At 37.4% G+C, this 60,000-nt stretch overlaps 4 protein-coding genes across 4 annotated transcripts in view; 2 read left to right on the top strand and 2 right to left on the bottom strand.

Annotated features, from left to right (window-relative positions):
• Positions 1-28,234: 28,234 nt before the first annotated feature.
• On the bottom strand, positions 28,235-33,569 carry LOC144447375 (uncharacterized). The gene is made up of 4 exons (XM_078137361.1): positions 33,465-33,569; positions 32,190-33,175; positions 31,540-31,735; positions 28,235-31,004 (listed from the first exon to the last, which is right to left on the bottom strand). The coding sequence occupies exons 2-4, from the start codon at positions 33,100-33,102 to the stop codon at positions 28,778-28,780; spliced, it is 3,336 nt and encodes a 1,111-aa protein (XP_077993487.1). The 5' UTR covers positions 33,103-33,175; positions 33,465-33,569; the 3' UTR covers positions 28,235-28,777.
• Positions 33,570-34,501: 932 nt separating this feature from the next.
• On the bottom strand, positions 34,502-36,555 carry LOC144447741 (NLR family CARD domain-containing protein 4-like). Its single transcript, XM_078137820.1, has 2 exons — positions 36,447-36,555; positions 34,502-36,047 (listed from the first exon to the last, which is right to left on the bottom strand). Exons 1-2 carry the CDS (start codon positions 36,500-36,502, stop codon positions 34,502-34,504), a joined length of 1,602 nt encoding a protein of 533 aa, XP_077993946.1. The 5' UTR covers positions 36,503-36,555.
• Positions 36,556-42,548: 5,993 nt separating this feature from the next.
• LOC144447790 (uncharacterized) lies at positions 42,549-52,397 on the top strand. Its single transcript, XM_078137876.1, has 13 exons — positions 42,549-42,776; positions 43,937-44,035; positions 46,865-46,963; positions 47,317-47,415; positions 48,092-48,190; positions 48,578-48,682; positions 49,173-49,271; positions 50,085-50,183; positions 50,720-50,818; positions 51,039-51,137; positions 51,316-51,414; positions 51,520-51,618; positions 52,339-52,397. Exons 1-13 carry the CDS (start codon positions 42,582-42,584, stop codon positions 52,384-52,386), a joined length of 1,338 nt encoding a protein of 445 aa, XP_077994002.1. The 5' UTR covers positions 42,549-42,581; the 3' UTR covers positions 52,387-52,397.
• A 2,678-nt stretch (positions 52,398-55,075) lies between these two features.
• Positions 55,076-60,000, top strand: part of LOC144447078 (bactericidal permeability-increasing protein-like) — a 12,464-nt gene continuing 7,539 nt past the window's right edge. The window contains exons 1-7 of the mRNA XM_078136982.1: positions 55,076-55,344; positions 56,257-56,368; positions 57,760-57,891; positions 58,616-58,689; positions 58,875-58,965; positions 59,163-59,226; positions 59,693-59,756. Coding sequence (XP_077993108.1) covers positions 55,212-55,344; positions 56,257-56,368; positions 57,760-57,891; positions 58,616-58,689; positions 58,875-58,965; positions 59,163-59,226; positions 59,693-59,756 — 670 coding nt within the window. The 5' untranslated portion in view covers positions 55,076-55,211. The remainder of the gene's footprint in view (positions 55,345-56,256; positions 56,369-57,759; positions 57,892-58,615; positions 58,690-58,874; positions 58,966-59,162; positions 59,227-59,692; positions 59,757-60,000) is intronic.

Raw genomic sequence — 60,000 nt, 5'->3', positions numbered from 1 at the left:
CGACATTTGCTTGGCACACTTCATCCCCAAAATTGCACCAGGTTCCAGGAAGATATATAATAATCATACAGTAAAAAATCATGAAACCTGATAAAATGTCGTCTGGCTCGACAAAAGTCTCACTATATAAGACTACCACATTTCATCATCTGGCTCAACAAAAATCTCAAGAACTGACAGTGCTACATTTTATAATGTTGCTCGAGAAATATCTCTGTTGGCATTCTGTTTTGGGGTTCGTGGTTATAACTGTATAAGAGTAATCGTACTTGTACAAATAAAGGTACAGCTCTTTTGTTTTTGCAATATGGTGTTAAAAAATCAGACGAACATTGATCACGTAATCCACGGTTACATTTTGTATGTGCAATTTTAAATTGCTGTTTCGGGTAAATGTACGAATTGATATTAAAGCCTCTGATTTGTGAGTGTCTTATTTGCAGTCATGCTTGTGGACGACGGTTTTCTGCTGTGCTGAGTCTACATACCTCACATTACCCTGCAAACACTAGTGCACGCACAAACATCGCACTATCACCCACATGTTATCAGTTTCTGTTGTATTATCACTCTGCAGAGTTAGAGATTGTGGCATCGAAGGCACAGGTTGCATCGATGAGCAGCGGCAACAGGTTCAAAGCTAGTAGGGGAATAGACGGAAAATTTACCTCATTTTACAGAACTAATACTGACGATAACCCATGGTGGAAATTAGATCTAGGCGCAATCTACGAGGTCTCGCACGTCTTAGTATGGAAAAGTGATATCGATGGTAAGTAACAGTATTTGTGACGTGTAATTTTGTTGATGAAACTCAATTAATACTTGTTCAAATAATACTAATTGTGATAGAAGGCGACAATGATGGTATTTATTGTATCGTTTGTTGTTGTTGTTGTTGTTGTTGTGGTGGTGGTGGTGGTGGTGGTGGTGGTGTAGGTGGTTGGTAGTAGTTGTGATCGTGGTGGTGGTGGTGGTGGTGATGATGATGATGATGATGATGATGATGATGATGACGATGATGGTGGTGGTGGTGGGTGGTAGTAGATGTGATCGTGGTGGTGGTGGTGATAATGATATAATGATGATGATGATGACGATGATGATGGTACGGTGGTGGTGGTGGTTGCGGTGATGATGATGATGATGATGATGATGATGGTAGTGGTGGTGGTGGTGGTGGTGGTGGTGGTGATGATGATGATGATGATGATGATGATGATGATGATGACGATGACGATGATGGTGGTGGTGGTGGTGGTGGTGGTGGTGGTGTTGGTGGTGGTGATGATGATGATGACGATGATGATGATGATGATGATGATGATGATGATGATTGCGACGACTACGAGGACGACGATAGTGATGGTGGAGACGGTGATCTTGACATTGACACACTGATTTATCCTAATTTCTTACTGACAACTCAATTAACTAATTTGTAGCTTTCAAACATTATAATGAACCCTATATTTATTTGCAGTTAACCTTCTTTCCGGGACAGTTGTCAGACTGGGAACACATACAGACATTGCACAAAACACTCAGTGTGGCCCAGTTATAGATGAAACTCAAGTGGCATTGTTTTCTGTTCCAATTATACTCTCGTGCGATCAGCCAATCAAATCTAGCTACGTCAGCATGCAGCGTGAAAATATAACAGGCTTAATCAGTAGTATGGAAGTTGAAGTTATTGGAATAGGTGCGTATGCAAATTTATCACAGGTTTAATAAGCTTATATTATTAAATGCAATAGTATATAAACAACTCATATCAAATGTGACTTGTGTGACGTCATTTTGAAGCACTCGCCCAAGCACCCCTTATATAACATTCAGTTTCCTATCAGGCAAAACTATGATAACATGACCTCAGAAAATAGGGCAGATAGGTCAGGATTTTATTTTGTAATTTTACATTAAATTAGTATTATTATTATTTTTGTAATTACCTCGACTCAAAGACAAGATACTCATTGCTCACAATACTTCCGTAACATACAGTTGATGACAAGGTGTAAAAGAAGTAAGTAAAAATAATTATTTGATTCAGAAGTTGACAAACTCGTGCAGACTATGCTGTTATAGACTGAAATGACATCATTTCTCTCTGGAATGTGGTTGTTTTAAAAAGTAACCAAAGATACTTTGGCAAGAAAATCTACAGGGATATAGAAGTAAATATTGTCATAATTATACCTTTTTGCATGTAAAAAATGTTTAGGGTCGGCGGTAGGGTTGGTCCGGCTGTTTGAAAAACACTCAAAGTAAAGATCATTCTCTTTATATCGCAATCTGTGTCTTTGCTTCGCTGTCTCGCAGCAAGGCACAAACAGAGATCACGACATGAACGGACTATAACTTGAATGACGGCATCTTTTCACTTTTTTCTATTTTCGATATATAGCTGCAAAATGTGTTGGATTATTTATCACAAGAAAAAAACTAGGAAATTAATAATTGAGATATTTAACTTTACAAGACCAGTCTGTTTAATGTACAAATACACCAATAGGTTTGTGTGAGACAGATCCTGGTATCCCCGGGAATGGCTACCGTATCAGCGAAGCCCCTTCTCTACCAGTTTACGTTGGAACAACGTTAACAGTGCTGGAATATGCTTGTAACAATGGGACAATTATGTATGGATCGCCTACAGTGGAGTGCGTAGTTGCTTCAACGTGGAGTCACCTACCACTTTGTACAGGTAAACAGAAGCATGTTATATTAGTGAAAGGTCGATGGAATCAAAGTGTTGCATATAGTAAAGTTTTCTGGTTCACATGCTTTAATTTTAGGCTTAAAGTGCGGCCAGGTTTGTTTCAGCTCTCACTCATATATTGATTACAAATTAATTAGGAACATTGTTATAAACCCTCGTTTGCCCCTTGTGTATTCAACAGGCACAATTATTTGTAATATTTCTATTTAGATATTGCACTTTATGCATTATATTTGTCTTGTTAGTAGTTGATTTCTTTTTTTCTTTTTCTTTTGTTTCGTGGGTGTTTGTGTACGTTATATATATATATATATATATATATATATATTATTGTATATGTTTTCCTTGGGCCACAAACCCGACTAGTTTGAACAAGCTATTTTTGTGGTCCAGCCCGAAGTTTAAAGTTATTTTTATATATTTTTTTTCATTACTGATGTGTTCACTTATGTTATTCATTTTTCTCAGTTGATATGTAAATTTTGTTGTTGTTTTTCGACCTCTAACAAATACATTAAATACAAAAATGTCAACTTACATCTGATTGTGGGTGCTAGAATAGCACCTTGGCAAATTTATTTAACTTTGGCACCCTGTAAAGAAGCCTTATCGCACTTGACATCTGATTGGTCATGTTGAGCATTTCCTATAACCTTAGGTTTTTTTGGAAAACTACTGACTGTGTTGGTGACATCACATGTAACACAATCAATTGTCGTTAAATACAAAGAGTGCTAGTCTAAGAACAGTGGGGTTGTGGTAAATGTTACAATTTGCGTTTTTCCAATAAGCCTATGCAGGAATGCCCAAAATGGCGGAACACAAGTGCAGGACTTCTTTTGGGGGCGAGATCAATAGTTCAGTGTAGGAAAAAAAACAATTCGTTTACTAGTTTTCATCCTACAAAATCGATTTTTCTTTTAATGGATGTTTTGTACCCCTTTATACAAATATTTCTTTAAAAAAATTGAGAAAAGGAAGGGTTTTTGCTATAGTAAATGCATTTTTGTTGAGCCAGCCAATAAAATGTGGCATTGTTGGTAAGGTTTTTGTCGCTCCAAACTACGCTATTCAGGTTTAGAGATTTTAATGTTTTTTTCTATGATAATAATGTTATATCAGTGACACGTATTGCACAAACTTCTTATAGATTTGAGAAACGTCGCCTTACATAAACACACCAATCAGAGTACAGTGATGGCTTATACAGGTAGCAAGGCTGTGGATGGCAGGTTGTCAACCTATTTCGCTACATCGGGCAAATATGAGGATTCATGGTTGAGAGTGGATCTAGGTGGTCTTTATGAAGTGCATTATATACACGTGACGAATCGCCCTGGCGATACTTGCTCAGCTTGTGGTAAGTACCCAATACATGGGTTATAATGTTTAGTATCATTCAAATTCAAGTGTAGCAACACATACACCTGTGACACATTGTACTGCTCTTACCAACTGTTAATAAGTTCAAAGACAACACCTCTCTCTTTAGCCATCGGTATGCTTGTTTTTCTTCCTTCCTTCCTTCCTTCCTTCCTTCCTTTCTGCCTGCCTGTCTAACCTTGTTTGCCTATGCCTGTTTGTCTGTCTGTCTGTCTATCCGTCCGTCCGTCTGTCTGTCTGTCTCTGTGTCTGCTAGTATCTCGCGAGACCGTTTGTTGTGTGTCTCTTCCTAGATAGTTTTTGGCTCTCATCTGTACTGTGCCTCTTGAATGAAAAATGTTTTTTATCATCATCATCATCATCATCATCATCATCATCATCATCATCATCTAAAGATGAAATCACTAGAGTTATATTTTCTTTTATCTTGTAAGCGTTAAGATGGCGAGGAATGGTTGTTAGAGCAGGAATCGATATCAACCATTGGAATAATAAACAGTGTGGAGACACGATTGATTATTTCACTCAATATCTGAAAGAGGCATTGATGGAATGCCTACCCATAGTACGTGCCCGTTATGTCAGTACACAAACAGAGTCGCGGAGAGTGGTTTTGAACCTAGCCGAAGTTCAAGTGTTTGGAGTGGGTACGTTAATAACATCTATACCTGTATATGCTTACAGTACAAAGCGAATCTAGGTGTATAGATATGCATTCAAAAAATGTCGATAATTACATATATACGACGGTGGAAACCTAACTTTCGGCTAAGATAGCTGCAAACGAAAACTATTGTTGCGATGTGTTGATATATGCTGTTGAAAAACCGTTGGTTTATTATTCCTGATAATAGCGTGCCATAATATTCCTGATGATTTCAGTGATCTTGCAGTATACATATCTGGGGACTTCCAGTTTCTTTACACAATGTGCAAGGTGTACTAACACCCAATTTTGTAGTCTGCCACATCAAACAACTTACAACAGTTTTAGTCAGTGGCTATCTCAGTGAGCCGAAAGCTGAGCTTCCGCAGTTGTATGACTAATTCTTGTTTGTGAATGAGCCTGGTGAACCCTATTTCTCCAGCCTCTTTCAAAGACAGTGATTATGTATTGAGAACAAAGCTGAAAGTGATTGTACGTAGCTATGCAAATCAAATAAAGTAACGCAAACTCATGACAACTCGGCAAAAGCAATACCCTCAAACTTATAGTGTATCTGTATTTGGCAAACCAAGATATCCAATCCAAAATTTATTGACATACATTACATGTACATTTACTTGTTGTGTTAGCTTTATGTGAAGACCCAGGTATACCAGTCCATGGAAGTCTTGTATCAACTGAGGTCAGCTTCCCAGTGTATGAAGGACTGACGATAGATTTTGGGTGTGATATCGGTTTCGAAATAAGTGGAAGTGAAACTTTAGAATGCACTCCAATTGCTACTTGGAATGATTCCCTTCCTGGTTGCCTAGGTAATTATAAAATGGTATGATCCTTAGAAGTGATGGTAATTTACCCACTTAAACACGCAGCGGGATACACACAAGATTTGTGGGTAATCTATGCAAATTTTTCTTTCCCCACGAACTATGTGACTTCCTGAAGTTATTTTGGGACAATGTTTTTTTGGAATGCCTATAAGATTTTTTTTCTTGTTAAATTACATCGTATGCTGTCTGTCCGTCGATCTGTCTGTCCGTCCGTTCACACATATTTCTGTCTGTCCGTCTTGCTGTTTGCGTGTATGATAGTATGCATAGATGACGCGCGCGCGCGCGCGCGTGTGTGTGTGTGTGTGTGTGTGCAAATACATATTGACATTATTACATACTTTATAGCATAGCTTGGATTTAAATAACCTGTATTTAACGTGAATTGATTATTTTCCTTTATCCCCTCACTGCAATTTTAAGACTATGTTCTTCATTTTCATTTCAGATGTCGACGAGTGTTACTATGACAATGGTGGCTGCCAACAGGTTTGCATCAACACCAATGGATCTTTTGTTTGTGATTGCAATCAAGGGTATACACTAAACAGTGATGGAATCACTTGCACAGGTAAGTTGTGTTCATTAGTTATTGGGTTGTTTTTAATTTATCCTTTCAATTATCGCAAGTATAAAGGTATATTGACAAAGAAACACTTGCCACTCAAAAGTGGTGATTTCTAAATATGCTACGACATTCACTAACACATTGAGTTTGTCCTGAAAGAAATACTCTGATACATGTAAAGATTGAGGGCGTTTATGCATGCCATTTATATTATGAAGCCAAGTTGCTCCACACCATGTAAACCTAAAATATTCAACATTTGCATCATCTGCACGTTCTGTATTTCAAATACATTAAACAAAGAGCTATTCAGAAACACTAAATTACAACAAAACACATCGATGATGAAATAAATACACTTTAAAAGCATTTACTTAATATACATATATATATATATATATATATATATATATATGTGTGTGTGTGTGTGTGTGTGTGTGTGTGTAACTAAGCTTATCAAAGTCTCAGCTTTATCTTAACTATTGTGCCAACGAATCATTCCATAAACACAGGTTTCCCATTTAGCAATCTACTCCAGGTTACTTATTTTCCACTGTGTAAATGTCGTACAAAGGATGACACACGGGAAATTTCATATTTTCATTTTAATCCCAAACATACATACATTTTCTATCCTGCACAGACATCGACGAGTGTAACCTTGGTAACGATGGATGTCAGCACACATGTATTAATACCAATGGATCATTTCTATGTACGTGTAATACAGGCTATACCTTGACTAGTGACGGAATCACGTGCTCAGGTAAACAAACTCACCAATCGTATATGTTAACCTACATTCAACATAGAAAGTTCAAGAAGTTTCCCTCTCAGGTCATTCCTCCGTAACAGTACTAGTTGTGACAAACACTCACGTCCCAATACTTAGAGAGTTATACTAGTAAAAAACTTTGTTGATATGGTAACCACTCTGTTACTCTCTTACAATTTGTTTCTTATTTATTTTGCAAGTTGTGAAGAGTACTAGAATTCACGATATGGTTAAAAGCCATTCAAAGCCCATTTTTCTCTCGCTGTATACATTGGAAATATTTCATATATTTGTTTGAGGACGTATAGAACTGACGTGTACAATAAGGGAACGAGCATAATTTATGATCGAGGCGGGCTGATGACAACGTATTTTGGCTAAAAAAAACCCCAAAATTAGCAGCCATGTGCTCTCTTGAAATTTCGTTTCCATGAATGAACTAAAAAAATTGTACGTACATTTGTTACCTGCGGAAATCCGATAACTACTCCTCCCTAACTAACCCTAACAATCGACTTCAGAGTCCATAACATAGCAGTTCTATATAATTGGGTATGGGCTAGCCAATGACAAATCTTATATTGAGCTCTAGCCTATACTTAAAGATTTAGATACTTGGCTAGTAGTGTTAATTGAACGCTTATTGGTCCATATCATCATATTCTGTTGTATTTAGAATTAGCTTTATGTGAAGATCCAGGTATACCAGTCCATGGAAGTCTTGTATCAACTGAAGTCAGCTTCCCAGTGTATGAAGGACTGGAGATAGATTTTGGATGTGATACCGGTTTTGAAATGAATGGAAGCAAAACTTTAGAATGCACTCCAATTTCTGCTTGGAATGACTCCCTCCCCAGTTGCCAAGGTAATAATAACAAACTATTCCATCTTCGAAAGGGATGACAACTTCTTCCTTTAAAACCAGGCTGTACATAAATCAATTACCAAGTGTCTTGCAATGTGTGTGTGTGTGTGTGTGTGTCTGTGTGTGTGCGTGCGTACGTGCGTGTGTGTGTGTGTGTGTGTGTGTGTGTGTGTGTGTGTGTGTGTGTCTATGATAAATTCATAATGAAAATAAATAATTCAAATATTGTATAGCTTATAATGAGTTTGCTTTTAGATTCTGTCAGTTTTACTTTGCACAAAGGAAGTTTATGTCAGTGTTGTCTGTTTGGTGTATCTGTAGGCAAGTGGTGTTAATATCTGCGCCTGTCTGTTAGGATAATATGTAAAATAAAAATGCTGCATTACTTCAAATGACACCTTGTACATATCATGGAAATAGCAAGAACTGATTAGCTGTTTGTGGAAATCTATGAATATTAATGAGCCATTTGCATAAATAATGATCTTAATTAATTCGGAATATTTATATTCTTCATTTTTCTATCCTGCACAGACATCAACGAGTGTAACCATGGTAACGGTGGGTGTCAGCACACATGTATTAACACCAATGGATCATTTCTATGTTCGTGTAATACAGGCTATACCTTGACTAGTGACGGAATCACGTGCTCAGGTAAACAAACTCACTAAATCGTTCACATGTATGCATCTTAACCTACATTCAGCACAAAAGGTTCAAGAAGTTTCCTCACAGGTCATTCCACCGTAACAGTTGTTATTAACAGCCATGTGCCAATGCGTAGACATTGGTTTCTATGGTAACCACTGTGCCACTGTCGTACAATTTTGTTCTTGTTTACTCTGTAAGTTAAGGGCATTCACGTTACCCAGGTCAAGGGGGATTAACACCTAAGCTCATGTTTGCCTTGTTAACAAAAAGTTTAGGACAATGTCATTTAATTTTATTTTTTTTTGAATCTTTTCTTTGAAATAATTTTAGCTAATGGTATTAATAACACGTCGATGGTTTGTCGTCTGTACATAAGTCGTGTTGAAAAATGTTAATATCTTACACAACTTTTTTGCAATTTATTGCTTGCGTTAATCTAATGGGTATTTGATGCCTGGCCTATTTCTTTGGAAATAGATATGTTCGGATGTTCCTTTAACTTCTATAATCTTAAATTGACAATAACTGTGGTCCTATACACTTGCTTACAAATTCCACAATTACTGAAAAGACAGCTACACAGCATAACGATTACCTGTGTACGACCGTCAAAGTTAGTAAACGTTTAATAAAATTGTATAGTTATTCCATTGTATGTGACAGTTGATGTCCAGCTGTAGAGTGTCACACAGAGCTAAATAATGACTTCTACAGTTACAGTGCATTGACCCTTTAATTATACATACACAATTATTTTCAGTAATTCGTGTAATGTTAAATCATACTTCCCACAAGTCTTGACAAGTATGGATATCAACTATTCATCAACTGCTGAATTTTTTTAATTCACCTGTAAGCGTTGGACTATTCTAACCATATATTCTACCTGGAACACTTGAACACAGGTGCAAGTGTAACTAAGGTTTTCAGCCCTGTCGTCACATGACAACTTGACAACCTCCAGATACCAAAACAGGTTCGCCAAACCGTTTAGTTTGTTTTTCAATTCACTCAAAACCGTTGCTCTACATGAGCTGAAATACTTGAGCAACGGCGCAAGTGTATCTTTTTCAAACAGGCACGATGAAAACCTTATTCTAAAGAAAATCACTTGTAACAACAATGTTTAGTTACGGTATTTGAATAAGTTGAGCTCTAGCAACAGAATGATTAGCCAGTGGCTGTGTACACGAATGGATTACTTGTTTGTTTGTCGTTGTGGTTGCGGTGAAAGGTCTGCTTTGGTATCTACTCAAGTTGGCAAGTCAGTATAAACAAACAATATATCACATTCCTCCACTTGATTCCATGAGTATGCTCTTCAAGCTTGCCAATATATTAGTGACGGCGCTCTAATTATAATCATCAGGGATGTTGGAGGCGAGTCGGGGATATCCACGTCAATATGCCAGTAGATGAGGTTAAATCTGACCGATTAGAATACCAGTCCTTTAAATTATTTAACCAACACAACAGTAATGATGTAAATAAACATAGAAAATAACTAGAGAGAGAGAGAGAGAGAGAGAGAGAGAGAGAGAGAGAGAGAGAGAGAGAGAGAGAGAGAGAGAGAGAGAGAGAGAGAGAGAGAGAGAGAGAGAGAGAGAGGGGGGGAGGGGGGAGGGGGGAGGGAGGGAGAAGATGCAACATGAGTTAACATCATGTTAAAAACATACTAAAGTGGTAAAGCTTAGGTAAAATTCAGAAAAAAATGCACTGCTTAGGGATAAAAAAAAACTATTCTTAAAACGTACAGCTCTTGTTCTATTAAAATGACCTAAATAGTTCATTTAGTCGTTCTCCAATAGTTCATTTAGTCGCTGAACAAGTGATGTTTATTGTTCATTCAGTAAAAGACAACACTTTTATGCTGCCTGCGTGACGTTTACTTGATAAAAGACTACAAAAGAATGTATGTGGTATCGTAAATTCAAACACATTCCAGTAACATGGAGATGGACTACACGGGTAACGACTGTAGTACATAAACTTGTATTGATTACATAGTGACAGAGAAGGACAACAGACCAACAGTTTGAATAAACCAACTCTATTACTCCGATTTCATGTTAGTGTGCACTGGCTCTGTTTGATAAAACCACGTAGAACGCAATAAGAAACAACATACAATCCAACAAACGCAATAAGACCGCATGCAATCCATTGCGGCATTGTATAAGTGCGTAGGATTAAAGCATTCGCATTGCAACCTCTATCCTAGCAGGTCCGCAATTTTACAACCGGATTAGGTGAGGCACAGTCATGGTTCAAATCTTGCCCAAGAACTTTAGCCACTCAGAAACAAACGGCAGCAATGGGGTTCGAACATGCAACCTGTATATTCCCAGTCGGTCACTTTAACATCATGATTTTATCTGTATGAAAAGAGCAATGTCCACATTGCAGACATCAAAAACACTGGAACCCGCGTGTCTGTGTCCAGTTTCAGTTTGTTTTAATTAGACAAAGTGTAGCAAGAAACCGCGATCTTGTTATCTGAAAGTGTAGAATGTGCAGTTTCTTATCGGTATCTGCGAGGATGTATCAAGTGAACACCACCATGAATTGGTCGGTACCTCTTTGTAGTCTAAAGATAGCGATGTATCACATCAGGTATAATGCTGTGACTTCACTCACGAATTTTCGTTTTACTAAACAATTTTCCTATGTCAATGAGGTTGACATTCTTGTTATTGTTAAAGCTGTGTTGTTGAGTGGTATGGGCGGATACCCTATGTGTTCACGGGCATCTTGCTAATTGTGTACAGAGCATGTCAAGATGAACACTTATAGTTATTGACTTACTATTTGAAGTGTCATTACTTACACTTAACCAACGATAACAAGTTGATTAGCGTGAAATCATGGGTATAATGCACTTGTGAAACCTATATAACCGGATCAAATCTTTGTGTATAAATTCTTATTAGATCTTTAACTAGGCTACGATGCAAATAAACACCCTTATTGGAAAACATTGTTAGTGGTTTGATCATCTTACGTGTATTCCTAAATCTATTGATGTGAAAGTATCGGTCGGCATACATGTTAAATTTGTCTGATTACACGTTTTTCCCCGAAGTCAACAAGTTATAAATTCACAATTACATGTACCCACACACACACACATACATACATACATACATACATACATACATACATACATACATACATACATACATACATACATACATACGCACGCACACACACACGCACGCACGCACGCACACACACCAATTATGTGACATGATAGACATTTTTTGAGATGTTATCAAGGTTCACCATGGCGACAGAACAAATAGATTATGAACTCCCACAATTGTGGCAGTTTACTACATGACACGCCATGACACTCATGCACTTGTGAGAAAAGGCTATATATTGAGATACATTTTACGTATTTCTTTTTTGTAGAAGTTTCAACGACATCAGACACACCGACACAACCAGCTCCTACTTTAACAAGTGCAAACACGCAATCTCCTAAGATGACGACTAATGAGACCAAGTTAACAGTTATGCAATCGACACAGAGTTCAACAACGTCAGCCGTTCCAATAACATCACAGAGCTCAACAACGTCATCTGTTCCAATAACGTCACAGAGTTCAACAACGTCGACGTCACCTGTTCCAACAACGTCACAGAGTTCAACAACGTCATCTGTTCAAATAACATCACACAGTTCAACAACGTCGACGTCACCTATTCCAACAACGTCACAGAGTTCAACAACGTCATCTGTTCCAATAACATCACAGAGTTCAACAACGTCATCTGTTCCACTAACGTCACATAGTTCAACAACGTCGACGTCACCTGTTCCAACAACGTTACAGAGTTCAACAACGTCATCTGTTCCAATAACGTCACAGAGATCAACAACGTCGACGTCATCTGTTCCAATAACGTCACAGAGATCAACAACGTCATCTGTTCCAATAACGTCACAGAGATCAACAACGTCATCTGTTCCAATAACGTCACAGAGATCAACAACGTCATCTGTTCCAATTACATCACAGAGATCAACAACGTCATCTGTTCCAATAACGTCACATAGTTCAACAACGTCATCTGTTCCAATAACGTCACAGAGTTCAACAACGTCATCTGTTCCAATAACGTCACAGAGATCAACAACGTCAGCTGTTCCAATAACGTCACATAGTTCAACAACGTCAGCTGTTCCAATTACATCACAGAGATCAACAACGTCATCTGTTCCAATAACGTCACAGAGATCAACAACGTCATCTGTTCCAATAACGTCACATAGTTCAACAACGTCATCTGTTCCAATAACGTCACAGAGATCAACAACGTCATCTGTTCCAACAACGTCACAGAGTTTAACAACGTCAGCTGTTCCAATTACATCACAGATTTCAACAACTCCATCTGTTTCAACTAAGTCACAGAATTCAATAACGTCATCTGTTCAAATGACGTCACAGAGTTCAACACTTTCATCTGCTTCAATGTCTCAGAGTTCTACAATGTCATCTGTTCCGATATACTTACAGAGTTCAACAATGTATCGTCCAACAACGGTGACGTCATCTGTTATTATGACGGCAAACACACCATCGTCAACGGTTTCCAAGGTAACAACAGACCAGGTTACCCAAGTTACGACATCAAATGCAGCCAGTACGTCGGTTTCAACAACAACAAATACACAATGGTCAAATCTTCCTACATCGAATTCACCAACATCACCAAGTACAGAAATGTCACATTTAGAAGCACTTTCGACATCAAAACCTGTTTCATCATCAATTTTGCTGACTTCCAAGATGACAACGACACCGACTCCAAAGACATTATTTGTACCAACATCTTCAACAACTTCGAGATCACGCTTACTCGAGTCAACAATTGGGGGCGACATAACAACGTCAATACGGGAAACAACTGGCAGTATTCGATCCACACAATCACAGGGAACGGAACAAGGTACAACTGGTATTTCCAACGGGGTACCAGCTATGAAAAACCAACAGGAAGACGCGAACTCTTCTTCACAACCACTATATCTTTTAGCTCTTCTAGCCTTGATTCCGTTTATCCTCCTCATCGTGTTATTTGTTTTGAGGAAAACAAAGAAATCAAAGTTGAAGGAGTTATCCGAGAAACTTTTCAAAAGAAACAAGACACGTAAAGTGAGTCATGAAGATAAAAAGCCGAAACACGCATGGGAATAATGATAAGAAGATGGATGAATGAAATTCATTTACTGATTTACACACCTCAAACAAATATCAGGAATATAAACAGCCAGGATGATTAATTAAGACACACACACACACACACACACACACACACACACAGATATATATATATATATATATATATATATATATATATATATATATATATATATATATATATATATATATATATATATATATATATATATATATATATATATATATGTTGACTATTTATTGGTCATACCTTTCATTTTAATATCAGGCAGATTTTCTTCGAAAAATGGCAGAAAAAAATTACGTCCTAAAACCAAAACCCATATTGTAAACACGATTTGATTACAAAATTTCATGAATCACAATGCGAGATTTCAAACGCATTACGTCGTATTTAGTATACGAAATACGACAGCGGAAGCCGAGTTTTCCACAAACTATGATAGACACAAACTAAACGTTTCGTTGCGACAAATTCATATAAGCTAATGGATTGGCATTCGTTTTAATCATACTCACAGTAGGGTGGTGTTTCCGATGACTTCCATGATCTTGCAGTGTACATTTTGGTGACTTCCAGTGTTTATTTTGAGTACTGGCTGATCATATCCGCACAATAAAGACGCTGTACCACCCACTTGTGTAATAGTACGTATACCATATCTAACAAGGGTGGTTTTAGTCCATGTCAATATTTTACGAAGCCGAGAGCTCTGTTACCGCAGTAGTATATTATGTAATGTGGGGATATTTTCTGATAAAACAGTAAATTTGCATGTGAATACCATAAGAAACTGCAAATTCTACACTTTAAGATAGCTAGATGGAAAGAATACAGTTATTTGTGACATTTTGTCTAAATGAACTGAACTAAGTTAAATGTGGCACAATGCAGATATCAAATGAAGACATCATAACATTGGCGCCCACATGACTGTGTCTAGTTGCAGTACGTTTAAATAGTTTACTTAATTGATACAAAACGTAGCAAGAAATTCCAATATTGCTATCTAGAAATTTAGCATGTTCACTACATATTGGTTTCTGCGTTGTTAACGTTGTATCAAACAGCGCCAGTGAACACTAACATGAAATGGGCGGTACATATGTTTTCGATCTTAACTTCCATGTTTCTTTTATGTTGTTTAATCGGATCTGTGATGTGAATTTATTTGCAACATGAATTGAATTTCGATTTCCACGGCCATTAAATTTTAATTTAAAGCAAAAGAGACTAAATTGCTGTACTGTACGTTTTGTATAGCCTTGTATCACAATCGTCGAAATTATATATCATTCTTTGTAATGTACTGTTTGCATATTTAACCATTTATACGCAATTTATACTCGGTGTGAAATGTATTGTCATTTCTGATAGAAAATTATTTTTATATTATTTTATTGAATTATATATCATTTATTTACATGTCATATTTTTATATTCCTTTAAATACATTTACACATTATACCATATACAAGAAAAGTTATAGTCCTCGAACAGAAAATATCGATTACCCTGCTAGTAAATAGCATTTATACTACTATCATGTTATATCAGTAAATACAATTCTTTTCATTACAGATTTCGCAACCAAGACAGACATGTATATCGAATTTCAAATAGAAACAAATGAATGGCGTGGTTAAAATTTTAGAAAACACGCTGTGAACATTCAATAAACCTAGACGCATAAACTGTGTAATTGCATTTTTAAGTAGAAGGGGCACAGACTGAACTGATATGTTGCGGGCGTACTTCACGTGCTACATATTCAAAAGACACTAGTATTTCACTTACTGAAGCATACTAAGTCTTAACCACAGGTACCATTTCTAATTGTCTGAACTCTAACCGGGTATTAAGATAACTTATAAACTATCTGAAGATGCAATTTATTACACGTATAATAAAACGTTTTTTCTATGTAATCAACTGTCTTAACAATGTCAAGAGACAAGTGTAATGTTATAGAAAATACGCATCGACTTTAATATTATTTACAGTACAATAGTTTGATCGACGTTTTAAGTATTTGCACTTGAGTAAAGGTTTTATTAGCTTGGCTTATACAGCTTCAATGACACTTGATTTTAATTAGTGCATGTTTATTTTGTAATTATTATTAAGACAGTGAGAAAATGATTCGTTGCCTTATGGTCTTCATACAATCATTACAAAATTACCCACAAAGCAAACATCAAAAGTTTCAACTTAATTTTGATGGTTGTACCATACATTTTTATTGTATACAAATTCATTAATTCAAGCATAGACATTTCAAATTGTTGTTTACAAATTAATGATACCGAGCAAAACATGATAAAACCATGACAACAACTTGCTTGTCTCGTTTAGTATGTGATGAAATCTGTTTAGAGATAGACCATCGATCTTGAATCGTCGACATGAAAGAAAACGAGAGTTCGAGAATAAATATTAAACTACACAACAATATGAAGTATCCATAATAACACCTATACTTGTTTTCCATACATACAGCATAATTTTTATGTTTCAATCTGAGATTTCCTGTAAAATGCAGCTATTTACGACTTCTTTTGTGTACATTCTCACCATTTTGTTAATCACAGATCACGTTTACGTGCTTTACAGCACATGTAAGTAACCCATGTAAGGTCAGCTGTATCTCGATTATGAAGACCACAAACATACCATAAATAAATTTAAAAATCTGAATAGCCTGGTACCGTCAGGATGTGGCGCTTAATGCCAAAGGTCAAAATCTATCGGTGTTGCTTTTGCAGCAACTATTAATTGTCACCTTATCTAAGCTATTAACCTACTCTTGAAATAGCAGATTTACCTCTAACCTAAATATGTAACTCATTAGATATTACAATTCTTATTGGAATTAGTAGTAATATAAGTGGAGTCATGATGGGTGAATGGCTAGCGTGACCGGCTTGGAATCTACAGGTTGCAGGTTCGAGTCCCGTCGCTGCCTGCTGTTTGTTTCTGAGTGGCTAAAGTCCTTGGGCAAGATTTGAACCACGACTGTGCCTCAGTCAACCCAGCTGTATAACTGGGGACCTGGTAGGATGTAGGTTGCAATGTGAAGGCTTTAATCCTATGCGCTTAAATGGCTGCAATGGATTGTATGCTCCCCGGGGAGTTGAGGAAGACTAAAGGGCCGTTGTGCCATTCTGATCCGAGCCAGGGGTAATAATTGTAAAGCGCTTTGAGCACGGAGTGGGAAAGCGCTATATAAGAAACCAACATTATTATTATTATTAATAATTGTACAGTAATCAATAAAAATAATATGTTTTTCAAAGGCCAGTATAAATGAATGCTTCAGAATAATTGTAAATCTGAATGACAAAACAGATTGTATATTGGATATTCAAAATCTTTAATATTTGACAATAAAAGTGACATTAATTAACGTAAAAGATAAAGATTAACCTAGAGCAGTTGTTCAAACATTCTGAATAATTAACTAGTCTATAATCTATGAAACAAACGCGTAAAAATATGAAATAAATATTTCTATTGTTTTGGAGTGTGTTATTGAATATCATATTAATAGTCACGTTCAAAGCTGACTATTACTACTTAGCAGTTTGGGCTTATTTCTAGCCTCTTGGAAGCTGCTTTGACCAATTCATTTCTTTGGATTTTTCCAGACCTTGTGAAAGGGAAAGATTCAAAGATGAGTACATATTTGGGCATATAGAAATCGTGAACGCGGCTTCTCAGGTATTCTAGTACCTTTGTCTGTAATTCATCTGGACTTCCACTTTGTACAGATTCATCCTGACACAGACAGAGGCATAACTCGTTGCCAAATTTCTTGTCTGGAACTGGAACAACCTGTACGTACTTCAAACCTGGATAGGCCACAAGTTGGTGTTCAATCTCAGCTGGATAGATATTGGTAGCACCTTTCAGAATCATGTCACCCTTTCGTCCAAGAATCTCTAGACATCCGGTTTCATCCATTCTGCCCATATCTCCTGTGTGGTACCATCCTGTTGGAGTTTTTACTTCTTTGGTTTTCCCCTCGTCACCCCTATGCGCTTAAATGGCTGCAATGGATTGTATGCTCCCCGGGGAGTTGAGGAAGACTAAAGGGCCGTTGTGCCATTCTGATCCGATAGGGACTTCTAACACATACTTCCCCGGGGGTATTGATCTCTACAATCTTGCCATCTTTGACAATTTTTACTTCAACATTGTCTACCGGTTGACCAACATGAGATGATTGGGATTCTTCAGCTTTATCAAAGGAGCAGGAGCTGACACATATGGACTCAGTGGACGCATATGCAAGGCGAAGTATTGCCGGAAGTCTTGCTGAAACCTTTCTCAACATTTCTAATGGAAGAACATCTCCCCCAGCATTGTAAGTCGTCAATGATGACAGATCATAGCTGTCAATATTATGAATTTGTATAATGCCAAATAACTGAGCTGGCCACAAAATCATCGTCGTGGCCATTTCTTGCTGAATAGTGTCAAGAATCGTTGACACCTCCTTATTCTTAGGTACTATTAGCGTCATTTTATAGAGAGCTAAGAGTGCTTCACGAATAGGAGTTGCAGAACTTGTAAATGGATCAGTAATGACCATCTTTACGTCTTCTTTTTTGTCACCCGTTATGAGAAACACTGAATCTGCATTGGCCTTTGCTCCTTCAATGAGAGCTCGGTGAGATATGGCAACGGCCTCTGGATAGCCTGTACTACCCGATGTAAAGGCAATGTAGCAAATATCATCTGGGTCTATGTCGTCAGGAGACATAGATCTAGAAGTCCCTACACCTTCAGTCATCAGAGATTTTAAATCAGTTGTCAATGATTCCTCTTTTGTAGAAGAAAACATGAGTACATGGTGAAGAAAAGGAAACTTATCTAAATGGAAGTTTATTCTATTGTCATGTTTCACGTCAGGGCATATCTCCAGCAGTGTACTATACTGATCCGGACCTACAATCAGAGCACTGCATTCGACTTTGTTCATTATGTAGCAAAACTGTTCTCTAGTGACTTTCAATGGAATGAAGGCAGGTATAAAACCAACTCGAATCGCAGCCATATTACTGATGAGGTATTCATAACTCTCATCAAACCATAAACCAATGCGATCACCTTGTTGTAGAGACAGCGTTTTCAACCCAGCAGACATTGCCGATACATCGCTCATCAACTTACTGTAAGATATCCTCGTGTTATCCTCGCAAAATACGATAGCTTCATGGTCAGGATACACGTTCAGGTGTTCATCAAATACTTGACCAAAGGTACGACCACAAAAAGTAGCTTTACCCGATTTGTGAAAATAGCTCTTGGTCAATCGTCTCGTTACGTATGCCATTGTCTCAGTGTGAAGACCTGGATAAAAAACATGAGTGTATTTACAGATAAAATCATGTAGGCGTGATGTGTCACTCATCCAACATAGCATTTGTTACACACCCTCTGACATCTAATGCAATAGAAAAAATTGCATAGGTGCCGTGCGCAGTGGGGATATAGAATTAATCAAGTGCAAATGTTGATTATCAGTTTAAAAAAACAATTGCAGCCATTAAATAATCAAGTCCATGACATTGTGTAATATTTTTATTAGAAACCTGTTGTTACTGCACTGTGAAGGAATGGCAATGCATCGCTGATCAATGTGATTGGGCTAAGGATCCTGCTGTGTTTGTTGGGTCTCTGTTATTGTTAGTCTAGAGTCGAAATACGTATGTCTTTGTGTAAGAAACGTAATGTCCCATGAGTGAAACATCAATCAAACATCATTTTAGCTGTAATGTCCCATGAGTGAAACACCATTTTAGCTGTAATGTCCCATGAGTGAAACACCAATAAGCCAACATCGTTTTAGCTGTAATGTCCCGTGAATGAAACATCAAGCCAACATCATTTTAGCTGCAATGTCCCGTGAGTGAACATCAAGCCAACATCATTTCAGCTGAACTTTGTTTGATGTGGAAACTTTTATTAGGTCAGGGTTTATTTCACCTCACGTAGATGTCTGACATTATATACATACATTGTATACGTTAGCCTTTTTCAGTTATTCTATAAAGTGACCTTGAAGCGTTCGAAAGTCCTAAAACTGCACTCATGCAATCTTGTCTACTTGTTCACATAAAAATGCTTGAATATACGAATTTTATCATATTCTTGATGTTCAGAAGGTCATTCTTTATTTTAAATAGTTGAACTACGTGGTTATATAATTGACTTGGGGATGTAGGCTCATAGCCATAAAACACTAGTGATACTGTAGACTTTTAGCTATACAAAGAAAGGATCAAACACAATCTTTAGTCGTACATAATAATCAGATTAAATATTGAAAGATATTGATATCTGGATTGGTTATATTAACCTAGTTGTTGAGTCAAATTGCAAAGTTGATTGACAAGCTGTACAGGGTTATTTGATGTCACAAATCTCATACCACTAGAAGCAGCTGTCTATGAGAGACTGATAAGAAATGAACTATGACACATGGAGTAAGGTAGCACTACTCATTCTCAAGTGGTATTAATAGCATGCAGTTATAGATGTGACGAAGTGTGTAAATAAAAGCTTATGGTGTGTGTTGGACTACGGTATAACATTTAATTATGGGGTTGGAAGTGGAGATGGAGAGATGTTGGCCACCATGTTTTAGTCAAATGTCATGATGAAAATTTCTTCTCAAACTACTGTTGGTTGATTATGACAACGTACATGCGCGGTTATAGACGTGACGAAGTGCGTAAATGAAAGCTTGTGGTGTGTATGAGATTATGATATAACACTCGTTTGGTAGTTTGGTTGGAAGTGGGGATGGCAAGGTGTTGGCCTTCATTTTTTTAGTGAAACATCGTGATGAAATTACTTGTCGGTTGATTGATTGTGACAACGTGCTCCATTCGTCCATGCCTCTGTGTGTGTGTGTGTGTGTGTGTGTGTGTGTGTGTGTGCGCGCGCGTGTATGTGTATTTATGTTTGTGTGTGCATCCACAATACGTTGTTTCTGTGACATTCAATATCAAATACATATAAACCATTTTGTTTCGTGACATGTGCAAATTTGTCCAGTGTTGTGTGCTGGAGATGACAAAACTTGCGGCACTGCCGTGAAATATATAAGCTCGTCTATGCAAGATGTATTTGGACAGTGCCTCATGCATTCCATACATGGAATTCATCTATGCATGTTGCATTTGGACAATGTTTGAATTATTGCATGAAATGATTCTTTGCCATGCATGGTCTTCATACAATCATTTCAAAATACAAAATGGAAAGCAAACATCAACAGTTTCTACTTAATTAACTTACTGTTGTATCATACATTATTATTGTATACAAATGTAGAAATTCATAAATAATTAGCACAGACGTTTAAAATCATTGATTATAAATCAAAGATAACACACAGACAAGACATTGTAAAAAGTATAACATCAACTTACTGGTCACGTTTATTACAATTAAATCACTTAAAAGAGTCTCGTAAATTGATCTCGTTATCATCGACATGAAAGTAAACGTGATTTCGGGGATAACCATTCAACAACAGAACAATATAAAGTATCCATAATTATTATTATTATTATTATTATTATTTTAATTCTTAAAGAACGCACTACACATACGTCTCAGTGCATTGTACACAACAAAGTAAAACACAAAAACAAAAAACACACATAATTAATGTTCATGAAACAAAGGGAATTAAAATGCAGTCAATACTGATAAAAAGGAGATAACACCGGGTTACATGCAATAATTGAATATTTGTATATGTACGTGTAACAGGAGATTATTTTTACATTGTTATCATACAAGTGTTACATGTATGTATCTGAAATATGGAATACCTTACTTTTACTTTAATATACAGCAAAAAGACATTTATTATACAACTGAAATTATAATTGCGTTCAGTTTCAATGATCGAGCATGTTTGATAAAATCCATATTCAAGCAAATAACAACCACAACATCTTAGATGAGTGATATCATTTCATTTAGTGTAAGTAGTAAATTGAACTGGACATTTAAAGTGAATGCAATTATTACTTCCGCTGTAATAAAATGCACCTTACTCGAGCTCTTCACCAGAAATTGTATCGTTGTATGAGACATACATGCACACACATACACAGGACCCAAAGGCTAGTTTTGTATATATACTATAACCAAATATTGCTTCGAAGTTACAAGTAAAATTTCTTTGAATTAATAATTTCACGGTTGTTTCGACAAATTCTGTGTAATTGGTCCCAAGTGGGAAGATTGCAAGAAATATACCTATACCAAATATATGTATAATACGAAATATGTCAAATGGGCAGCTCAGTATAAGACTTGAAAAAAAACCTACCGCTCTCCACAAACACGAGATACATAATATAAAATTAACTTTGTTGGTGCTCTTGGGTTTGACCTATCACCTTTAAATTTAAATTCGTGTATATTTTTCAAGCCTTCACACCACTTCAGGTTCTCTTCATTATTTTAGTTTAATAACTCAATTGTAGGTCGACCTTTGTTAAAATTACAAGGATGTAAACTGTATTTAAATCACAGTTTGCAAATTTGGCATTACTATTCAGATGATAACTCTTGACTGTAACAGTCGTGTGACATGTTGCCATTGTTACGGACATCAAACTATTTGTTATTGCTGAGCCATTCATAAACTTAAGTTAGCTTGCGAAAGGTTGCTCTGTTAAAGCAATGACGAATGCATCAACAGTGCTGTGCAATTATTGAGGGTTGTATACTCGCTGAAAGGTTCGTCTTTATGGACGCTGATAATACTCATCACTGAGGCAGGAGCGACAAATGTAAAGAGCGCCCACAACGGCGAATATTTCAATACTCACAACACCTGATAAGAGGATGTTTGATGCCACTGAAGTTGTTGTATCTATAACTCACAAACATGATACGAACTACGTGAAGACAACCCCACATACCATTGACAACCATTGTCCGAAGAATTGACCACAACCACCTCGTCAATGAAGGGGTTGTGCTCTTCAGGAAATGAATACTTTAAAGGGCCTTGGGGTTGCATGATTTGATTTTTTAAGACTGTGAAAAATAGTTCCTTCTCATACAGGTTTGGTAAGCCAACTTGCACTGAAGACATTAGTTTCTGAAACAGCTTTAAGGCATTGATAACGGTGTAGACTGATAAAGGATTGTTGAAGGCTATCCTAGCTTTATGGCCGCCCCTAACAGTCGTTTCTTGATCGAAGACCTGGCAAAGTTTGTTTAGTGGGTCATCTTTTACTTGTGTCATGTCAAAACGAACATCTACGGCTGTTTTGATACCGTCATCATGACGTACAACGCTTTCCAGACTGGTCTGGGTTTCTTGCGTGTCAATGACCACTCGCGAAAAGTGAAACAGCACTCTAGACTTACTGTTGACGTTCGCGATATCACAATAATCGATGTCTGAGATTTTCAATAAATTTATAATCTTCAGAAATGGTTCAATGTCGTTCTCTTTGAATCCGATATTCATGACATGTATTTGTTTAATTCGACTCACGATCGCAGAAGATAAAGTATCTAAAATGTAAACGTACGGTGTATCTAAGTAGTGGACATTATTGACAGCGACAAGGCTTTTGATTATGGCCAAAATAATAGTGGGGAAGTCAGTATGCAACCAACCTGATATTGACACATCTGTTATGCTCTCTTTGTAGTTGGTTTTCTCAACTACACACGCCAAACCTACAAGGTTGTCCTCACTAGAAGTTAACAAACTGTTTTCCCCAAACCAAATATCCTGTATTTCTCTTTCGCGATAGGAATCGGATAATTTCCTCGCTAAGTCGATCGAGCATCCTGATACAGAAAGACATTCCAGCGGTAGACATATAGAATGATTACGAAATGCGTTATCCAAATTCTTGTCGTATGGTGGAAACGTTACAACGGAATTGTGAAATTCGTCAAACATTGGCATCAATTTTGTCTCGCTGTTATTTCTAGACAGAGCTGACATGAAAACTAACATTTGATGTCGGGCAGGAACACGAGTTATCTCTTTGTACTGGCTACCTCGTTCTGTTTCTGATAACCCACTGATGTATTCACCAGCGAGTTCATCTTGAATAGCCTTGTGAGGAAACTCAAAGAGTGTTATAACTTCTGACCCTTCAACCTCGCCTAGGCCTAATTCTTTACTTAAAATCCCCATTTGGAAGAACATGTCATTTTCCTCAAACGTGCTTGACAACATAGCATTTATATCACTAACACTGTACTGCGTTTTCCCTGTCATCAATCCTTGGAATGCTAATTCCCTGATTTTGCTAATCATATCATCGAATGCGCTGTCTGCAAATTTATCTCTAATGCTCGTCTCGTAGAATCTTCTACAAACACATTTCCTCATTTTGATCAAGACTTGGCAAAAATCTAAAAACTCGCTCTTTAACAGAACCTCTCTAGCTAATTTGTCTTCCCATAGAAAACAAAGATACATACAAATTAGCGGGTTTCTGGTTAGATCTCTCACCCTACCCTTATCTCTGTGAATGAACGACAACAAATCAGTAGCATCAAACACTGACGGTTTGCTTTCAAAATACGCGTTGATGAATTCGTCTGCTGCTTTTGGCGGGAAACCAACGTTACTGATTTCCCTGTCAAATATTCTATCCGACTGATCCTTATCAAATAGTGATATCCACTGACAAACTCTGGAGGTTGTAAGTACTGTGGAGTTCTTAAAAATATGACCTCTAATAAGGCTGACAATTTCATCTTTGATGTCAGGGTAAAGCTCATCAAGAGCATCAATGATCCACAAGATATCAGCAGTGTGATTTCTTAGGAATTGCCACAATTGGTCTAAATTTACAGCTTTCGAGATTAATGCTTGTTGTCTTAAAGCCATCTTCAAACTGCCTTTGAATTTCCTGACATCAATGATAAAGACTGCCTTAAAACGCTTTGTGTAATCTTTACCCGTTCTCCAATCATGGGCTATTTTTCTACACAGCGTTGTCTTGCCGATACCGGCCTCTCCTTCCACTAATATACGCGTTGGCACGTGAGTATCATCATCAAATAGTAAGGGAGAAAATATCTTCTCAAGGACTATATCAGGTGGACTTCTTATCGCAGACAACCTAAAAGAAAAAGAAAGAATTGACATTGATCAAAACAGGTTATCAGCCAGCCAGCCAGCCAGCCAGCCATCTATCCAGACAGACAGACAGACAGACAGACAGACAGACAGACAGACAGACAGACAGACAGACAGACAGACAGACAGACAGACAGACAGAGAAGAGAAGAGAGAGAGAAAGTGGAACAGAGAGGAGTGGATATATATAATAAATGATAAAGAGCAGAGACACTTTACATATACTGAGTTGATATATATATATATATATGGTTGTCTGAAGATCGCTCGATTTGTGAAACTCTGAGTAACGACTTATTAGATCCTTTTGAATTAAGTCTAGATGCAAGTATGTATAACATATTCTTTATAACATTGCTAACATTGTGCACATGTACAATATTCAAATTATCCGATACCTTTGATGTTCTAGCTAATAATAAGTAATAAGTAATAAGTAATATAAGTAATAATAATAACTAATGGTGGAATCATAAAGTTTATCACGTGACGCCAGACACCATCTCGTGAATCGCTTTGAACCTAAATATCACTCACATGTTCGCGTCTAGTCCCCTTAACCTATTTCGGCTTTGTCTGTCCATCAATTGAAGTGAGCAAAACGTTCTACCGAGATCCACCGTTACTCTTTTCATCCATGGCATAGGTTGTAACCTTTGCAGCTTATTGTAGTGAAAGTTCAATTCTGCCTTCAATTGAGTAAAGAAATCTTGAACGAAAATAAAATGGAGAATTATTGAAACGTTAAAAATAGGTTTGTAAAATTCAACATAGTGTTTCACTGTAAAGATATGTGTACCGGTCATACGGCTATGCCACATTCTAAAACAAATTAGACAATTAACGAACCAGTCAACGAACTGACGAACATATATAACCGTTTGACACCAAGCAGAAATATAAATCGGTCCCGTCAGCCGTCAATCAATCTATCACTGATTGATTCAAACTCTCAACTGTCAGACAGACATACAGACAGAGATAGGCAGAGTGAGACGGACAGCAGATTTCAACAATTATGGTCACAGTAAATTTTTTTGTTACCTGCTTTTGCTCCAGTCTGTGTTTGTGGAGGTTGTGGCCGTTCGATTTCTTCATCTTCTCGTTTAATACCTGGTTGGACAGTGGCTGGATTCTTTATGCAGTCCTGTCCGCCTCCATCACAAGTGTCATCATGTGCATGTGAGCTAGTTGTAGGGGCATCTGTACAGCTTGACTGCATTGCCGAGTGATGAAGTCTTCCCAAGCCGAATGGATTTCCATGGCCATCAGGGAACGGACTGAATCCTTTGTCGGCCATCTCATTGGCGCGCTTCTACACCGACCATGTACCCCGAGGACCAATAAATCTGAATAATTCTATAGATAATTCATTATTTAAAAAAATATAGTGTCAACAATCATTTATTGATTGCCTGGAGACTTTAATATCAAACTAAAAGATTTATCTATAAGCACCTCAGCTTATATCAAGATTCTTACGGTGAGACGATTACTATTATCCAACTCTTTTTACATTACGTTTCAAAGTTACCAGTCATTGGATCTGTTTGATACAACCATGCAGAAACCAATTCAGTAAGAAACTGCATATGCTACACTTTAAGATAGCAAAGCAAGATTCAAGATTAAATGAGTACAGTTTCTCCCCACATTTTGTCTATTAAAATGAAATGAACTGAAGTGTCACCATGCAGACATCAGGCTTCAATTGCAAAATATTGGCGACCAGGTGTCTGCGGCTAGCTGCACTGAGTACACTTTAAACCGTTTATTTCATACTGGAGAAATTGCGATCTTACTATATTAGTGTAGCATGTCACGTGTTGTTTCATATTGTTTTCTGTGTGGTTGTACCAAACAGAGCTGGTGAACGGTAACTTGAAACGGGATCAGTTTCTAATCAAGTGTGATCGTCAAAGAAAGACGAGGGGTTATTTTGTGTAGAAACCAACCATGATGGCGCGCTTTATTGCTGAGCATACAGGCCGAGGTCTTCGTGAGACCGTGAGGTTGTCACTACGGAAATAGCCTACTAAATAATTAGTGATTTATACGAAATCTGCACATTTGATATACTGCATTTGGTTCTATTACAACTACACTACCAAACACACTCAGTTCATCATAGGGTCACAGTATCTCTACCCTGACTACTGATACAAAAATCGATAAAGGACTCTTAATTCTGTAATAATTCAATGTTACTTTGAGCTCAGACCACTAGAAGAAGAAGAATACAACGTTTTATTCGGGCTTGAATTCTTAGACAAGAACAAGACGACCAGGCTACATCAATATATGTAAATAATTGTTACCTTTCGTCTTTAGCTAGCTCTAAGGAATGGTTATCCGGTTTGACAATTAATGGCGCATCAAGGGGGAAAAGTCTATTATTAACTCTGATTAACTTACCACAAAAAATCCGTAATCTGAGCGATGTGTTCAGCTTGAAAAGGTTTCTCGCGTTAGATATGCCATATGCTACGTGCAGGCAGACACGTCGATCTCTACTACACACTTCAATTTACTATTGACAGTTTAAAGTGTAAACTGGGCATATTACTCATTGACCTTTGAAATCCCTTGGTACAGGTCATAGGTCATAGGTTACTGTTATTAAATACAGTACTTGTTAGAGGTATGGTTCGTTTGTCTAATTAGTTTACATTTCTGTTCAAGAGAAGTCACCGTCAGCAACTCAGTACAGACTTGGCTGCAGAGAATTCTAGACACGTCGCTGTCACCATGATCAAGATTCCGAAAAAAAAACAAGGCGACAAAAATTTCATTCATTATATTGTCAAATGTCAATAGCCAACACACTTCAGTTGACACTTTTTATGACAAAGTGTTTGGCATTTATGACAATACAGTTGTTACTACAGATCAACACAAAACATAAAAGGCACATTTGACAGTATGAATGGACATTGCTGTACTTGTAGGTTATATTCCACTCTATATGAAATGTTTATTTTAATTGTGGCAGTTCAAAAAGAATTTAGAACAGAACAAGATTAAATGATTTGTTTAGCCTTTATACATTAATGTGTTTAGTATTCGTCAGTGTGTTTTACGTTGGATCGACAGCTAGTTAAAGATTAAGTTGTATCAATTTCTCACTGTCTATTAGAAAATTGATGAGTTAAGGATAACCCCAAAAGGTAGGCAGATAATACATGTAGACGAGACTCTATGACAAACACTAGATATAGAAACAAATGACATAGAAACATACACTCCACATATATCACAAAGGGACAATTTTCAATATAGAAGAGATATATGCATGATTTATCTTCTTTCTCTTTGTATAACTGTAGTGCTTACAAAACAAACACGTGATATCATTTATGCATCTTAACAAATAATATAATAAGTGGCTAGCAGCCATACAACACTCCTATTTTAAAACTTCTTTATTAAATTTGTTTAGCTTCCATAAAAATGTACATATTTTGATTTTTTTGAAAATTAAACTTATACATGCAAATTTAAAAATGCCTTTCACAAGACGTTGAATAAAATTTAAACGTAACTTTAAAAAAAAAAACTATGGTGAAGTGTAGGTTTCTTCAGTAAAACATGAATAAGTACGACACGTTACTGTGGGAGAAAAGAATCGTCAAGTAAGAACCTATAATAAGTATAGTTTAGTATATGCTGTGCTATATTATAAAACATTCAATATATATCACCAGCTATATGTATATACAATTATGTAATGTCAACGAGATCAGGATATTACATCGGATATACTCGCCCACAAAATAGTCATCAACAGAACTTGAACTGATCTTTAATAACGTATACAGTGTATAATATAATGTAATGTACATCACTTGGCATAAAAACGACAACACTTGAAATGTATTACACAATCTTGAATAGTGGTTTACGCATGGTGTTCCAACGTTGGCACGGACAATATCATTTTGTCCAGTTGTCTCTCAAATTATAACAGACGATCTTAAACCTTGACGTCGGATCCCAACTAACCACTTGCATGTTGATGTTACCTCTGTTTGTACAACAGTAACATCGCTGATGAAATCAGAATATTCGTCTGATTGTTGACATTGAAGCTGAGTGCCAATTACTTGGTGTTCCAGCATGATAAGAATTACAGCCTTTTCTAAAACATTGGTGACACCCACTTGTACTGATGACATCACGCTTTGAAAGAACTTCAGGATATCAACCATGTTGGCAATAGAAGCTGTATTTGAAATTGAAATCCTACCATGTTTGCCCTGTAGCTTGGCAAAATCGAACTTACTACAAAGCAAATTCAGTGGTTTATCCTGGACTTCATATATCTCTAAATTGATCTCTGTTTTGGATGTGTTTGTGCTTTGCAATTGCATACCTTGCGACGCACAGTTGTCGACCTTTTCAGCATCACTGCAATCCACACCTTTCAAGAAATGAAATTCACCAACACATTGCTCCGATCCAAAATTGTAAATTCGGCAGTCAACAATATCAGACACTTTCATTGCTGCAACGACTTTATGAAATGGGGCGATTTCTTTTTCGTGGAGACCTGTATTCAAGGCCACAACTTTCTCGACTGGATTCTTCGACACGAAATCTGGTTCGACTATCTCTAACATTGAACTGTAGGGCACGTCTATGAACGTTAGCAATTTTACAGTTGCTAAACGTCTGATGATATGGAGGGCCCAGGCTGGGAATTTATCCTTACTCCAACCAGAGATTACAACATCTTCGACAACATCAGCATATTTTGTAGTTTCTATGAGACAAATAAGGCCCTTGATGTTATCTTCATAGGATGTTAGTAAGGTATCCTGTAGAAACCACAGAGCTTTACCTCGTTTCATGTACACATCTGCCAAAATGGTAGCAAGGCTTTGTGAGCAACCTGACACAGACAGACACTCTAGAGGGAGACAGACATTAGGCTCGTTGAAAGGGTCATATGCAATGAGTTGATAATAAGGAAAATTATCAACAACCCTCTTGAAATTATCAAACAATGGGGTCAACTTCTCCATACCAATTTCCCTCGAAAGGGCAGACATGAAGACAAGCATTTGATGGCGGGCGGGAACACTGACGATGTCATCATATTTGGTCTCCCTCTCGGATTCTGACAAACTGTTGAAATATTCTCCAGCAAGTTCGTCCTGAATTGCTTTGTGGGGAAACTCGAAGAGGGTTACCTCAATTTCGTCAACTTCTCCCAATTCCTTGCTTAGTATTCCCATTTGGAAAAGAGTGTCGTCATCGTTGAAAGTGGTTGTAAACAGACTGTTGATGTCTTCCAAGCTGAATTGTGTTTTCCCGCGCATAAGCCCATCAAATGCTAAGTGTCTGACTTTCTGGACTCTGTCTTCAAACATCACTGATTGAAGTTTCTCTCCCTTGTGCGTATCAAAGAATCTTCTTGAAACACACTTTCTCATTCTTATCAAGACCTGACAGAAATCTAAGTACTCACTTCTTTTCAATACATCACGTGATAACTTATCCTCCCACAGAAAGCAAAGATACATGCATATGAGTGGATTTCTCGTCAAATCTCGTAACCTGCCTTTATCTCTCTTAACAAAGGTCAAGAGGTCAGATGCATCAAACATGGATGGTTTGGATTCAAAATACATTTTCATGAAGTCATCAGATGCCTCTGGTACAAACCCAGCGTTGGTAATTTCTCTATCAAAAATTTCGCCCAGATTTTCGTTCTTAAAAAATATCTCCCACTGACAAATTCGTGAGGATGCTAGCACAGTGGAATCAGGAAACAGTTGGCCAGTTACGAGTTTGACGATGTCGTCCTTCACATTCGGATAAAGCTCGTCCAGCCCATCAATGATCCATAGAAATTCGTTTTGGTGCTTAGCAATATACTCCCATAAGTGTTCTAAGCTAACCGCTTTGGAAACCAACCCCTGCTCTCTAAGTGACAATTTTAGACTACCTTTAAACTTTCTCACATCAATTACAAAAACACCACTGAAACGGTTAATATAGCTTTCATCATTTCTCCAGTCATGGGCCAGTTTCTTACAGAGAGTGGTCTTCCCTATTCCCGGTTCACCTTCCATCAAGATCCGCCTGGGAACATTGCCACCGTCAATGTCAAACGGTGAAAATATTTGCTCTCGGCTAATGTTGATTCGACTTGGGCGCAGTGTGCTTGAATTGTCACTGTCAACAAAAGAATACTCTGTATGAGAGTTCAGAAAATCATAACTTTGATCATGTCAGTTATGGTTACAAACTCCATACTTAAAATGAATATAATCTTGACACTTTGACTTACTAAAAGATTTCATGGAAGAGAGAGAGAGGGAGAGAGAAAGAGAGAGAGAGAGAGAGAGAGAGAGAGAGAGAGAGTGTGTGTGTGTGTGTGTGTGTGTGTGTGTGTGTGTGTGTGTCCGGCTTTACAACGAATACGTGGTAGAAGCCCCGTCCCCGATCCAATGCCAAGGTCATGTTGTAACTTGTTTGCAATGTTCGTCAATCTACTAGTAGTTTTAAATTGAAAAGGAATGTAGAGCTATATCTAAGGCAAACCAAGAGAACTCAGATAAAGAGCAGGAAACCAAACGTTCAACAAAGACATCAGTGATATTCAGTTCGTTGTCACTTGCTACCTTAGAATTACCAAACAATAATGTAACAAGAAAGACTACGCAGGTTGTTGAATAGAACCAAATGGTGATAGTTAAATCACACTCACCTCTTCGGTTCTCCTAGTCCGATAAGTTTCATTCCTATGTTTCTGGATTCGTATCTTGTTTTACGGTCAATCAATTCAAGAGAAGAAAACGTTTTACCGAGGTCAACTGTTACTCTCTTCATCCATGGCATAGGCTGTAGTCGTCGTAGTTTGTTATAGTGGAATTTTAACTCTTCCTTCAGAATTCCCACCAAACCTAGATGATAAAATAACAATAATGATTATTAATTAATATACGCAATGTATCTTTTATTTACAGTATGGCTCGTCGTGGCACAGTTGCTGTTTCTTGTCATATGATGTGTGTATATTTAGACATCGTTTACTCGTGACCCTAAGGGTTGTGACTATTCGTCTAGCAACTCGTAGTGGCAAGGGCCCCTTAGGTCACTCATATTTCTCCTTGGCTGAATAATAAAGAATACTAGTATTGGGGAATAATATAAAGTATTTGTTTTGTAATATTATATCAGTACACATTTAAAGTATGTCCATCGTAGAAATACTGATATTACCCACAATATTAAAATCTAATATATCTGATATTGATGTACTTTACTTCAATATTAATATTAGATAGATTAGCTCTGAATTAAAGTTTCTTTAAACTAAGAACACATTTCCCCTAAATGTATACATGTTAATCGAACCTTGTTTTGGTTGATATGTCACGTCGCTCGTCGGCTTAGATTGCCGGTGGCTGCTCACTGCCCCTTTCTCTGGCTTTGTTATGTTGGCATCTCCTTTTATGTCTTCAACAGTTGACGAACAACTGGCTTTCATCCGTAGTGGTGAGTCTTCATTCATCCCCCCTTCACATCGTCCCCCATCTGCAGTCTTTTTGACCTGGTCCAGTAGTTGTGCATCTTGTCTATCACCCCAACCTCTAACACCACCGAGACTTAATGATACATTCTGTGAGCCATCACTTAATATGGAATCCAGTCTTTGCCATTCTCTAAGTTTTTGAATGTAATCTTTTTCAAGTTCAGGGTCTAACCACATTTTGTACAATTGATCTGTCTCTGTTTGGACTTCTTGGCCTCCTAGTCTTACCAACACCTCACAAATAGCCATCGTATCTTCTTCAAACTTAGCACTACTAACTCTCATCTCAGCCGAGTGTTTTGCATACCCATTGCGGTACAGTATCAACCGCCCGATATCCGCCTCTCTGCTTAAATCCTTTCTGTCAGGTAGCCACTCCCCTCTGTCTGTTAGAGAAGCAACATCGCATACATGTCTAAGAAGAACAAACAGCAGAGATGCATCGAACTTGGTGGAAGACAGTGAAGTTGATTGGTGTGACGAATGGTACAGTAAATCCCATTGGTCTTGACTGATTACATCTTTATTCTTCAGTTCTTGCAACGTATTCTTTCTCTCCGCTAATGCTGATATAAAGAACTCATTCGTGGGGAAGAAGTTGATCAGGATATTCCTGAATGCCAGACGGCTGCCATCAACTAACAGTGCACATAGCTTTGCATAGTTAGAACGTTCGCGTGTTACCTGTAGACTTGACTCGGCGCTCAAGAAAACTCGCTCAGGTGATGAAGTCATGTTATTCCTTATGGTGGTTATTTGACCTCGTCGACTACTGATTCAGATGATTCACACAACCAACGATGCCATGCTGTGAAAACACAAGTTGCAGTACAGTTATTCAGTTGATTACATATCACCCCTTTCTCGATGCCTTGTTCATAATAATATACATTTTTGTTAAAACAGACTCACAATCCAAATCTAAATATATTGTAATAATATCACCCGTACATACATACTGCTAGCATTATTCAGTACATGTGGCACGATGACTTCCGCCTTTATACAAATTGTTATGTTTTTTGAAAATGCATTCCTAGTATGGTTGTATATACTGTATGCCATACAATCCGGGTTTTTATCAAGTGACTACTTACAAGTCACGGTGTTCCATTCCACTTTCGTAATAAGTAAAATGACACACCGTTAATTTCAGCATACCTGGCTACATACAGGGACTTTAATTCCGAAGTATTCTGAATCGATAAATAAAGTGAGTTCCGGGGGCAAAGGTCACCGTGACCCGGGTAATGACGTATACGTAGACTATACAAATAAAAGATGTTTGTTCAAAGCAGTTGTTGCTGTGGGTTCTGGTTCATATGGTGCTGACTTCGGAGAAAAAATTACTCATAGACTGATAACGTGATATTACTTTGTCCTGATTTCTTTTACTTTCGATACGTCATAGATAGGTCAATGGCCACCAACCAACTGACTTATTAACAAACGTACACACATACCATTGAGCATGTTGAGTATTGTTATAAAACCAAATAAAACATGGCGTGTTTCCGGTAAACCTACCGCCCCTAGTAGTTTTCTCCATTCAATATACATGTAATAAAATGGTGAGAATGGACTTTTACTCTTTTTTTTACCAAAGTATCCCATTGCAGAAAGACAGCTGGAAGTTGAAATTATACAGTACAGTCTGCATATTGTGTTCGTCCACTTTCCGTGTACTTTATTTCATTTACATCACGTTTATATGGACGCTGTAGGTGGGTACATGTAGCACAGATTTCTGTGCCAGAGTAACGACATTGACAAGACATAATATGTAAAGATATATACGTGTAAATCGGAACGCGGTCGTCAGGACCTATACATCCTTCACACCTCATCAGACTCACTGTACCAGCAGATGTATGTGATCAACAGCTAGGTAGTTCAGTATCTGGACTTTGTTCGAATTCTTATTTAGGTTTACTGCTTTCCACTGAACATGTATGTGTTGTAAGTAGACACTTGACACTGTGTTCCAAAGAAATTACAATCATACATGTATTTACCGTGACCCAAACACGACGGAGTCAATAAAATGATCCGATAAAACAATAATAGTTAATAAAATATAATTTATTCACTTATATTAATATGATATGGCAACCTTTGGCATACAATTGTACTGCTAGACACTGAACGTCTGCACAATCTTTTCGCCCAAAGATGGTTTTATCTTCGTTATAATTTCACCAAACCATACTGGGAACCCGTCAATATCATCAATTACAAGTTTTTGCATGAAATCTTTATATTTCGTCTCTGACACAATATACAAAAGTCCTTTGGAGTAGGCACTAGAGAGTGATACCGAGTCATACGGTCGAAGGTGTACTCGAGTTACTTTTCTCTTCTGGAGTTCATCAGCTAATGAGTTGGCCAGCTGTTCAGGTTGCCCGGATGTTGATAGGCATTGAAATGCAAGTACACCTACGGGGTCTGTGAAAATGGGATCAGTAACTGCAAACCAATCACCTTGAATGTTTGAGACATGTTGTGTGAGGTCTGCATAGAAGTGTGCCAGTTCCTCCTCCCTCCCTTCGTGTTTTAGAAGCATTGTGCCATACAAAAGTACAGGGTGTAAGGGAGGCGTCTCGATTAATTTTGTGTAATGTTCTTGTCTTTTCGTTGATGGAAGTTGACTGAAATATTCTCCAGCTAGTTCATCTTGCATCAATTTGTGTGGGAATGCATAACTAATATGTTCTACTTCTATGTTCGTCACCGACATTTCTTTCGCAAGCATCCCAATATTAAATATAACATCATCATCTTGAATATCTGCTGCAGGAAACATTTCACTTATTTCATCAATACCGAATTGTTGTTTGCTTTGCTCTAATCCTATAAATGCTAGCTCTCTGATTATGTTAATTCTCTCGTCAAATATTTTTTGAGAAATTTCCTTCTTATGTGATTCGACATATCGCTTACAGAGCCACCTTCGCATTGCAATTAACAATTTGTACGAATCTATGTATTCACGCTCAAAGCCAAGTTTGGTGAATGCATCATCTTCCCACAGAAAACAAAGAATGATACACATGAGAGGATTTCGGCTTAAATCTTTCAGTTGGCTATCCTTACTTAAGACTTCAATAAAGGGCATGTAATCAAAAACTGCAGACTTTGACTTAAAGTATGATTCTATGAACGACTTTGCAAGTTCAAAGTGGAACCCAACGTTGATAATTTCCCTATCAAATAACACTTCGTCGAATTCTACAACTGTTTCCCATTGACATATTCTTGCAGTAGTCAATACTGTTGAACTTCGAAAAGTGTCCCCTTTTATAAGTTCTACAATTTCCTCTTTAGAACCAGGGTTGAGTTCGTCTAATCCGTCAATAATCCAAAGGAAGTCTTCTGAATGAGACTCAATATAGTGCCACAGCTGATCGAGGTCAATGGCCTTGGATACAAGTCCTTGATTTGCAAGAGACAACTTGAGACTGCCCTTGAACCTTTTCATATCCAGCAATATAACAGCTGCAAACATCTCTCTGATGTATTTTTTTCCAGTTCTCCAATCGTACGCTAATTTTCTACACACTGTAGTTTTCCCAATGCCTGCCTCTCCTTCCATTAAAATACGCTTCGGTATTTCATCCTCGTTCGAGGGGATAAACAGTTTATCTAGCTCTATGTAACCCCTTTCGGTGTTCTTAGCGACTCTACAGCAAAGAAATAATAAGAAAGCATTATTTAATACAATTCCGGTAATTTCCATTGCTATAGGGCATACCTAATGAAATACAGATCCAGGTAAATGATTGTTCAAATATCTTATCACGTTTCACTTTTTTGATGGACTTTCTTGTCACAAGATGTCTTCGTCTCACTTAGAGCAATAGATAATCATAGTTGTGGCACTCTCATTACATTGTAATTAGTTTGCTGTTTGCTAGCCGACAACATTGTTACAACTTGACTGCAGTTAGCAAGGCTACATGCTAGTCGAACCAGTGTTATTTTACATTTGATATGGATGCTAGAAATGATTATATGGCAAGCAAGGGCACCGCTTTAGTTGGCTGTTACGAGTTGTACCTCATGCAAATACTCGTACTTACATTTCACCAAGGATTTTGTTATCATCCATACCAACTCGTCTCATCTCGTGTCTCATTTCACGGTCAATCAGCTGAAGAGATGAGTAGGTTTTCCCTAGATCCACAGTTACTCTTTTCATCCAAGGAATTGGCTGTAGATGTTGTAGCTTGTTGTAGTGAAACCTTAATTCCTTCTCAAGCTCTTCCATGATTACGTCTACGGAGGCAAATATTCGACATAAATTAGCAAAGAATTCGCTTCTTTAAAATGTGTTAGTGTGTTTGTCCATGAGAAATATGATTGACTATAATGCTACCAAGAGTTGACACGTTAATAATTGAAAGATTGGAATTAAGTATGTCTGTCCGTCTGTCTGTCTGTCTGTCTGTCTGTCTGTCTGTCTGTCTGTCTGTCTGTATGTCTGTCTGTCTGTCTATCTGTGTCTGTCTGTCTGTCTGTCTGTCTGTCTGTACATACATGTGTCTGCAGGTACATGTACTTTAAGTATGTACTTTAAGTATTTATGTATGTATGTATGTATGTATGTATGTATGTATGTATGTATGTATGTATGTATGTCCCTGTCTGTCTGTCTGTCTGTATGTATGTATGTATGTATGTATGTATGTATGTATGTATGTATGTATGTATGTATGTATGTATGTTGTCTCTTGTCTGTCTGTCTGTCTGTCTGTCTGTCTGTCGGTCGATATCCTTGCTGCAGTGTATCTAATAAGCTAAACGTAGACTCTTAATATTTTAAACAACATACAATTTCATATAAAACTCATATTTAACAAAATGGTGATTTACCTTGACAAACAGATGTCGACCTCGATACTGATGAAGATTTCACAGGCCACCTTTTTACTGTGTCAGCAAGGTCATATCGTCCAGCATAACGTAGAAGTTCAATGACAAATGTTCTATCATTTAGACTGAAAAGACCATACTCTGTCAGAGAGGTCAACATGTCCTGTGGATCTTTCCATTCTTCTCTCTTTTTGTCTGGGATTTTCTTCTTGCATAGATTTCTCATTTTCTGAAAGTCGCCTGTTGTTGTAATAATAATAATAAATACATCAGTATTAATCCACGGGGGTAAAGGGGGTACTCAGATTTTCAGATGTGGATATGCGGCCCAAGTTGAAAACATCTACCCAATGTATAATCTCTCATTATTAGAGATTTCCAGTCATAATCACCCAGTCAGTAGTTTATTCTGATCCTGTGGAGATGAAGATGTTTCCCGTGTCATCCACCCAATGATTTGGGAATTCTCTGATGACGAAAAGTCGACCCATGTTTAGTGATTTTGTGTGTGAAAAGGTGATCCATTTGGGCAGCACATACCCGTATATCTTTCTATGGAAGTACCCCTACCTCCCACCCCCACCGGGGGAGGGGGTGCATAACCGCAAGATAATTGTACAGTATAACGACCTCATCAATGGAACAAGTTGATGACAATGACACTCCCGACTCTCTAAAATAATCAAGTAAGCAAACCTGTGCAGAAATGTCCTTCGTGTATAACTCTTTCTGTGATTTTACCTATAAATCTGATTATCATATTTTGTATATGTTAATTGATAAGTATGAATGTACTCACGGTCGGGGATTTCTTGGGCCAGCTCGTCCATACGTATTGTAAATTCGTCTATAGACTCCCATGCTGTGGCGCCTGACGACCCAGTTGAGCTAGGGTCCGATAACGATCGTTCCATGACTTTCCGAAAAAAAAGAGAGCAGACAAATGCCTTCAGTAGTGGTGATCTATGTGGTCACAGTATCTACACATAATATGCATTGACGCCGATGTGATGAATTTGCCACAGGTACACGCCATTTGAAGCTGTTGCAAGAGCGTTAAACATAAAGTACATACTTCGTTATCAACATTAAGGTTTGGACGCTGATATTTTCGTAGGCCTAAATTACTGCGCTTTCATGTATTAAATAATGTGGATCTATATTTTACGGTTGGACATTGCCATAACATACATGTATTTGAATAAAGCTTACCTTTTCCAATTTCCCTTGAAGCTTCGAAGATAAGATGATCCGGGTAGATTGTCAAATAAAAAATAATAAGCTACCCCCACCCCCCACCCCCCAGTAGAAATGCTCACAGGCTATACATTATGTAATTCGTGGCTATCGGAAAACTGCCTGTTTATCATTGATACAATTGGCTGACGGTAAAACATTGCACGAGATTTTTGAACTTGAAGTCGTTCGATGTTACCTTTCTCTCTATAGGTCCTTATGTGGTATGAACTTTGGTAAGGCTCACTTACACAGTTTATATTGCATCAAATATTTACCAGTCATATGCTAAATACCCGAGGTCTATATCGCGGATAATCATGATAATACATGATGCGATGATGTACATGATGCAATGCTTACCTTTATAAACCTTCCGAAACCGTTACGTAGACTGTCTGGCCCTGGTTAGCAAGAAAGGCTCTTTTAGTCTTCGTTGTAAAAAATAATTCGACTAAATCTAGGTGAAAATACGCATGTTTGACTGCCAAATTTCCAAACGGTACAAGGATTTTTGACTTCCGGTAATTGAAGTATCGAATCCGGGTTACGACTGCTTTCAACGGTCAACCAACCAACAAACCAGATGAATTCTGATATAGTGCGCCCTCAATACAATTTTGTACACACACCTAGCAAGACTGCTATCTTGTATATACAGTTTCTTGGTTGTTTATGGCTGGGTAACATACTAGGATGCAGTTGTTATACATAACTAGTGGCAATGTCAACAACAGTCAAGTAAAAAAAACATTGTCAAAAAATGGAGCGCGTTTCACCATTTCTAGAGAGTCTTTTGTGTAGTTGTGTACGAGTACACGAGACAACACTGTCTTCTTGATCAGGAGGAAAGTGTAATTTATATTGTTCTACGAGAGGGAAGAGCAGCATTGAATTCTGCTGATCTGTAAGGATTGTTTACTTGACACAGGGAGACAGAAAAGAATAGAAATAATGTTCTTGATCGTCAAAGTTCAAATTGAAAAGCCACCGTACTACATCATAAACGTGGAGTGTTTTGATACGTACACAAACAGGCCTTGGCAGTCGCACTTACGGCCGTGACTTTGCATGCCGGGAGTTTGATTACTCGACGATCATGAGAGAGTACTAACATTGAAATCTTGACTAAATCCAGGTCTGAGAAGAGTACCTCCATAAAAACCTCATCCGTTAGTTCTTGTAATTGACTCATATTTAGACTTTCTTTCCACAAATTGCCAATTTAGTAAAATACATCGAGCTATTAAACAAAGAAACAGTGGCATATATAGAAATGCTATAGGCTAAAACACAGCCAACTCTGTCGTGCTTGGCGTAGATATTTATTTAACACTTCAAACATGTTATTGTTGGCAACGAGTATCAGGATAATGTATATATTTAGATGAGCTTTGGTTATACAAATACATAATTGGTTTAGATATTGTTAGTCGCTTGTGCGTTTTTGCTTGTATTAATGTTATCGCACAATTAACGCTCTGATCTGCACTGCACTGAACAGGCAACAGGATGACGTCATAATTGATGTGACGTCACCCACAGTTTTATAAAAAATCGTATGACTACAGATACATCGCAATAATTATAGTTATTGAAATAACAAAAAAAAACGACTGTGGACAATCTATAGTTAGACTCGTTGTTGACTGAATGCTAGGTCTAGAATTATGATGTGAAAGTTTAAGTGATGTGTAAGTAATCTTAAGTGATTGCTTAGAAGACTGGTTAATGGACTGAAAAATCAAATATCCACCACTGGGGACGTTATCGATATATATACATGTACAGCGTATTGTAAATGACAAATCAAAGTTATGATCGGCATCTAAATTTACAATTTGTCTGTACTTAGATTTCCTTCAAGTCATCAAACTCAATGTTAACCAATAGAAGTATAGAATGCTACAGTTGTAGCCAGTCACCGTCTGTTATTCCCTTCCTCATGCTACCCTAGGCCTCATACTCAACAATCATCCCCCGAACAGTGTTTCATTCTCACCCCCCCCCCCACCACCACCACCACCACCACCACCAGTCTCACTTTGCAATGATTTTACATTCCTAGTTGATCCCGACAATTGCCATTTTAGCATAAATCACAATACATAAACTCGCAGTTCGAATTTGTTATACATGCAACGTAAGTTATTTTGCTAAGGGGCGGGGATCAATAGTCAAATGTAGGAAAAAAAACTAAATTCTTCAAATTTCGGGGCGAGAGATTTTTAACTATTTTAGTTCTCATCCGACGTAACGAAATATAAAAGTTTCTACAGATAATGTCAAATCGAGAAATGGAAGAATTTACGTTATAGTAGATGCTTGTCACTAAAACATCTTGAGAACGACGGTTTTATATTTATAGTACTACATACTACTACATACTGATGTAAAATTGATTAAAATATCAATTTTTCGAATTAAGTTAGAAGGGGGTGTGTGAGGCCTAACCAAACGAATTTAGTTCTTTATACTGCATTGAATTATTGATTTCAACCCTAAATGAACCTAAATTGTGAGGCCTGAGGCAAAAAAAAAATTGTTTCTGGTGATCAGGACAGTTTTGTCTAAAGTGCAAAGTGGTGGACGACGCGAATTTCATTTTAATTCTCAACAAAGCTGTCACTCAGTCTACTGTTTCTGATAGTTACGGTTCTCTTTATTTAATACTCCTTAGAGCAAGTGTATGTGTATGCGGGGCAGATATCATTTGCTTGTTCATGAATGGCTCTGCGGTTTTCTTCACTGAAGTAGGGAAAAATATTTTTTGTGTTTCTCCCCCGGATTTGCAGACTGCATGGGCTGGACAAACACGAAAAAAAAGACCGACGCGAGGGTATTTAAGTGATGCGCACGCTGACCAAAAACAATACCTTTTTTTGTTTGGCCTAATACAGATGACACACTATATTTCTGGAACGATCGATGACACTATTTGTTATCAGTCTACTGTCAGCTTTCGCTTTACTACACAATGCCAAAAATACATATTAATGCCGTCCTTGTTACAAGCCCTAAAGGGTTTTTATGTCATGTCAGGAAAAGAATAGTCCATGTCGTGGTGATGAATGCAGAAATGTCCACAGTTTATAGGTTATTGGTGATAGTTATGATACATTCAATACACATGGATAAAAAACCCTTTTGATTGTGCACGCCCTTCTCAAATCGTGGACATCAATTAAAAAATGTGGGTGACGTCAGTCAAATTGAGGACGGCATCATTGCAATTGTGTACAACGTCAATCAAACTGTGGACGTCAATCAAATTGTGGGCAACTATCAACCAAAGTGTGGACAAAGTCAATCCAACTGTGGACGTCAATCAACAGCAATGGTAACTATAGTTTAAATCCGAGGATCACCACTATTACACCGTGATAACTGTGAATCAGAGATAAATTACGATTCATTGTTAATATAGCGTATATGTGCCCCTAAATGTGTGCACACTATAATCCAATCTCCATTACATTCACATAAAGACTTCTTTTCCATGAATTATTGGTCAAATATAGTATCACCTCAATTCCCATGTTTCGATGAAGGAAAATAACGAGAATTTTGATAAACTTGGGAGTCTCGGTCTTTAGGCACGATTGCATACGCACATGCGTACAACATTCAAGTTTGAGACTAGACTACAGTTAACTGCATAATGGCTGAATACCGAAAATCAAGCTTGGCTATAGGTACGCAAAGGAATTCGTTAAACATGTGCTTACAGGCATTCTTCGTTATTTTCTGTTGATAAGTTTTGCACGGTTGACTGATTAGACTTTTTACTATAATGATAACCCTGTCTTTGTCTATTCTCTTCAACATATATTTATTCCTGCCATGTAATACTTAGTTTTTTCTTGGTCATCAAATCACTACTAGAGGCTAGTATAATTCAGGTGCGTCAATTCGTGTCTTCGGCTATTGTGTTCGCCAACAAGGTCCTAACCTGGGTCATCGTTAAGAGCACCTATGACGTCACTCCTTGGTTACAGAGGGCCACTACGTCATAAGAAATCATTCGTTAGTCAAATATTCATCTTGGTTGAATTTCTGTTTGAGAGAACAGTAGCACTACGTTCAGTTCAAAGACTGTATCAACGATGGCAGCACCGTACAGTCAACTCGAAGAAAAACTTTATAGGCGAGATTTTGACGATTTATTCAATCGGGTTAAGCATTTACCGGAATTTGAAAGAAAACTCGCTGTGATTTTGGCTAATCCTCCGAAAGATATCAAAGTACAAGTTTGTCATCTTATTCGTGATGGTGTGAACGTTAACCATCCGCTTTGTGAGGTAAGCGTGATAATTTAACTTTACGAACAGAAAATCAACGTAATTTTGATTGTTTTTTTCAAATCTTCAGTCAAATTTACATTCACCTCATTTAAAATATTGTAGCCTGGTCGTTGAACTGTTCCACACGAACTGTTGCGGTCACATTGAGATCGTATTGAGAATTGTCACTATTTCAGTAAAAGATTGCACATAGACTGTCCGTCATTTGGCTAACGGCAAGACCGTACTTTTAGAAACTTTTGACTATTACTTCACCAGTCGTGGTATCAAATCTAAAACTGGAGCCAGTTTTGGCTTTGCCCTGAAAGAAAAGGTTGTCAACGGCGATTCCAACATTTGAGCGGTCTTCAAAGGTCACAGCCGATAAATTCGTAGGAAATGATGGAAATGAATCGAAGAAGCTCGTCGATGCGAAAAACCCCCCTTGTGATGTATGTATGTATGTATGTATGTATGTATGTATGTATATATGTATGTATGTATATATGTATGTATGTATGTATGTATGTATGTATGTATGTATGTAGGGATATGTACGTATGTATGTATGTATGCATGCATGCATGCATACATGTATGCATGTATGTACATGTGTATGTATGTATATGTATGTATGTATGTATGTAAAGTAGTCAAACACAATATGTTATAGTTGGATGCATGACAAGATACTCTTCATTCCAATGTAATTCTTGTACTGCATTTGTAACACTGCCAAATACATGGACACCTAATATACATGTCCATCGGAAACGATCACAAGAACAGAAATTTCATGCATATATGTCATAATTGTGACAATCATTACTACATTTGATCTTAGGGCACCGCACGTTTAGAAATGGGTTGACGGGGCGAGAAGGTATGTTAAAAGGTTAAAAATTCACCATGAAATAGGTAAAAGTCAGTGTATTCACTCAAGGGCAAGGTACAGCCTACGTCAAAATAGAAACGGTGTCAAAACCTTTCCGTAGAGCATGACTAATTTTGTTTCACTATCCGTCATTTGTGTGTCGTATAATTGTGTGACTGTGTACGTGTACAGTCACGGTTGAAGTCTGACATTGGTCTGAATACGTCGTATATTTGTTTCTGTTTTCTTGTGTATTGTTAGTTTAATTTTCTTTCCTGTTCTCTTTCTCTCATATTGTTATTAGTCTGGTGAAACAGCATTGATGACAGCATCAGCTAATGGTGACTTGGAAATCGTAGACGAATTGTTAAACGCTGGTGCTAATGTACATCAGGAGGACGAGGTACCGTGTGAATTTGAGAATTAGTGTATCCTTCCCTCTTTCTGTTTATCTATTCGTCATCGCCCATTCCCCCCCCCCCTTGTTAGCATTATTGTTCCTTTCTTTCTCTTCTCCAAACTTCGTCTCCAAATCTACCCCTTTCTCTACATGTGATTTATACCATGTTTGTCTGTCTCTCTATGTCAGTCGGTCTCTCTGTCTCTGTCTCTGTCTCTGTCTCTCTAGCTCTCTCTCTCTCTCTCTCTCTCTCTCTCTCTCTCTCTCTCTCTCTCTCTCTCTCTCTCTCGCCTTCGCAACGTTAATTTAATAGATGTTAAATATAGTCACAGAATCGAAGGTATGAATTTTGATAGAGAAAATGTCATCATAAAACTTACAGTTCTTTTAGAGGTAGCGATCTCATTGTTGCATACGGCAGTCATCATGTCAGTACGTATATAATCTAAGGTGTGTGTGTCAATGCTAAGGTCAACTGGTACGGTAGGTATAATGGTGGACATTTCCTTTCCCATTTCACTTGTATGTATACATGTATATATGTATGTATGTATGTATGTATATATGTATGTATGTATGTATGTATGTATGTATGTATGTATGTATGTATGTATTGGATACTGCCCGTGTCACGTTAGTGTTCACTAACTTTATTTTATACAAACACGTAGAAACCAATGAGATACTACATGCTACACTTTAGTATATTAAAGATAGCAAAGTTAAATATATATACACGCTTATAGAGTTCTTGCGACAATTTATGAAATGAAATGATCTATAACATGCCACCATACAGACGCCAAAAGCAGACATCGTAAAACAATGGCGCCCACGTGTCTAAGTCTAGTTGTGGTACGTTCAAATTATTTATTTCATTAAGATGAACTGTAGTAACTAGCTATCTTAAAAGTGTAGAAGGTTCAGAATTAGTGCTTTGTGCATGGTTGCATCAACCAGATCCAGGGAACAGTAACACGAACAGGGCTGTATACGAAATGGAAAAATTGGGCGATTATCTTCATGTACCACCAGTGTTCATAGTAACATTGCAGTATTTTTAATCAAATTGAAGGTTTAAAAAAAAAATATTTACACAGTTCAGGTTACAGAAACTAATCCAGGAAAATAAATTAATTACAAAATCTAGTCTGAGACAACTAGTTAATGTAATATATAGGAATTTAAGAAAATCGTCTTTTGGCGAGGTTTTATAATACTAAAGTCAAATAATCTTTAAAAAAAGGGCATGCTAAACACTGAAATAATCAACCTCATAAAATTACCCAACATCATGATGATCACGTGGTACCACGCTTGTATATCACAAAACATAAAAACCCTGGAGTTCATGTGCACGCCAGGGTCTATGGCAATCGATTCCTATCAGTTGCCATAGAAACTTATGCTGGTGATACATACAACAGATTTGTAGAAACTATTTACTTTGTAATGAGGTCACAAGGGTATCAGTGTGGACTCCCAAGACGTCGTCCATGGCAACTCTAGCATCTCTGTAAATATAACATTCTGTGTATTTACCCTTAATCTAATAATGTCGTTAATGTACTAACCACGGTTGGGTTGGTTATTTATTGAATTTTGCTTCTAGAGAGAATTCGACGGTATCTATATATTCTCCTTGCATAACATATTATCCGTGTACGTATACTTATAGCGTGCTAGCTGAAATTTTCAGCTTCGTACGATATTTTTCGAGTAAAGAATTTACAGGTTTATACTTCAGTCTCCAGCTTTCACCCTTTATGTTGCTATTGAACTGTCACGTGACTAGTTATCCAGCCTGTATTCACTACATGAGATGGATAGCGTGCATAAAATGAAGTCCCGGACATAAATTAGGTTTGGCACCTTTGGCTCTAATTCAATATAATCGTTGGAGTGAAAACTCGGAGGCCATTTACCTCTTGAAAAGTGGTGGTATAATCACACCACACTATATAGTTACACATTTATTCCTAAGATTAGCACTTTTCGGTACCACAATACACTGTCATGAATGTGTAGTCGCTGTGTTTGGGCTCAGACATGACACTGTTTTTATACATGTCGCCAAACACCCAGTTAGAGAAATGAATATGGCTAACATACATGACAAGACAATACATAGGTATTCTAATATCATACTAGTATGTCTGGAGATGTCATTCAAGTTAAAGTTCAGTTGTTTCATCTCCATGACGCTAATAATTATGCATGACCTATTGTTATCTTAAAAGCTCATCTCATATGCGTGACTTATCATAATTTGATTATTGTAACGACCATAACTAGCGTCGCAGATTCAAGGACTTGGCTTTTGACCGTTGAGCTGTGAGCAACTGACTCTCCTGGCCCTGGCCTTGGGATGAGGCAGTGAGGCCGAACTCATCAGGAATTTGATAAATAAAGTCTATGTTCCAGTTTATACCACATATATCGTCTCGTATCATTTCACTACAATACTGGCTGATCAGAATGATTTGAAAACACTGTAATCGCTTGTTATATTTTCGAGTTGAATTTAAATCTCATTGGGGCGGGGGTCTGTGGTAGCAGTCAAACAGGTGTACTGTACTCCTTTCAGAGACTACTTACTGGACTGTGACAGAGTCCTAATAAGTCATTAGAACCTAAGGGCGTTATAAAACAGAATTGGAATCAACGAAGCAGAGAAAACTTATTCTGTCACCTTCTTTGTAATCGGCCTACTCATGTACATGCACAGTAAGGTTAATGTATGACTAAATGTATTGTTTGCTCACCTGTATCAAAGACATACGTGAATTCAGCCGACAAGTGCTTATTATTTATTATCCATTCTCTCTACAGAAAGGCGATGTGGCCTTGATCAGGGCTGCGTACTATGGCCATCAGAAAGTCATATCTCGATTATTGTCCAAGACTGCAGACGTCGACCATCAAAATAAGGTTGGTATATGTATTGTTCTGTATAGTGTTCTTGCTATGTTTGGAGGTTAACGTTTGCTTGTATCATCAATTTACAGTGTTTACACTGAGATGCAACACCACACTTACGTTTATGCCACTTTGAATAAATGAATAACGAATGAATGAATGAATGAATGAATGAACGAACGAACGAACGTAACAAATAAATTGTACCACGTTGTACAACAAATAAAACAACATTTAAAAGTACACAGATACCAATGGAATTACAACATCAACAAATTATCATCACTGAACGTTTGTAACAGACTTGTGACATTTGAATTTACGAATTTCCTGATAATTTTCCTTCTTTTTTTATTCTTGGCAAGGATAACTGTAGTGCTTTGATGATAGCAGCTGAGACTGGGCATGGAACGGTTGTTGACACATTGGTAGAGAATGGAGCAGATGTCAATCTTGTTGATGAGGTAGTTCTTTTATTTTCAGCTGCTGTATTCGCTAGTAAAATCTGAATCAATACGTACATGTCATGTATTTGGGTAGTCTGGATGCCAATTTGGTCTCTAATGCCAACGTGGTCTCTAACTAAACCACGATTGGAAAAAAGTCCCCCAATCAGCACAAAAAGTTATTCATCCAACCGGTGACCCCCCCCCCCCATTGTTATAGTGACATACACAATGTATAAGTAGCATCCTGAGCTGACAAGTATACCATATTTTGACATTACATAACTGCCCCCAGTAACTTTATGAGGGACTGTGTTATTGGTTAGAATTTTTTGATTGATTAACAAAGACGTAATGTTTAATATAATGACTGTGTGGGTGTCTGTGGATGAATTTTAAATTGCATCTCATGCATCTCAGGACTTCTAAAGTATAACGACTTCTACTATACTGTGAGTGGAGATGTAAATTGTAGTGATAATGTATAGGAGCTAGACTAGTATTTGGGACCATCGTCAAAACAGTATACTTACTAGTTCTAAAACAGTGTTTGATATTTATTGTTCCATTGACTCTCAAAAATATATACCCAGTTAATTTTTAAAACACAGTTCTGAGTTTATCACGCAATGTTACAATAACTTTTGTAAATCTCATATACATGTTGCCTTTGTTTTCGTCTGTGAACTTATAGGATGGTGTCAATGCCTTGATGAAAGCTGCCAAGAATGGGTTCCACGGTATCGTTGGAAGACTACTAGAAGCAGGAACTGACATGATGCACCAAGAAATTGTGAGTGTTTTTTAAAGTCTTTCATTTCTGCTTTAATATATGCAATTACTACTACACAATTCTTGAATCGTGGTATCGCTTGGTTTATATAATATGTCATCATTAATTTAGAAATAATGGAGAAGGCTTCTGTTGAATTGATAAACTTGTGTATCTTTGGAGTTTTTCATATAGTACTGTTTTCGACTACTGAATATCGGCTGTTTTGGTTGTCAGAACCAGCTTTGAAAATAACGATGCGAGATGATAGATTTGATAATATTTGTGTTGTGTCCCGGCCACGAACATTTTTGTACATGTACAATTTACATGACTGAAACGTCACCCAACCTAACCCGTCCAGTCGAATGTACAAACGGCCTATACGTTGTCTAATTATTTACACAGAATGGCTACACGGCACTTCATTTAGCCGCCCAACTGAATTATCCTGAAGTTGTTGAGAAACTTTGTAAAGTTGGTGGCACCAAGTTTCTTGAAGTTACAAATTACGTAAGTCATTCTACTTGATTCATAATTTATCTAAGTTGGAATATTCTTAATTGATTGCACAATGGCAAGGTGTTATATTTGCCGTAATTCTCGAATTGAACCTCTCTCAAATTAACACCGTTAACCAAAATTAATGATGGTATAATTTGATTGGTGATTGCAAACTCTGTAATGTATCAGAATACATCCGATGAAAGAGGGCGCTAGACTAGCCAACTACGTGGCACTGCAGCAGATCTAGACTCGAACTATCGATTTCCCAGAAGCAATAACCTAGAAGCAATAACCTAAACATACCCAGAATAAGCTGCATATTTTATTTTCATTAACAAACAACACCTATTTCGTTACCAGTGACACACAAAGAGTAGAACTAATATTTTGATTAATTAAAATCTTAGAAATCTTTAAGTAATTGTTATCGTTTAGATTGTTCACTATTATATGTTGAAAATTGACTGATTTTTTTTATTCTTATTTTCTTCCGTAGGCTGGGCAGACAGCTCTCACCATAGCATCGCAATTTGGTCACACTCAGATTGCACAGTATCTGTTGAAAGGTGGAATGACTGTCGATCAACAGTTACTGGTATGCATGCATATATACATTTTTTGTAACTATGCGCTATATCTTTTTAATTCTTTTTTATGTTGTGTTGTGCTCTGCTCTGCTCTGCTCTGCTCTGCTCTGTTGTGCTGTGCTGTGATGTGTTTTGCTGTGTGCTGTGCTGTGCTGTGCTGCGTTTCGTTTCGTTGCGGTGCGTGATGTTGTGTTGCGTTGTGTTTTGCTCTGGTGTGCTGATTTTTGTGTTGTGTTACAAGACACCGATTTCGCAATGCGATTATTTTCTTCACGATGGGCCTTTCGCTCAATCTGCCTAGTATAATTTAAGCTGACATTGCACCGTGTTTGCTTGAGATTTATGAGTCTTAGATATTTTCCATCATTCTAGACTACTTGTTGTAGTTGTAACACTAGTTTTGTTAGTTAAACTTAGAGGGCAAAAATTGTAATAATGGATTATTTTCTATGAATATCCAGTTAATGTGTGTACATGTATTCTATATACGTGGTCTCCCTTTCGCATCCCTGACATCCTCTCTGACTCTTTCAATTCCTCCCTTCCCCTTCCCCTTCTCTGAATAGGATGGCAGGACAGCTCTGATTATTGCCGCCATGTTCGGCCAAATCGATATAGTTGAGATGTTGGTTAAAGTCGGAGCAAAAATCGATCACCTTGCACAAGTAAGTGTTCCTCCTCTCGACGGACATTTTAGATGTAAGCTCAACTAGGTGCACGTCCGCAATTTCATAATTCCATCTTCCATCTTGAACTCTAACGTTGATAACATTTGTCATGTTATTTCGGCTCTCGTTCTAAAACTTTAATTTTCCTCATAGCTAGGGGCGACCGCCTTGACCTTGGCAGCCAGTAGTGGTCATTGGAATGTTGTTGAACTACTCGCCAAATCCGGTTCTAACATCAACCACCAAACAGAGGTTAGTATAGTATTCCTTTTCTCCAAAGTGGTGTGATTACTTCTAATCAACCAAAATTAACGAATGAATATTAAATGAATCAGTCGGAATAACATACAGAAATGTATAAAATGATGATGATAATCATCAAATGTTCAGTTTTTGACTCAATCTACAGGTTTCTCGCTCCCCCTGTACTAAGAAGCCCAAGTTCAGTTGCCAATCTGTGTGACTGCCAATATTTGTTTGTTTTAGCTTTCTCTATGCGCTGACCGGCTACATAGTTATCTACTGCTTACCAACTTTTTTATTTAAAGTGGACATATGGATGAGGATTAGGTATTTATTTCAGGTTTTTAATTTATAAAATAATTTTATCATGGCAATGAGAAACAACATAGACCAAGTCTGTGTTTGTAACTCATGGCTTTCCAAGTTGCTAAAAATGTGTAAAATGCTTGTTATACGTATAACAAACTATTTACATGTTTTTTTAATTTTTCATATAAATTTATAAATTATAATTCTGATTATACATTTTTCTCTGACGTCACAAGGATGGCTGGACATCACTGATGATTGCCGCTGAAGAAGGGCGCACAGATGTTGTAAAAAGACTAATCAAATTAGGCGCCAACGTCAACCAGACGAAAGTGGTAAGAATGCTTTCTTTCTTTCTGATCACCATGCCTTGTCAGCTCCTTCTGCATGGAAAGTTTTTTTTATTTAATTTATTTTTTATTTAATTTATTAAAATTGTCTATTCGTTGATCATTCATTTGTTGAATTGGTTGTTGAAAATTTGAGTTAATTTTAGTGTAACCCTATTGTTGTTATTTTTACTTTTATTTAAATCTGTTTTCCTTCATTTTCCAGGATGGCACAAACGCCCTTTATTTGGCCTCAGACAAAAAACATTTGGATGTAATGTGTTCATTATTAGATGCCGGTGCTAATGTGAATTCATCACTTGTGGTAAATACAGTTGGATTTGTATGAAACCTGAACATATATTTTATAGCTACATTTTGTACTTTTGTTCCTAATGTCTGAATATTTGACATTTTTGCATTTGACTTCAACTGTAGGTCGGATTATGAATGATATATGGTCGATATATGCGAACTTTAATGATTATATTTCTTATTTTCAGTATGGTGGTACTCCGTTGACTGTAGCCGCCAAGAAAGGACACTTCAAAGTAATTTGCCGACTACTTGAGGCAGGTGCCGACATCGAACAAAAGGACAGGGTTAGTAAGGTTTGAATATTATCCATTTATTTTATTTTTTGGTTTACCATATATGGTATATTTATTATATATTTATATTTTATTAACCATTTCTGTCCCATATAGGATGGACTGACGGCTCTTGTACTTGCAAACCAGTACAAACACGGTACAATCGTGGAATTGTTGGAAAAGGAAAGAAAAAAACCCAATCCAAAAAATACAGTAAGTTCACTAATTTGATAGCACCACTCTCACTGACTGACTGACTGACTGACTCATTCATACTCCCCCACTTCTCTTTCATTCATTCACTCACTCACTCACTCATGCACGCACTTGCTCGCTCACTCACTCACTCACTCACTCACTCACTCACTCACTCACTCGCTCGCTCGCTAACTCACTCACTCACTCACACACACACACACACACGCAGGCACGCACACACACACACACAAATAAATAAATAAATACATACATACATACATACATACATACATACATACATACATACATACATACATACATACATACATACATAGAAATGCATAAGGAACTAATAAACCAGTCCGTATATATAGCTGTTAAATCCGACGTTTCGAATAAATATTCTTTTTCAAAGGAAAAATTGGCGAGACAGAGAAATGCCAGGTGAAAACCCGAACATTTACATATGTAATACATACATACATACATACATACATACATACATACATACATACATACATACATACATACATGCATACATGCATACATGCATACATACATACATACATACATACATACATACATACATACATACATACATACATACATACATGTACATACATACATACACATGTACTAGTAATAAACGTTTGGGATTTTTCTATTTACAGTTCTGTACAATCCCATATTTGTAGGCATTGATCATTTCTAATGGTTACCTATTATTCTATGCAGGGAGGTCTAGACACGTTGATGGAGAAAGTGAATGACGTCACGTTATAAAGTCACAACGGAACTCAATCTGTATAACTGCGACATTTTCAACCACGGCCAAAAAACGTTGACAAGGAATTCAACCGAACATCACAAATCGCACGAACGACTTCAAATGCCTAATTGCAGTGCAGCTGTTCGTTAACTTCCTTAATAGTAGCCTGCAGAATTTTGGATCGTGAGATCACGACACTTGAACTTGTAGTCACGATTTACACTCGTACATAATTAGATTTAATGTCTGATGATGCACGCGTGCTTTCGAATACTTTTGGTGTACTCTGCAAGATTGTAAACTTAATTAATTGTCAAATGAATGAAACGTCAGTTGTCTAAATAATTTGGACGTTTTGCATAATGATTTACAACTTTACAATTATCTTCACCGAATCTTGCCGAAAATACCCGAGTATCAACCGAAGGGCAAATACAACATTTAAGAGTTTAATAGTGACAACCTGTACTGCTGAAGCAATTTTTGGTTTCAGATTTTCGTTAGCAACAGAATATAAAATGACAAATCACAACAGTAACGAATAATTAAACGCAAGGAATGTTTGTTTAAGTGCTTACATGTATTGCAGAGTGCATAACTCAGAAGTAACCCCACATGGTTACATTTGCTCCGGATTAGGCAATAAAATGTGTATTCAGAGATATGTTTGTTTTGTTTAAATTATGATATTAAGGCATCAAAATAATTAAGCAAATATGCGCTTCTTGCGCTAATATTTGAAATTCGCAACACGTAGGTACATACATTGTGTTTCTATTGCCGTCCACATCATGATGTTCACTACATAAATATTAGTTAATAAATCATTATTACAGTAATTTTTTTTTTTTTTTTTTTTTTTTTTTTTTGGGGGGGGCTTATTTGATGCTGATTAAAATAAAGATTTGCTACACACATTGCATCTAATATTATACCTTTGTGGGCGTTTTTCTTTCACGATCGCCTGGAAGTGTTAAATTCCCATCCAACGGAATACACGATAAACATACTTTATAAAGATACGCTCTTATCTTGCCCATGATGTCATTGCAATGTCTGTTAATAGTACTAGTGCCATTGTGCTTACACTATGAATAGTACCTTGTGACAATTTGGTCGTGGGGAAGTGAAACCATACGTTTTTGGTAAAGACAGGTTAGCGGCACGGCCATCTTGGGAATATTGAACACAGACAATGCAAAGTTTTATTATATCATATTTCATTCCTTCAAGCGCACATTTCCTGCTGCTGAAGCAATCTCTGGGTGCGGTGTGTCTTGAACGGTACCGTAAAAGGGGCCATGTTTTACGACGATATCGATGAGACCGTGCTATTTCAGAATCTTGCTTGATATGTATATAAGGCTACACGCGACGATATTTATTATCTGGCAATTTTGTTGCCCTAGAATTTCAAATTTATGACGAAGGAGAAGTACGTGTAGTAGTTTTCGCTGGCTGCGGAGTGTGGTCTCTCTATGTAGACAGGAAATGTACTGTATAGACTATGGCAAGTTGTGATACGGAAGTCTAATCTGAAATTACCATGACCTACGTTGGTGTTTGCAGTGAAGGTGATTAATCATTTCTGTAGTCAAATTCTTGTCATCACATCTCTTCTAGAAACCCGCTGATGTTGGTGTTTAGCTAAATTATGTTAAATCATAGACTAAAGTATGACGTCATTTTTTAACTGTGATCCAACTACGCTGGAGACATTATGGCATTGTCTATAAATTATGCTTAGAGTGCGGATGCATTTTGCCAAATACATGTAGTTTTATACGATTGCACCATAAATTCTTAGAAACAGTGTAACATGGTGACGTAAGCCTGATATTCTACTACCGTGACAGTTTCTTTAACAAAAGACCTGACTTTTAACTGAATCGCAATGTAGCTACAGGTTGACGAACCGGCCACAGAACTTAATGTAGTTGTAGTTTGAAAACAGTTTATAAATAAGTTGTTGCGTGATTGTATCGAAGAGAGAGAGAGAGAGAGAGAGAGAGAGAGAGAGAGAGAGAGAGAGAGGAGACAGACAGACAGACAGACAGACAGACAGACAGACAGACAGACAGACAGACAGACAGACAGACAGACAGACAGACAGAATGTACCCGGCAACGCGCTCTACGTTTGTGTTCTCGACATGCCGTTTTTATTGGCCTTGTTTATGAAGTATTGTGATATGAATCTCTAGGGTCAAGGGAGATAGTCAAAGTAATGATCATGATATTTAGTAAATGGCAAAGTTCAGCGGTTTATCGTCAATTGTAAGATATGAGTTAGAATTTTATTTTCTTAATTACTGCTTGTTTCATTGGAATGTATGGATTGTTATGAATTGAAAATCACTGCGACATGTTATGAGAACTGTACAGTTGTTTAATTTACTACTGATGAGTTAGCAAGAGTTGAGCTGCCACCCTCTACGATGCAATGTTTGTTTGTTGTCTATGTGATTTTTGGGGGGATGCAAGTACTCCCCCTCACCGAGGGATGCTAAACTAAGTAAAGGGAATTTATATTCCTAACAACATCGTGTGACTCGGTGTTATGTATATTGAAACATAACGTACAATACGTTTGCTTGCAAGAGCAGATCATGGAAATCCCCGTCCATGTATTTAGAAAGAGAAGGGAGTATGCCATGTATCACGTGACCCTAACGTCATCAAGGTCACCTGTATGGACAATGAGAACACATAATCGTACGTGTGTCTGACCCAGTGACGTGTTGTCATGTCAAGACACTTCCTCGTTTATATAAGTCTAGAGCTGTTAGTAAGCTAACGTCATTAGAGAACGTGGAGTGAGACAGGGAAGGTAACGAAACATGGCCCGTCCAATTAACTTGTTCCTGGTTGCCCTGGTCACAATTCTGACTATTATCTCGATTGTTGAAGCTGTGTGGACCAACAAAAATCCAGGCTTTAAAGCGAGGATTACGCAATCGGGTTTAAAATTCTGTAAGTTTTTGAATATTTTGTGTTGTTCTACCCTCTTTCTATGTGCAAGGTTATACAGTCAACAGGCAGGCTTACTTTTCATACGTAAACAGTGTAGATTTATGTACGCTGTTTGAATGCATGTCCTCGCTTTGTTTGACCTGTATTGGAGGAGTTGACAACTGTAATATTTCGAACGGTCTTTTATGATGATGAAATAAATCATAAGTGGTCAAACATTGTTCTGAAAGCTAATGGTTCGCCAATCTTTTAGTTGTAAAATGAGGAAGTGTGACTTCAGAAGGACATATTGAGAAATTTCCGTAACCAAAGAGCTCACATTGCAGCATTAGTATTCAGTATGGTATTTCGTGTGTTGTTATGCAAATTTCCAGGGTTCACAGTTCACCTTTCTACCAGGAACTTTGCAAGCTCACAGATTTAACTCTAACTTAGGTATTATCATGCCCTATTGCTATTCATTTGATATCTGTGTGAAATACATTTTATAATTTTTATAATTTGCCTGGAAATTTCATTGCCAATCGCAGAACTTTTTCGGATACCTGTAAGGTAATTGTATAGCCCCGACCTTTTTCGTTACATACATTTTAGTATTACTACTATGTAGTGAAACGTCCCGGAAAACAGTCATGCGCTTTACAGCGAACTTTATATATATATGTCAGTAACAACTCGCCTTGGTAGTGTTTACAAATTTGTTTTCATGTACTATATTTTAGAAACACTACTGCAAACGTACAAAAATGTAACATTTGTTTGTGTTTGTTTGTGTGTGTGTCTATCTCTGTCTAGTGTTGCGTACCTTTTAGTGGTTTTGTTTGTTTGTTTGTTTGTTTTTGTGTTTGTTTATGTGTTATGTTTTTTTGTCTTCTAAATACAATGGTTATATTGTTATATTCCCGTGTTCAGTAAACGATGTCGGTGTGGAGCTTCTAACACAAGACATCAAAGGGCAAACCATACCTGATATCAGCGGTACATCTCATATAGCAATTGGAAATGTCGACTACACCGTCTCCAGGTATGCACATAATTATGTCAACAACATTTGAAACGTCTGCTTTTGTTGTATTTTGAAATAAAGCCTCTGTACTGGTAAAACACCTGATACAGATATTACATACCGACATCACAACAACCTTTGCATGTATATTTTAACCAAGACGGTCTAATACAGTTGTATGCATACGACGTAATTTCGCGAATGAATCGATACGACATAACTATATGGCTAAATGTAATATGGCATTTTGACAGGTAATTCCGAAAATACCTATCTGATTTGATATTGCTGTTTGACACAGTAATCGGGCAAAGTCTATGGCCAAGTCATAAGTTTAATTCCGACAATTAAGAACAACGCAATGTAATGTTTGATATATGTAGCCAGACCGTTCAGATTCGGCGTGCCAAAGTAAACTGATGGATACACTTAACACTGGTTTATTAAAACCCTCACCAAATCGCCATAAGTCCCGCACTGTGCCAATCTGATTAAAATCCGATGTAGATGTCGGCTAATCGTTAATTGCTATTTTACCTTCGTTGTTTTGCCTGAATTGACCTTCTTGGTACATGTTTACGTTTTTATCCTGATCGCCTCCTCTACGCGATCAGGATAAAAAACGTAAACATGTACGTATACCATGAAGGTCAATTCAGGCAAAACAACGAAGGTAAAATAACAATTAACGATTAGCCAACATCTACATCGGATTTTAATCTGATTGTCACTGCGCTAACATCTACTCTGTTGTGCAATACGACTGGTCTATTGAAAGTGGTGTCCGGTACAACCACACAGGCTGTGAAATATCCGAATTTTATAATCGTTGTAGTCATTGTAATCATCATATCATGTGTGGCATATATAACCCATAATCGAATTATCTGGGGGTCCATTGCATCGAAAAATTTAATGTGAATTCAAAATGAGTCACACGTGAAAATGTAATATTGATGTGAGCAAAAGCGAGTAAAACGTGTATATATGGCAATTTCATTTGCTTAGTAAATACAACGTATACAGTGTACGCAATTGAGTGTTTTGATTTGATAAGTCGATACAACATTCTTCGTAAACAACAAAGTCATTATCAATACTCAGTGTTATGTACTTCCATCGCTCGTCACCTCAAGATGACGTTATTGCGAAACTTTCGCTTTCTCTCTTATTTCCTGGTATTAACGGATAATGGCGTCGCTGTGATGTAATGAAAGTATTTTCAAATGTTTCGATGCTGAACAGATAGGCGGACGGTCGACGGGCAGACAGACAGACAGACAGACAGACAGACAGACAGACAGACAGACAGACAGACAGTCAGTCAGTCAAACAGCTTTCGCTTTCACCACATAGGTTTACATTTCACCTTGTCTAATTTTTCTCGTCTTTTCCTTCTACGTCACTAGCATGCACATTACGGGCTTTTCGATACCAACTACGACCTTCACGACCAAGCCAGGTATAGGTCTACAGTTTACTGCCAGTGGGGGCAGTGTGTCGATTCATGGAGACTGGAGATACAAGTACAAGAAGGGATTGTAAGCTCTATTTATTCATTACAGCACAAGCTTTTAAGAAAGACATACTTTGGTTTAATGAATCCCCTGGCAATAAAAAACTGTACGTTACATATTAATAGATGTACAGATACTGCTGAATTTGTGAGTGAGTGAGTGAGTGAGTGAGTGAGTGAGTGAGTGAGTGAGTGAGTGAGTGAGTGAGTGAGTGAGTGAGTGAGTGAGTGAGTGAGTGAGGGAGGGAGGGAGGGAGGGAGGGAGGGAGTGAGTGAGTGAGTGAGTGAGTGAGTGAGTGAGTGAGTGAGTGAGTGAGTGAGTGAGTGAGTGAGTGAGTGAGTGAGTGAGTGAGTGAGTGAGTGAGTGAGTGAGTGAGTGAGTGAGTGAGGGAGGGAGGGAGGGAGGGAGGGAGGAAGGGAGTGAGTGAGTGTGAGTGCATCAGTGTGTGTCAGTCAGTCAGTCAGTCAGTCAGTCAGTCAGTCAGTCAGTCAGTCAGTCAGTGAAAGAGTGTATGAGTGCTGAGGTTGGTAATGAATGACCGGGTCGAGAGATTGTGTTATGGTAGTTTCTACATCGATCAATACAATGTACATATCCAGGTACATGTACGTGATTTCTTTGTTAATAAGTAAACATTGCCCAATCAAATGGTGTAGTGGTTAGTGAATCAGTTGATTCTCTGTTGTTATTTTTTTCTCTCGAAATTTCTCATTTGTAATGTTATTGTTGTCTTCTTTATATATCACAGTATTAAGATAAGTGATCATGGATCATTCGACGCTACAGCTCATGGTTTAAATCTAAATTTAGCTGTTAAATTGGGTAAGTCTATTTACACAAAGTGTTGTATTATTTACTTTCAAAACTCCACAAAAGATTGCTAAGAAAAGTGAAGTGCAACATGAAAAAAAAAACAGTTACCAAATAAAGACTGTTTTTATAATCCAGGTAGAGAATTAAGTAATTGTTCATTTTAAATAAGAAACGTTGATTTTTGTTTCTTGCAGAAAAGGACAAGTCTGGTCGTCCAACTATAGCTCCTGCAGGTTGTACGGGGGGTGTCAGTTCAATCGGCGTGGAATTTCATGGTGGTGCAAGGTACGTACATTCACCTATTCGCACCGTTTTCTATTTCTCACGTATGAAGTGTTTCCCTATTGAGAGAACATTCACCACCAAGTTTTATGGAATTTATTACTATTGGAAATCGTAATAATCTTAGTTTTGAAATAAAACTGATGACAAGTAATCGCTGTTTAACTTAATATAAAAATACTACTGCTCTGTCTATACAGCTGGTTGTACAATTTGTTCTCTGGATCAATTGAAAGTTCTATGAAGCATAGCCTGAACGACAAGGTAAGACAAAACTTAGTTTCCATTTCAGTTTTCTGTACGTCAGTATTAGATACCAAATTGGAAACCCATATCGCCGTGACAAATTTGTTACCGAAGTACTCTGTTACAGTTTCCCTCAATGTAGTGTATAGTTTACTGAGGAGGGAAAATCGACAGTTGCCTTTAGTTCGCAACTATGTCAATCCTGATACCAGCTATTGCCCAGAGATACACATTTTTATAATTTATCAGATATTTTTTTACGCAAATCTCATTCGATTCTGCTGACAGTGTGTGTGTGTGTGTGTGTGTGTGTGTGTGTGTGTGTGTGTGTGTGTGTGTGTGCACTTAGGGAGTGGTCTTCGTTATTTCATGGGGGGGTTAGAGAATTACTTTTCAGAGTGCTGTATTGCTCTTGGAGAAAATTCATGGGACCCATGAAAATCCTCTGCCGTCTACCTAATCTTAACTGTTTTTATTGCTATAGATCTGTGGCATGATATCTGACGAAATCAAGACACGGGCAGCGCAGGCACTGGCAGACTTGAAAAGTACATATATAAATATTATATTTTCCAGTAGTTCGTTTGTATTATGATTTCATATTTATAATATTTGATATTTGAAGGAATGTAGGCCATATTCATCTGCACATCATTCAGTAATTTTCGATGGTCCAGAGCAAGATGTTCGTATTGCCTTAAAGAATAAGTAGCTTCATTTTTTCCAAAAATCAATCTAAATTTCAGATATTAATGCTCTGCCTATCTGACGCCATCTTTATATTCCCATTAT

The sequence above is a fragment of the Glandiceps talaboti genome, chromosome 16 (genome assembly GCF_964340395.1).
Source record: "Glandiceps talaboti chromosome 16, keGlaTala1.1, whole genome shotgun sequence".
In the NCBI taxonomy this organism is placed as follows: domain Eukaryota; kingdom Metazoa; phylum Hemichordata; class Enteropneusta; family Spengelidae; genus Glandiceps; species Glandiceps talaboti.
This window is presented reverse-complemented; position numbering and strand designations above follow the sequence as displayed.

Bases quoted from the DNA above. Each gene is read 5' to 3' on its own strand.
- LOC144447375 (XM_078137361.1), bottom strand. From the start codon at position 33,102: ATGACTTCATCACCTGAGCGAGTTTTCTTGAGCGCCGAGTCAAGTCTA. The intron at 31,736-32,189 runs GTTCGATTAACA...TTTATCATCTAG, and splicing joins GACATATCAACCAAAACAAG to GTTTGGTGGGAATTCTGAAG. The intron at 31,005-31,539 runs GTGAGTGTGATT...TTTTGTTGACAG, and splicing joins GGACTAGGAGAACCGAAGAG to TGACAATTCAAGCACACTGC.
- LOC144447741 (XM_078137820.1), bottom strand. From the start codon at position 36,502: ATGAGACACGAGATGAGACGAGTTGGTATGGATGATAACAAAATCCTT. The intron at 36,048-36,446 runs GTAAGTACGAGT...TCTTTGCTGTAG, and splicing joins AACAAAATCCTTGGTGAAAT to AGTCGCTAAGAACACCGAAA.
- LOC144447790 (XM_078137876.1), top strand. From the start codon at position 42,582: ATGGCAGCACCGTACAGTCAACTCGAAGAAAAACTTTATAGGCGAGAT. The intron at 44,036-46,864 runs GTACCGTGTGAA...TTCTCTCTACAG, and splicing joins ATGTACATCAGGAGGACGAG to AAAGGCGATGTGGCCTTGAT. The intron at 46,964-47,316 runs GTTGGTATATGT...ATTCTTGGCAAG, and splicing joins ACGTCGACCATCAAAATAAG to GATAACTGTAGTGCTTTGAT.